This window comes from Pholis gunnellus, assembly GCF_910591455.1.
Source record: "Pholis gunnellus genome assembly, chromosome: 12".
In the NCBI taxonomy this organism is placed as follows: domain Eukaryota; kingdom Metazoa; phylum Chordata; class Actinopteri; order Perciformes; family Pholidae; genus Pholis; species Pholis gunnellus.
In genome coordinates this window covers 8,964,536-9,025,483 of record NC_136539.1, presented here as the reverse complement: position 1 = coordinate 9,025,483, position 60,948 = coordinate 8,964,536, and the positions used below count along the sequence as shown (strand labels likewise).

Sequence of the window (60,948 nt, the reverse complement as noted above, 5' to 3'; positions counted from 1 at the left end):
GTATGGTTCCCCACAAACAGCTGATCCAACAGCGACATCCAGTGTGGAGGCAAGGCACCACAGCTGTGTCATGACACATTGTCATCCACAGAAACACACACAGTACAGCCGGTCATGCATCATTGATTATGCTGCATTGCCACCATGTGACGGAACTTGGCTATTGCAAACAATGGTTGGGTTACTTTACAAAAGAGCGAATTCCATTTGTATTTTTTCACTCGACTGCAATACTTTGGTCTTCCAATAAAGGTTTATGCTTCTTTGTTTATGTACAAAGGTTGATTTGTTGTTTTCTGACACCCACAACTCTACACAGATCAACACATTCTGGCAGGTAATACAGACAGAAGGAGAAGGTATTGCACACAGTTGTGAACCTAAAAAAATGCCCAGGGTGCTGTCAAGGATGCTGATCACATGATAGTGAACTTTTTTTTTTAAGTTGCACAGTCTATGTTGTTGGACACTACTTGATTAACCAAATAATAGAATCATGAAACATGTTATGGATTCTATTATTTATCCAAAACAACTTTATTCTAAATATATTTATTTTTTCTGTCCAGGTTGTGTAGGTTAGTTATCAGTTGATGAATGGTAGCCTACTCTATTAAAATTATTCAACATCTCTTTTCAGAATTAGTGGCCAATCCATAGAATTAACAAGTCTACAATTCTCAAGGAAATCACTTCGACAGAAGAAACGGACCGTGAGGTACTAGGAGAACTCTTAGCTCTAGTGACAGGTAATGGGGCTGCTAAACTTTAGCCTGTTTGAAAGAACATGCATAAAGCCTTTCGTGGCTCCTGCATGGGAGGGTTGAGTTGTGAAGACGTTATCTTACCACACCTGTGCAGCAGGCTCCGCATCTCTGCTCGAGACTAGCAGCTCGAGGTTACATTAGCTGCTCCTAACACAAACACCTGCATCTTCGACTGAACTATCGGGGATCGAGTTGCATTGTGGGTAATATAGGCGCTTAGTTTTGACAACGTAGACGAATGTGTGGAATAAATAAAGAGTGGTTCTGCTGCGTCGAGTTTGATACTTTTTAACTGTTCCTCGTGACTATGACAATGTTATAGGAGCTACGCTGAATTAGACAATCCGGCATAAGGCTAATATCTGTGGGCTGGTACCGAGTGGCTGATTAGCGTGAATGAGGCGCAGGTGTGCTGGCGCGTGACGATCATGTGACCGGGGAATGGTGGAAATTGACTGAGGTTTGAAATAATAAGAGAGCCTAGTAGTCATTCAGGGACAATGGCAGAAAAACGTGCCTCAATTATATGAAATGAACACAGGTGGCAAATGCTTTCACTCTTTCTTTATTACAAGCAGAATGACAATACAGTGCTCTGCCCCCATTTGCTACAGACAGGCTGGCAAAAAGTCAATAACTGAACTTTTAAAGTCTTTATCCAAAACAAAAAGTAAAATTCTCAAAACCTGTTTAGTAATACAAACAGTGCTGTACTGAAAGGTATGATATGAGAGGCGTGCTGCTCAGAGCACAGAAGTCGACATTTCAGACATTTGCCAAGCTCAGGAGTGACAGGATGAGCACCTGCTGTTCTGCTGATGGACTTAGAAAAAGCAGTTTGACATTCTGATCAGCAGTAGAAGGCTGGTGCGATAAACCCATTTGAGATAGAGGCTACAGACAGTCCGTTCCTAGTCAAGTTATTTGGTCACTTTTTTTTTTTTCTCACCCACTACATTCTTAGAAAAATAACTTGTGAGGAAGAGTGAACACTTATAAGCCCCTAGTCGACGGACATTCGACCTTGTTTTAGGGGGGAAACTGATCTGTTGTAGAACAAAGTGCAGTGTGTAGACCTATTTGTAAATCTCTAATGAATCACATAATGTATATGTTGCTCTAATTTTGGTTACAAACTTGAACACACATTCTAACACAGTTAAAATATAGTCTTCTCTCTGGGATACAAAAGTAGCAAAAGAAATATTCAATGGGGACAACACAAAAATGACTGTGGAGGACTCAGATAACAAACTGTGTTTGAAGAATGACTCCAAAGAATTCCCCATTACATTATTAAAGTAAAATAGACCTTGTAGCATTGTTATGGTAGGATTTGTATGTGACATGTAGAATATGTCTGGATACAGTATGGCAACAGCACAGTGAGGTGGGACACTGCATAACAAGCACCAAGGCCCTTCTATTAATCTACTGAGGTCAGGACGTTGAGCCCCCAAGTTCAAACACTTGTGGAGGCTTGTGGGCTTTGAGTGAAAACTGAAAGAGACAAATCCAGACCTCCAACCAAACTGAAAAATCATCTGTGCCCCAGTAAAAAAATACCGAACACCTGTTATTAAATCTATACATGTTGGCAGATGGTGATGTGTATGAAAATAAACTGTATAAACATACAAAAATGCTTCGGATTCTGACATTCAAGACTTCCAGAGTCAGTCACTTGCTGTGCAACAGGACAGATATGCTTTGGACAAAGAGGACTTCGGATGTTAGAAATGCAGAAAAGTGGTTCATCCATAATGTGCTACAATCTTCAGCTGGAGGACATGATGGACAAATCAGTTCAACATTCTATCGATTTGATTGTGACATCGCCGCTTCAAGTCTCCCTCCTACTTACAACAGACTAAAGAACATCTCTTCTCACTACAATATATATCAAAAGTTTTTTGTTTTTAAGTTACATCCATACATCAACAGTGACCGCCATCAATAATTTTTTGAACAATACAGAAGAACTCATAGATAAATGCAACACAGAGAAAAAAAAAAAAAACCCTTATAATGTGACAACATGACATCAGCATTCTTACGTTAACTTTTGCATAACACAGAGCATGGCAGCAAACACACAAGCACAATGCAACAGGGAGGAGTAGCAAGTCATTTAGGACATCCATAAATAAAGACTCAGCGAGTCCGGGGCTGCTGCTGCTGCTGCTGCTGCTGCTGTTACCCCACAGGACCACACTGGGGCAGGAGTGGGTACAGTGTGCTCATTGTTGGGAGAAAGACAAAGATGTCGGGATATGGTTCATGATGAATGATGCCCGGGACCGGGGAGGATATGGAAGAACCGAGAGAGGAGCGGATCGGCATGCTGCAGGGAGATCCGACATGCTACACTGGCAGATACGAAGAAAACAAAAGTCGACACAAACGTGAGGGTAAAAGAAGAGGAATAATTGACACACTGTACCAGACACGTATGCCCTCTGAACCGGTCTACTCACAAGCATGTTTAAACTGACTTAGAAATATAATCCACTAAAAATCAGTATCTATGAATTAAGGCAGGGTGGCTAGTATACTGCACATCCCTCTTCAGATTCCCCCCATTCCCCTCCTGCAGCTGTGTGTGTGTGTGTGTGTAAGGCTTTGTATTACACCTCTTCTACTTTTTTTTATTATTATTGTTGTTGTGTTTTTACACCTTTCTCCTTTGGCTACTAGCCTGCTGCTGTGTGGCTACCTGTAAGGCAAAGGTGTGTCACGTACAAACATACAGTAACAGGCAAATTCATGCATACACTCGCGCACATGCACACGCACGCAATCAAACCTAAAGGGTTGAGCTTGACCGGCCGCAACCTTAGTTGGCCAGACCACGAACTGTACATAAATGTTTTCAACAAACATTAACAAAGAAGCAAACGGGACACGGAAAGTGTGAGGAACAGGCAAGAATGGGAGACTGAAAATGAGGACAAGGAATACAAAAAGGCCTGACTGTTGACGTGTTGAAACAGGACAGTTCCACAGTGCGTGAATCAACGCACCTTCGCCCCTTTTTGTTCTTAGACTTGTTCAAGTAAGAGTTTGGGTTCGGAACTTGGTTGAGACTAAGACAGGGGACGACACTGAATCGAAAAGATGTTACCAAAGTATGAAGATGAGGCGTTTGGGGCTGAAATATCTAAAGGGTTGTTCACTCAGGTGTAGCCCAGAAAATGCACATGGTGAGCTCAGCGTGGAGGTGGATGCGTGTGAACATGTTTGTTTGTATTTCGCTCTAGAAATCCTTGATCCTTGAGATGCCGTCTCTCGGTCGCACATCCAGGCGCCGATGCACTCTTATGTTTTCGGCCCGCGAGATCCACATGCACATAGTTTCGGAGCCCGCGTTTTTGTGTTCACACGGAGGTCTCGGGCCCCGGAGCGTAGTAGGCAAACCCTTCTCCCGAGAGACGGAGCATGTAGGGGCTGAGAGAGCGCACGTCTGCCCCTCCACCTTCCGCCAAGTGGACCAGTAGTTTCTGAGGAAGGGGATCAGACCTGCGGAGCGACAGCGTCTCCGCAGCGCCGAGGTGGAGGTGAGAGGAGTCCGTGCTCGTGCCTTTGTAGGATCGACGAGGGGACAGTGGAGTCAACTCGGCCACGCAAGCCCGCGACAGCTTCTCATCATCCTGCGGAGAGAAGGAAGGACGCATCGTCACAAGGGAAATCCAAACCACAGAAGAGGGAAAGGGAAATGAGAAGAACTGCACCATGCGGATCAAATCACTTGTGAATGAGAAGAGAATGTGAGACGGCTTGATGCATAAGATCGGACAGCAGGGATTCATTCAGAGGGTTTAATAGATTTGTTTTATATATCCAGATGTTTTGTTTTAATGGTAATGTTATAGACGCTTGGATCAAATTTGCTGAACAAACAGTGTGGACATCATTTACTGATCAATGATGAGAAACCCTCTGAACATTCCTAATGTGATTAATAGTGGTGACAGATTAAAAAATGAAGACATAAATTACACTTGCTATTCCACCTTCCAACACCAGATGTCATCAGTATTCCTGATACAAGATGATACTTTTCAGATCCAAGCTGCCTGGGCAACTTGGATTTTTCAGTTTCATCTGTGACATCAAGTTGGATTGGGTAACCTACTGATGACCCTGCCTAATAAAATGACCTAAGTTACCAACTAAACGTGATTCAAATCTGTATGAACGTATAAAACCAGCTCAGTCATCTCAAATTTCACAAACTAAACCTCCTTTGACCCAGAACCTCTAGCTTACATCCATCTGTCTTAAGCTGCAAAAGAGGAGTCGCGACAAGCCTACTACTTGTTGCCCACTTGACAAGTGGCAATGGATGAAATGAAGTAGCCTGGGTCTAACAAAGAGAGGACACAATTCCTAAATTGGCTGCTGCCCTGATCAAGTCAATTCCCATCCCACATGCAGTGAGAAGCACAGCATGCTTTGCAACCAGCACTGCAGAGTTAATTGGAGGTTGTGATTCCTGAAAGTAGGTTTGACGAAAGGAAACGTCTTGTGTAGATGCAGTTATCTAGGCCCAACCCCCCCCCCCTCCCCTCCCCTCCCCTCCCTGAGCCACAGCACAACAACATGCCCCATGCAGTGCAGAGCAGCAGGAAGCATCCCGGCAGCAGCAGCTTCAGGAACCCGACTCCCCACGGTAAACGCCCTTTGTGTGCCGTTACCATGGTGACCCTAGCCCACCTAGGGGGGGGTACTCTTGGGTGTGCTGGGAGAGGTGCTGTGGCTGTGTGACATCATGGAGTCATAGTTCCTAGCAGCTTTCTCTCCACTGTCTCCCTCACAGGTCCTATCAGGGTGGAGCGGGTTCCTCTCATTGCTTCCCCCTCCACCATCTGCAGTGCCAGGAGCCACACAGCCCTCCGGGGGCCCCGCTGTCCTTACCGTCTGTGGATGACGTTAAAGCAAAGTGAGGTGATGAATGAACCCGTTCGGACCGTGCGTCTTGTGTCCAGATATACTCACTGGCCTTGGCTAGCTAGATACCGTTTGTGGTAACTGTGACCACTGCAACTAAACTGAAAAAGGACTCTTTTAGTGCAGTGATTACCCTTTCATGTTCACTCACATCCCCGACCAACTCTGAAAGGGACTTCAGAACAGGCCCCAGTGCACTCTGGGCTAGTCACAGCTGTAAATACCACTGTCCAATCCTGATTTGATCTCCAAGGACACACTTTAGAGGGAAGCTCAAACGGTGTCGTGGATCTTTGGCAATAAGAGGTTGCTAACCGTCTTTCGGGATTTGCACACCATTTCTGTAAATCAACTTCAGGCTATCTGATAGCTAACACGTGATCTGGAATGGTTTAGCGATGACAAATAATTGGGACAGCAAGTAAAGCTTATTTAAAATAAAATAAAAGACACTATAAATCATGGCATGCAATTTAAATATCTTAAACAGTACGTATAAAACAAAACACAAAAGACACACAATATATATATATAATGGGAAGGATGACAGGAAAGTATAATCTTCCAACCAAACACTGTTTCACTATTGTCATCAATAGCGACCTAGTAGTTAGTTTCACATGGAGCGAGGCAGTAAGTGAGACAGTAATAAGTGGTTTACACTGAGACATATACCACCATGCATACAGAGACGAGGGCTTAAAAGAGAGAGTCACCTCCTCTTCCTGCTCCTCTCTCGTCTCTCTGGGCCAATCAGAAACTCATTCTGCTGGAGGACTGAGAAAGCATGAAGATGGTGGACGGCTCCACAGTAAGGCACGGGCGAGTGGACTGCAGTTAACCCCCCGAAAGAGCGAGTGAGTGCAGAGTCACAGGAGCAGTGAGGAGAGCAGGGGGGGGGGGGCGGCAAGAGAGGAGAGGGAAATAATAGGGGGGAGAAAAAAGAAAGGAGGATAAGGCCGGTGAATGAAAGGAAAAGGGAGGATGGTGTGGGTGATGGTGGTCCATCAGATTGCAGTGAGACGGGAGAAAAGAGAAGAAAGAGCACAGCAGGGAGAAATCTGTTAGACCTTTCGTTCATTTTGCCATTCACGGTGAAGCTTGTTTCACGGGAAGGTGAGGCTAAGCCACAGCGAACAAAAAGTCATTCTAAATCACACTGTTGCTCAAAGCTATTAGGGATTCTAATGGCGTTCCTGGATGATTAATTGAGTGGAATAGATTTGCAGCTTACTCATGTGGTTTCTTACAGTCAAAACATTAAGTATCAGCTAGCATAGGAGTGGATTCCACTTACTATATCAGACCATTTCAGTTTATGAACTGAAATGGTCTGCTAAAAAAGGCACAATTTAAAAAATGGGAAAGCATTAATTGGTTAATGATTTTAGCAAAGCAGAAGTCGCTACAGGAAAACAAACACCTAACCTGGGGACAAGAGAATTGAAAGCTCGGTGCCGAGATCGTACCTGTGCACGTTCGGTGGCTGTGGGACACATGGCCCTGCAGAGGACCTTCTTGATGACATCTGGCAGCAAGCTGACCGTTACAAGCAGGATGATGCTGAGCCAGGCCGGACCGCTGGACAACATCTGCATGAACACGTAGTACATCCTCTGGTAGTTCAGGAAGGGCCTACGCAGCAACGGGAGAGACAGAGAAGGGTTTCACAAATCTCCGAAGCTACATAAAAGTTGCAATTGCTAGAAAAAAACCAACATATTTTACCAAATGATGCCTCCCCAGAGAAGAGAGAAAATAACGTAGAAAAGTAGTGACCCCCAGATGACAAAGTGATTGATCCAGGTCCAGTGGTGTGTGTCCAAGGCAAGCTGAAACAAACAGAATACACACATAAAAACACTCAGCCTGTCAATGAAGTCAATGACTTCGCCTTTAGGGTTTACTGTTGTGCAAACTGAGCGGCCAGTGTGTAGTCGATCATATACGTAACATGCTAGTTAACGCGTGCGCCGCGAGCTTGTCCACGCATACGATGGGGCACACATGCAGCGCTAATGAACTCATTTAAATGAGGGGATTATGCGATGCAATAACGTTGGGGTGTCTCTTTTCTTCCCCGTTTCACTTCTGAAGACATGTGCTCACGCACCTTGAGCGTAACGGTGAAGACCAGCACAGTAAAGACGAGAGTCCCGAAGGTCCAGTTCCCAAACATCTGCGAGGGAAGGAGGGGAAGAAGAGGGTTAGCGGCCACATCAATCACACACCCCTATCACCCAGCATCCATGGATTGGTGGACATCCTGTGGTTTCAGGTGATCTGTTTAAATGGGTACTTAGCTTTGGAGCCAATAAACTAAGAACATTTTCCTTTCCCTTCCCTCTTTGCATCCAAATCTTTCTACCTGCTGACATCGTAGAAACGGTTTAAGCAGACATCAGGAGTGACAGATGGAATGAGAGTTGAGAGGGAGGTAATGAAAGAGGGAGGTGGGGTGGAGGGAAATCAAGACGAAGAAAGCCGGGAATTTATGTAATAACCACAGCTGGTTGTTGGTACCAGCGCACCTTCCTTGCAAGAGTACCTCCTTCCATTAACTATTTTCTTCATGGATGCAATAAACAGCAGGAATTTCCATTTTAAACCTGCTTTTCTTTTTGTTCGTTTGTCACCCGTACACAAAGAGTACAGGATGAAAGCAGACCAGCCAACCCCTGGATGCTGGAGCAGTGAAATTAAAAGCTACCCAACCCCAAGAACTGCTACCACAAATACATTGGACGTACGAACACACACAGATGCACAAACACGTTAAACAGAACAACAAACAGATGTTAGATCTTAATCTATAGTGCATACTAGCATTACTCTACTTACTAGCACAACGAAACACAAGGATAATGTAGGGGAGCATCTAAGGTTTCTACTATGTCAGTGGAGTTGTTCAGATCAGGTACTGTGTAGGATTCAGGGCTTTACAGAGATTAGAGGAATAATGGAGCACTGGAAAACTACACATTCAAATGAGAGGGCATGGAGGATGAAGTGAGGAGGGATGAAACTGGATGAAACGGTCAAACTGAAAGCTTAAACGGTACGACAGGAACTAAAAAAGCGTTAAAGACAGAGAGAGCTGACAGGGAGGGAGATAGGCTTACCATCTGTGTGTTGGTGGTCATAAGCTGAGGAAGAAGGAGAAGAAGAAGAAGAAGAAGAAGAAGAAGAAGAAGAGGAAGAAAAAGAGGAAGTGGAGCAAAATAAAGAGAAAGGAAGCAGAGAGAAGGAGGGGGAAGAAAAGAGAAAGGAATCAGGACAAAGGGAAAAATGAATTTCAGGATGTTTCAACTTAAAAAACAGGACCAAAGGCAATTGAAAACAGTTGACATGATACAAATTAACAATACAGAGAAAGATGCTACTGCGTTGTCGATATGAATGGAGGTCCGATGCCGCTGACCTATCGGGGGGCCTGGGACAGAAACCTTACTGTTACAGACCTATAATAACAAAAACATGACCACAAAGTCATCCTGTAACACTTAACTCCTCTTTCATGAGAATCCAATGGAGATGGATGAGTGTTCTTAGAGGGAGCACTAAGTTTGTGTCCATTATTCTCTTTCAATTTCCCTAAAGGACACCCCGAACGCCCCACAAACTGATCTATTTCTACTCGTTTCTCAAAAAAGACCGATCCCACTGCCTCTGTTGACATAGGCTCACCTGGCCATTGCTGGTGAAGGTGGTGTTGTCAAACAGGAAGTAGGCACCAAAGAAGAAGATAACTGCGTCAAACACACCCAGGCACGTCCAATACATGAAGACGGGCCAGCGGAGGAGGGAGTTCTTCGCTATGTCCCTAAGAAAGACGGCAGACAAACGGAACAGCTGAGTAAAAGAAACAGAGATTATATCATAAAAGTGTTTTCATCAGAACTGCGCTGACTTGTACAAGGAGGGGTCCCTCTTGAGCCTGTCAATGGTGACGTGCTGCTCAACCAGGCTGTAGAGGAGGATGGGGAGTGAGGTGAAGCTGATGTTGTACAACGTCAAATAGGCGGTGTCGTACAGAGGCTGCAGAGGGACAAACACAATACAGACCACATCAGACATCTGGAACTGAAGGCTATCTTAAAAGCTACTTCAATTTGTTGTTTTTGGCCACTTGCGGGCAGCAGAACGAGCTGAATATATTGACAAATTAACGTTTTTTGTTAAGTTGTTATAATGAACATGTTGCACATAATTGTCTAATTTCAAATACAGTTATGGCTTTGTCTATTTGACGATTATAAGTCGCTCTGTTCCGGGCAGAATAGCAGGTCCTTCAGCTGCTAGATGTGCTTCTTTGAGACCAGCTAGTTGTTAACTCAGCCATTTTGGTGTTTGGCAGGTTGAAGTGGGTTTATTAGAGCTGGAAACAAGATTGATGACAGTGGAGTTTGTGGGTCATGAAATCAAAACGAAAAAGGGGTGAAAATGCTCAGTAGAGCTGAGGGGAACTGCAGAGTAGAGCGTCTCTGACACAAATGAATGCAGCTCTAAACATAAACTTTCATTTCTACATGAAGCCAGTTCAATTCGTGACACCGTTAGGATATGTAACGGCATTGCACATATTACACTGTGAGTTTGCAGACTGGAGCCCGAACAGTATGATGTACTTACCTGCTGGGAGAAACCACAGAAGAACTGGTACAGGAACTGAGGGAAGATGAAGCATACATTCTGGAGAGATTTAAGAGGAGAAAAAAAAACACACATAGAGAGACTGATCAGCTTGTGACGAGTACACGGAAAAAGATTTGAAGAATCTAAAAATGCCACCATCTACACATTTCTGTTTATGCAGAGATTGTTTGCTATAAGCTCACTGAGTGGGCCGCAAAGAGCTGGCCTGCCAAAAGAAGAAATCCGTTGGCAGGGCGCTGCTTGCTGTGGAAGCCGCCCACACTGATCATCGGAGCCATGAATCCAGGAGAGAATGTTTCACCAGGGATTCATGAATCCGGTAATCTGTCAGAGTAGCTGCAAAATCGGGTTCCTTTTAACTCAGTGTTTCACTGGGAATTACCATAAAGTGATTAGAGCGTGTGAGCCAGTGGCGCGCACAAGGCATTCGTCTCGTACCTTGTAGAAGAAGTACTGAACAAGTTCAGCAATACGGATGTAATAGTAGTGGCCATGAACGAGCAGCATCTTCTTCAGGTGTTTGAACTTCGGGATGGCATAGTCGCTGTTCCTTGCCGCCTGTCGGCCCTCTTTACCCATGATGCCTTCAGGAGAAAAAGGAGATGGGTTACAGGGAATCTGATTAGGAATATAACACAGCCATGCGTGTAACACATGAAGGTGGTTTTCCTAAATATGGAGACTAGAGCCCAACTAATATACTGTTATGTAGGTGAGCCAAAACTGGCTTTTCTTAAATATATTGTGTTGGCAGATAGTCAAATAGAATGTGTGTGCATGTTTTATTAAATGAATTTGTAGGTATATGTGGCCATTTTTAAATGTATTCAATATATTATTTATTTATGTAGTTACCAATTATAGTTATTTATTTCATAATTTATTCAAGTAAGGATTTCTGTTGAAAGGATTTGATAATAAAAGTTCACTGTCAAATGTTAAACGTCCTGTCTCTGTACATATCTGACAAGGATTCCTGCCAAAAATGTTTCTTTACATTATGTGTGTGTGTGTGTGACCCATACATCTTCATCAAATGTGTTTTACTTTAAAAATAAAAGAGTCAATATCAGGAGGCTTTAGAAATCAACCTGGGCTCTAATAGAAGCAGCGTCTTTCATTTATTAACGGACACTTATTACGGCGTTGAAATGTACTCACCAATGCCCACATGTGCTTCCAGGATCATGCTGACATCGTTGGCCCCATCGCCGATGGCGAGGGTTATGGGGTGCTCCTTGGAGGCTTTAATTAGCTTCACAATCTGCAGAAACAGAAGCCCGACGTCAGTGACTACCACCGTTTGTCACCGAGGAACGGGCCCGGACTATATCTGTAAAGTGAAGAGCAGCTCTCTCACCTGTGCTTTCTGCAGTGGTGCCATCCGACAGCAGAGCACGGCGCTGCAGTTGCGACAGATCTCTAAAAAGATCTCTCTGTAGTTGCCGGAACCGGCCACCTCCTGTTTGGGCTTCAGTACTGCAGACAGAGTGGCCCCGTCGATGATCAGACCAAAGTCCAGGCAGTCTACTGACAACCTGGATCAAAATATCACAGACCGATCAACCGGAAAGCTTCGATTTTAGCCAATTGTAGATCAGTCTGCAGTAAATTCACCTTGGACTCTAAACTTGCGATCACTATTTACTGATGTGGTATAGACCAAACGACTAACGGAGAAAACAATCAGCACTGCAGATATACACATGAATGATGTCATACCCAGATATAGAGCGTTGTCTGAGAACAGTCCGGTTTAGTTCGAACAGAATATCGTGCAGACTCTGCTCCTCAGTGCGTTTCTTGGTCAGCTCGAGGATCTGGGTGCTGCGGCGGAACAGCTTGCTGGCGTAGCAGGTAGCCGCCGCCGTCTCCATCTTGTCCCCCGTCAGGACCCAAACTTTCATCCCGGCCTTGTGCAGTGACTCAATGGTGTCCGCAGCTTTCTCCTGGAGCCTGCGCATCAATAAGTCGATAAGGGTCTCAGCCTCCAGTGGGGTAGGCTAAAGCATCCATCAAAACTTCAATCAATCAACTACCAGCTGGTGATAACTTATCAATGCGTGACCAATCCTGTCCCTGCCCTTCACCAGTTTATCTACAAAGGCAGTCAAACTGTCAGGCAGCTGATTGATCAGCTGGGGAAAACTATACTGAGGTCTACCTTGTAAGAGCTTAAACACATCTTGTATTCTAACAGAGCAGAAAATAAAATGGAAAAAAAGGGAAACAAAAGGCACAGCAGCAAAAGTAGTGAGTCACCTATCAGAACTTGGACTTAATCTTTTTTTACCCTCATGAGTCATTACTATACTTTGAAGACGGCTTCATGACTCATTAATCTTCCCCTTTGTCCCCCCGACGCTGCTGCTGCGCTGTTTTTAAATTCTCTCTCTCTCTCTCTCTCTCTCTCTCTCTCTCTCTCTCTCTCTCTCTCTCTCTCTCTCTCTCTCTCTCTCTCTCTCTCTCTCTCTCTCTCTCTCTCTCTCTCTCTCTCTCTCTCTCTCTCTCTCTCTCTCTCGACCAACCTGTCCTCCACTGCCGTCGCTCCCAAAAGCACTAAGTCCCTCTCAATGATGTCATAGGCCTGCGCCAGCCTCTGCTCCCTGTCCTGCAGGGCCAGCTTGGCTTCGTTCAGGTGATGACACGCCTCCTGGTATTCGGACTCTGACAGCTTTCGATAAGCGACGCACAGAGTCCGCAGCCCCTCCTGCATTACAGTGAAGAAGAGAGGGATGGATGGCCATCACATATGGATTTATCAACGCCTGTTAGAATAGATCTATCCCAAAACTTTCCTCACACAATGCACCAAAACTGTACACTTACGACAGCATTCTGTTCCACCCGGGCTTTCACCTGCTCCACCTTCCCAGACACGACACGAGGAAAGATGGATGAGTCTGCCCCCTTGCAAAACAGCAGGCATTCTCCTGAGATGCCACAAAGGCACACACACAAAAAAGAAACTTTCAAACAAACTGAAAGAGGAGTCTGGTGTCCGACCATGGACTTATAAACTGCATGAAGATAGCATTGAGTACATCTTACCTGCGCTTGACTTGACTATGACGCTCATTCGCCTCCTGACGGAGTCAAAGTTCAGCACGTGGAGCAGCTCAAATCTGATGGAGAGACAGACTTTCAATGAAGGGGTTTTTCTTAACTCTGCAACTGAATTAAAATTAGTCCACTCAGCTCTCACTGCACATTGTCTATTTATTTGTTTTACCAGTGGATAAAGGCAATATCAAAGACTCAAAAGCAAAAGAGGTATTCCAGGGTTTGATCAGACTTTCCAAGGGTGGCTGTTTGGCAAATAGTGACTTCAACAGACACCTTCATGATTCATCTGCAGTACAAAAGTAATGTGTAATCTTATACTATAATGTCAAAAGTAGGTAACTTCCTTTGTCACTCTTGCAGTGTCAACACATCCACTCCTAATGTAATGCCCCTCCTTCTCTGTTTCTAGTTCTGAGAATTGTAGATGATCTTTGAACTTTTTTAAATGCAAACTGGAATTCAAATAAAGTGAAACCGAAAATATCGCTCTGAGGTTTGAGAATTAAGTGCACCTTAGGGTAGTCTGGTAGTTTGTGTAAAAGGCCAAAATATTCCCAACAAATGGTGAAAACAGCAAGTGTGAGAGTAGAACCTTTTGCCTTTCCATTCCCTGCAAAGTCTTTACATCTGCTGGATGCACCCCCCCCCCTTCTCCAGCTCCCCTGCTTCCTTAAAATAGCTCACTATTGACAGGCCACTGCAGAGAGTGATGGGTGGAGAGTGAGGGTGGCTACATGAGCACTTCCTACAGATCAAAACATTAGACGCTTTCCACAAAACCACTCTCTAATGGAATCTCGCTGCCTTTCATTCTTCCAGATCAGTTGGAGCATTTTGATCCGATTGAGCAGTTTCTAAAAACAACCCTCTTGTTTTTTTCCCCTCCGTTTAACATGTAACACAACCCGAGAGCCCTTTCTCTCCAGGTAGCTGATGTATGACCACAGCTCCATCCACTCAATTACTCCTACTTCATCTCCTGTGGTGAAACCACAACAGACCTCTAACTAACCAACCTTTCAATCTCGTCGTCTTTGTTGAGGATCTCCATGTAGTTGTCTTTCAGTCTCAGATAGGTGTAACCCAGCCTGGCAACGAGACAGAGACAGAGACAGAGACACAGAGACAGAGACAGAGATATAGAGACAGAGACACAGAGACAGAGACAGAGATATAGAGACAGAGAGACAGAGATATAGAGACAGAGAGACAAAGAGATAGAGACAGAGACAAAGAGACAGAGACATAGAGACAGAGAGACAAAGAGATAGAGACAGAGACAAAGAGACAGAGACATAGAGACACAGAGACAAAGAGCCAGAGACACAGAAACACAGAGACAAAGAGACAGAGACAAAGAGACAGACATATAGACAGAGACAAAGAGACAGAGACACAGAGACAAAGAGACAGAGACAGAAACACAGAGACAAAGAGACAGAGACAAAGAGACAAAGAGACAGAGACATATAGACAGAGACAAAGAGACAAAGAGACAGAGACAAAGAGACAAAGAGACAAAGAGACAGAGACACAGAGACAAAGAGACAGAGACAGAAACACAGAGACAAAGAGACAGAGACAAAGAGACAAAGAGACAGAGACATATAGACAGAGACAAAGAGACAAAGAGACAGAGACAAAGAGACAAAGAGACAAAGAGACAGAGACACAGAGACAAAGAGACAGAGACAGAAACACAGAGACAAAGAGACAGAGACAGAAACACAGAGACAAAGAGACAAAGAGACAAAGAGACAGAGCAACATAGAGAAAGAGACAGAGACAAAGAGACATAGAGACAGAGACAAAGAGACAGAGAGAGAGAGATGATTCATGTAAGTCTGAGTATCAATACAAACTATGCAGCATTACTCACTTGTGCCATTCTGATACATTTAGCGTAACCTACGCACAGCTCACACATACACTTACTACAGTTCAACACATCTGTGAAAGCCATATGTGAGAGAAGCGTGTCTTACGTGTGTCCAAGGCCACGTGCAGACCAGAAATAGCCCCGTGTTAAAAACAACGCAAGGGTCGGTGTTGGTGCGGGCACGTTGCTTCAGGTGAAATGCGATGCAGGAAGTCCAGTTACATACAGAAACAGTTATCGAGTCCTTTATTGTGAAATGGTGGTGTGTTCTTGACTGGCTACATGTAAAGTCTGTCCTCAATCTGATGTTGTTTGTCTCCTTGTCACATTTTGCTAACGTGTGTGTGACACTTTAGAAAGTGATTTACAGCAAAGGATTCCCAGCCAAATATCAAACACTCTTCAAGTTTCATTTATCCTGGTCGGCTTATATTGGGGGACTATGAATATAAATAGCTACAGTTCCCTGACACTGTTCATCTGATGTGAATGCAAACACCCTCAAACTGAAGCTCAAAGTCTAAACTTGTTGTAGTTCACGTCAAATTTGCTAGAGTGCAGAGCCAACACGACAAAACAACGGCACTGCCCGACTACTTATTGCAAATGGCATGTTTTAGTGTGTTTACCTTTTCATTCCCTCCACCAAAGCCACCTCATCCGGTGAGGAGGAGATGTAGAAGGAGGTGGGCTTGCCCTGGTGGATGCCCCTCTTGATGCCATCCACCGTCTCCTCCTCCTTCACCTGCACCGTGTGACACAGGCACAGCGCCCGGAAAAACAGATCCTCGTGTTCCTACAGACACAAACATACATTCATTTTGACAAATGCAACAGTTAAGTTCGTTTCAAAAGTTGCGGAACTTCTTCAGAAGCACACATTTGGTTTCCCAGTTAGTATTAAGAACAGCTTCCAGAAATACAAAGCAATAATGCAGCATATCCGTAAACTCCTTTTTTCCTGCGCTTAACGTCTTGGCAGGGAGTGCTCTTCTCTCTCTCTCTGGTCATCTGTGGTGGCTTCTGCTGCTCGTGCTGACTACACACATTTTTCTTCTATTACATCTAAACTAATTACTGTTGCCACAGCCAGAAAAGCGAGGCTCATCAGTTTTCTGTGTACCAGAGGACCTTTTTTTTTTTCCCCCCCATGTAAGACACAGCAAACACTTAGGGGTTACAAAGACAATGTCAAAGTGTTCATGAACTGAATACGCAGGCTGTATCCCTACTGTGTTCATCAGCAAAACAAACATTTGTTCTCCTGCCTGAAAACGTGACTCGATAGTTAATCCGCGAGCATGGCTCTCTTTCCTTTTCAACTAAAATATGTTAAGAGTTGTCTTTATTCTCGTCTGTATTCTATAGCAGAGTTACAATGAGTCTGTTCAGGCTGGATTTAGAAGCCTGTGCACTTTGTGAAACATACTTACTCTCCTGTATCCTCCAGGTGAGGAGTCGATCATGTCTATACTGGAAGCAGCGCTGAGGATTTGGCCGTTGCAGATGGCGTGCGGGACGTAGACGTTCCCATCGACGCAGCACTCAATAAACTCCATGTTGTTCTCAGTGAGAGTGCCCGTCTTATCAGTAAACACATACTCCACCTGGGAGGGAAGGAGGAGAAAGGGTAGGGTAAGAGCACGTCTGCAAATAGTTTAAATGCAGATACTGTATGCAAATGTCGGTGTGTGTGTGTGTGTGTGCTCGTGTACCTGTCCCAGCTCTTCATTCAGGTCAGAGGTGTTGACCAGAGCTCCCTCCCCCAGCTCTTCGTCGAACATTTCTTCGTCCCAGGTGATGAAATAAGAGCCCAGGAATTTCTGCATCTCCACCGTCACGTACATAGACACTGGGATGATGTAATTAAATAAGACCATGAAGGCCAGGAAGTCTGTGAATGCTCGGATCACCTGAAGGAGGGAGGAAGACAGACAACGGGGTGTGAAGTTTTAGGGAGATGAGATTTTGGGACTGGGTGTCAAGACCGTGTTTTTGAGTTTGAGGTTGGCGAACTGACCACGTGGCGCTGGCGCTCGTTCTCGGTCCTGTGGTTGTACCAGGGCTCGTCTCGGTCTGGAGACCACTGCCAAGCGTATTTCAGAACGGTGTTGATCACCGCTTTACTGATCAGGATGCACAGATACACGACCAGAAAGGCATTCATCGACCTGCAGAGGGTCGGTGTAAAGATCAGGAAGAGGAAACGGGAATCAATCATACTTTAAATCTAGATCACGCAGGTGAAGGAGTGCGGACGTTAATCATACTTTTCTACAGCGGAGCGCTTCTGAGATTTAGACTGGTAATTAAGCGCCATCTTAGTCTCCATACCGGTGTAGATTGCAACAGCTGAGGGGAGAGAAAACACTCATCAAGCCAAGAACCGCACCAGCCTTTCCTTAGCTCAAACATTCAAGCGACATTTAACAGCGAATCTGCATATTACTACCATAAATACGTTGTGTGTTCTTCAGGGTGGCTCCTCTAAGGAGCAAATTCTCAGCCCCAAGTGGTCTGCAAGAATGAAACAGAAGCCATGGCTGTCTTTATTACAGAAACAACATTAAAGACATTTGATTAATTGAGAAAAACAGTTGGTCACGTTAATAAAAGCTACAATAAAATTACACTCACCTAGCCACAGGCTCTTCTTTGTCCCTGTAAATATTGATGCGTCCCACATATCTGCAAAAAGAGTCACAGCAAAGTCAAATCAACAGGGAGGATCTTCGTCAAAGAGGGCTGTGGATGGTAATATGTGTACAAAGATGCATCAGCGAGCGTGTGTCACACTCACTTGTAGAGGTCAGGCTGTGGTTGTTCACATTCAATAGTGGCATGTAGCGAATCCACCTCCTGCTCCGTTCTAAAGGCCATGGTATCTTGTACTGCATAATAGGTCTGAGATAGGGAGGTGGAGGAAGGGGGATGAAGAAGAAGACAACAACAGAGGAAAATGTCACCCGCAGCCACTAATGAGAGCCGGGTTCATTCGACTCCTCGGTCTGGCGTTCAGCTGATTTTCTAAAGGACTGGGCGAGCCAGGGAGGTGAGCTGTTACAGGCCGCTCCACCGGGTCAGCAAGAGGAGGACAGCATGCTGGGGATGGTGAGCACATCAGGGGGTCGCCCCCGGGGCATGTAGGAGGAGAGTGGGTGGAGCACTCCACCATATGCTGTGTGTGAGTGTGGGCGTGTTTGACCCATCTTGTGGGGACATAAATCTAATTACACAGTCACATTGTGGGGACTCGCCTTGCTTTTGGGGACAAAATGCACGTCCCCATAAGTCCCCATAAGGAGTATAAGGTTAGGTTGACGTTAAACCACGGGTTAGGTTGTAGTTATGGTTATGGTAAGTCTACAGGAAATAAATGTGTGCTAATATAATTTCCCCAAAAGTGATGAAAACACAACTGTGTGTGTGTCTTTGTGTGTGTGTGTGTGTGTGCTCAGCCATGTGTTTGGTCGTGTGAGTGACATCGATGAACATCAATGAACAAGTGAAAATGTGAAATGCCGCGCTTACATCATTATGCATTTGTGCGTCTGTGCTCATGTGTTGATTGATAAGCATAGAGATGCAACTAACAGTTATTCTCAGCATTGATTAATCTGCTCTAGATTGATTGATGTCAGAAAAAACTGAAAAAAGCACCACAGTTTGTTAAGTGATGTTTACAAATTGCTTGTTTGGTTTGATTAATAATTTAATACCAAATATATTCAGTCTATTATCACAAACTGTATGACAAAAAGCACCAATTTCTCATATTTGTGAAGCTGAAAGCTTTTGATATCTTTGGAATTTGAAAGGCTTTTAAAATGTTGTTTTTTAAATGATAAAGCTTCCCTGTTTTGGGATCAAAGATGGTTCATTTAAAAGATAAATGAAATCATATCTAATCAAAATCCTGCACTAGTCCTGGCACCTTGTGACTGGACTCCCCGTCCAGGCTGGCAGTGGTGACGTAGCAGGTCCCATCATGGCGGCTGGAGGAGAGCAGGATGAGATCACAGGGGAAAGTCTCATCCTCCCTCACCACGACGATGTCCCCCACCTACGCAATAATAAATGAGAGCTTCACGTAAACACGGATTGTAAAAGACAAACACACAGTGAATCGTCTGCTCATCCTTTACCATTCCTTTTTTTTTTTTTTTTTTCTAAAGGATTGAGAAATTGCATAACGGATTACGCTTGCGGAGCAGCTTAAGCTCTGATAAATCCCATCTCCACGGTGACCATACACATGACACACGCTCTCTGATTTTGCATGATTAATATATTCATCATTATTCCTGCTCCCAATTCACACACTAATCCTCCCTGTTTGATCTATGGTGGTGAGAAACCTTGGTACAGAAAACGCTGGAAGACAAGACAAAGGGAGACAGAACAAGACTTTCTGTTTTCTGACGTAAAATGTCTTTCTGGACCAGTGAAATCCAGCGGAAACTACTGCTGTGGAGACGCAAACTAGAAGACTCTGTAACCTTTAAGGCCGCATTGAAGCCCTACTCTAAGCTGACCCTCAACGCCCCACACGGTCTCTGCATGCTCGACAAGAGCAGCAGACGCAGCAGAAATGAGATGCACCTGCACATAAATTATACCCTCAATGGTGAAACAAGACTGAGATATGTCGTTTCTACAAAAGGGGGTGCTGAGCTAGAAACTCACGTTACGTAGTCTGACACCTCCGTTTTCATTTACGCTGGGATGATGCAAGACAGATATCTGCGGAGTAATATGCCGGCTCGGTGAAACTGGTTCACGTCTTTCTAAAGAAATCTTCACCTCTACATCTGCTACCAGGAATGGGACCACTGAACAACAACAAGACCTGGGATTGGCTCTACCCTAGCGCCCCGCTGCCATTCTTGCTGCTGTACTGTGCCGAGCACTCTGCAATCTGTCCTGAAAAAGTAACAGCGTTGGACTTATTCATCTCCGTGGTGGAATCAGGGTTTCTGCAGTGTTCACCGCATCAAATGTAAGACTCGTAAAGACACTTTTCCCACCACATAGAATGCAATTTAAGATATCTTTCAAACTCATACCCGTCAAAGAATCACAGAAAACTGGTGGGGACAATAGGGCCTACAATTTGTACCCACAACTACAAAACAAGATATGACTAATGAAAGGAAACCTACAGCTAATGTTACCGTCTATAACAGGTGAGACCGTTGTAAATTGAATTGAATACTTTTGAATTGAACCTATATGTGATAAAATCCAAAGTTGTTTAGGACTTCTCGACTTGCAGATACCCTGACAATCATTCATATCGACCAGTAGTGACCTCAAACTATTTCTAACTTCCGGTTGGTTAATATTTGGACTACTGGAAGTTACCTCTGATCTTGTGAGTTTTAGATGAAGCTATAGAGGCTTGAGTGTACACTAGCTTTTGATTGTTTGCCCTGCTGGCATGCGACATTTAGCGCTATCAAATCTTTACACGACGTTTTAGAAGACGGCAACACATTGTCAACAAAACCCATAAAAAGACCGAAACCAATGATGAGCTGACCGCACTAACAAGAATGGTCTGTGAAGCTAAAGCCTGGTACAGGATATCCTTCTGTGCAATAGACCTCCAACACATAAATGAGCCACACAGGGTGGCATGTCTCTTCAGTACAATGAACACAGGCACTATAGTTTATTGTGAGTCATCCCCACATACACTGCTCTGCTGCCGTAAACGCACACAAATAGTCCCCAGCAAGATGCCATTTACTGCTGTTTGAGTAAAGTCTTTTAAAAGCTGCACAACACTGCACACACTGACCTCAATTCTTGTGGTCTTTCTGACTTGATTTTATTGACATTTGTGTGTAGCGTTGTATCGGGTGTCTTGTATGTTCTTTATGGTATATCTTTGTATTATGTATTTTCCTTTTACTGTGTTATTGTCTTGTACTTGTTTGACCTGCCAAGGGACTGCAGATGCAAATTAGCTTAAGCTACAATCTGGTACAGTGCATCGAATGGTGACATTTATGTTTTAACTGTACATGGTCCCTTTTAAATAAATAAATAAATACAAAATAAAAGTTGTTTTAGGAGAAAATGTGTTTGTTTCTTTTAAAAAACACATTTTTAGAGATGTATGTCTTCAGTAGGGATGGTTATGCTTGGGACCGACACAGACAGGGTACAAAGTATTGAGAAGCGCACTGATGCATTGTTGCTTTTCATGGGCTTTGTTGACAATAACGAGAATATATAATAACCTTTGTCCTAGTTGACTTGGCAACACCTGTGTTTACAGGCTCGTGCATATTAATAATTCAGTTCCCAGACTGTGCGAACACATTATGTGAAAAATAAAACAGAAGAAGAGCAACTCGTGCACTGATTTACAGACAAAACATGGTTGGACTGAAGTCATGTTCAAATGTCTGCATTAAATGAAATCCATTGAGCGTGGCTGCTCAACTTGAATTCAACACGGGACAGGCAGTCACCATCAGTAACAATAGAAACTACTTTATAAAAAGGCGATAACATTGCAAATAACATTGAATCCCCAAAAAAAATGACCGGCCACATAAATATCAAGACATTTTCGAGAATGAGACTGAAGTGCAATACCAAAGAGTGTTCTGCTGTTGCATCAGAATGACATAAGAGAACATCACTGGATGATGACAGAAATATCCTAACTCATGAAATACATCAGTCCTGTTCACTTGCCAAGGGACTCTTACTTGGTGCACCGGGGGACACTAGATCTGTCCTTCTACTTCAGTTTCAGGGCAATTAATTGGTGGGAAAGAAAAGAGAGAGACTGAGAGAGGAAGCGAACAAAGTTCGAGAGGAAGAGAAGCGGAGAGACAGTTGTAGAAACAGAGAGCTATGCAGCAGTGTACTGTAGTGTTGCTTTGTGGCCTCAGGTGCTACGCTGCTCTAATGAGGCCATTCTTACCCGTAGCTTGTGACTCTGTGTTCTCACCACCTTCCCCTGCTGCACCACGTCCACCGGACACTCGTTTATAGAGCAGTCAGCCTTGTGTCTGAGCCAGTCCTCATAGCCCTGAGAGAGCAAGAGGGAAGAAGCGAGAGAGAGAGAGAGAGAGAGAGAGAGGGATAGAGAACAAGATCGTAAGGGGGAAAGGAAGAGAAAGCAAATGTGTTTGTTGGGGGGGGGGGGTATAGATTATTGTGCAGAACGAATCGGGGCCAGAGCATAGTATGAGATGGCGGGGGAGAGGTGAAAGTCATACACTGTAATTAATTAGCATTGTGCTCCCTGAGCTTAGTGACCGGTTTACTGGATCGCTAGCCAAAACGTCATGTTTTAGATTTATGGCCCGGCAAAGCTCAGGCTTCCTAAGGCAGAACGGCTCTATCTATCACTGATAGTACCCCCATCCCTCAGTACCGGGACGCGGTAGAGAGGATGCATCTCCCAGGGGCATGGGATCTTCAGTTAGAGTGATTAACAGAGAAGACCATTCATTATCATATTTCTCACATCACCAGACATATTCAATGGCATGTCCTTTCACTGGGAGAGGAATGTGTATATTCAGATAATAGAGCAGCCGATTGGTAGAGAGAGAGTGTGTGTGTGTGTGTGTGTGTGTGTGTGTGTGTGTGTGTGTGTGTGTGTGTGTGTGTGTGTGTGTGTGTGTGTGAGTGTGTATTTGAGGCCGGGGGGGTTGGTGTGTGTGAGCGGGGATCGTTGCTGGCAATATTTCCCTGGAAATGCGTGCATGTGTGTGTGTGTCCTACCTGTTTTATTGCGGTGACAGTGATAACGAAGAAGAGGGGCAGGCCGCTGGTGACTGGGCTCGTGGGGGTGTCGATGATAAGCTGCAAGAGAGAGGAAGAGAGGAGGAGTTTGAAGGGGGGGGGACAACAGAAAGGAGAAGGGAGATTGATGCTGAGTAAGGAAGTGCAGCAGGGAAACGCTTCTGTAATAAGGAATCAAGCACCAATCTGGCACCTTTAAAGTATCCAAGTCATCAAATCATGTTTGATTTCCTCCATCTGCACTATTCTGGGATAGCTTACTTGTGCTTTTTATGAATGTTTCCTTTCCTATTTTTCAGAGACAGTACCTATGCATATGTAGAAAGTAATAAAGTAGGACCCAGAGGAGTACAAACATTGCTGCCATGCCCCGTTTGTCCCATTAAGAGGGTGCAGTATTTCACACGCTACTGATAAAACACACAGCACGCTAAGACCTCAGCTGAGGCGACTGCTGGTAAAGGAGTAGCTGTCTCCTCCTCCACGATGATGAATTTGTCCTTGAATGTTTATTCAACATTTGCTGCAATTTAGTAGCTCAAGGAAAAAGCTGCTTCTCTGTGATTTAGACGGACAGACACTGAGCAGCACAGCACTCACTATTTCAGGATAATATTGTGTAAACAAATTCAAATTATGTTGGTAATCCTCATCCAGGTAACCTCAAGCACAAGTGGATCTTGGATAACTGCATTTATTTTGAAATCAGGGAACAATGAGAGCAGGGTCTGAACTGCAATTAGCACTCATTTGATCGGCCAGTGCACACGATGGCTTAAAGAACCAGCACGAGTTAGTTTAAGCCTAAGAGCACCTGACAATGTAAAAATGTGACCTACAACATCATAACTAATACTTTTCTACTGGTTTCCCCAAGGTTTACGCATTTTAATTCAGAAACTATAAGAAAAGTGATTACTGATGTTTGAAACGTGGCAAGAACCGTTGGATGAACTGCCATGAATTTCTGAACAGACATCGAGTAAAGTAAAGTCAAGCAAACTTTGACAAATTATCTGCGGTGTTGAAATGTTTTCACACCGTTTTCTGGTTCCACAGATCCGATAACAAGCAGGACACTCTGCACCAGCTACATCTGAATAACCCTCATGTTCGCAGATTTGCACCACAAACATTAAAAATCTTCTTCGAAATACTGAAGAAGACATATTTTTGGAAAATGACAAGCAATAATCTACACTATTTAGTTACTATTTAGTTCTATATGATGTGAAGCCATGCACTGTTATTAAAATTAGGCAGGTGTAGGTAATTACTTTTAGAAAACGCTAGTTTTGTTTTAACAAATGACAAATAGAGAGTTGGCAGAGTATTTCCTTGGAGCTTCACGGATGGGTTTTCATGAAAATCTCACCTGGACCAGAAATATGACCAAGAAGTAGAAGTTAGCGATTCTTCTGAACTGCTCAAACAAATTCTTGGGAATGAAGTTCCAGGAGGTATACTGTGGGACAAAGCGACAGCAGAATTACTATCGCGCACATTAAAATAACAGAAAGGGGGAAAACACATTATCGTCCGGTCCCTCCGGCGAGAGAAGTGGTGACGCACGGCGTTTGACGAAGACACGCAAAGTGAAATGTGTCATCCTTAAAAAAAAGAAAAGAAACATGGCCACAAAAGAGATTACATGGTTGTCTAAAGACGAAAACAAATGCACGGGAGGATGATGAACAGTGTCACGGCTCTGACTCAGGGGCTGTGGCTCGCTCACCTTGGAGGAGACGATGCGGTTGTCGGGGTAACGCTGAGGGATGTAGGCCTCAGCCCCCGGAGGAGGTTCTTTATGACCGATGTACACCGTCCGACTGTCCACCCAGATCTCCTCCCCCACACACTGATGCAGAGAGAGAGAGAGAGAGAGAGATATGTAGAGTTATAAATAGCAAAACAGGAGGAGAGAGGAAAACGGGGTTAAATCACACTGTTCAGCCGCGGTAATGTGTTCACTTACAACACATTTACTATTTACTGTCATCATGGAATATTACACTGATCACACTTTGTCAACCGCCCTCGCAAACACCTTACAATCAAATCTCTTTACAACCACGCTTTCACTGAAGGCACAGTCCAAGACAAATGTGTACATATATATATATAGCAAAGAATTCAATTCTTTATATAATGATGCTTCTTTTAAGCAACAAATGACCATGTATCAGGCAAAACTGCTTAAGATTCACTAGTTTAAGCTTCTGAAATAAAAATAATTTGCTGCTTTTCTCTATTTTATATCATTGTAAAATAGGTTTTGGACTGTTGGTCGAACAAAACAAGCACTTTGATGATGTCACAAGGGGAAACTGAGATGGTTATGGATCATTTTCTTTGTGCCGATAAAGAGACTAAATGCAAAAAACATCATCCACAGAAAGTTCAAATGAATTATAGCTGAATTATGAAGGAGTCTGCCTAACTGTCCTGGATTAAACCGTCAAGAAACAGGACGTTACACAAGACTCACAGGCCAGACTGAAGGATGAGTGTATGTGTGTCTGTGGTATCGGCTCTGAGTCACACGCAAGTGTGGTTTTATCATTTATCTCTTCACTTCTTCCTGCAGGACCTCTCTGCCGTCTGCTCCATGCTTCCATTACTCGTCTACACAGAACAGCGCTGTTGGTTTTACTCTTGAGAGACTGACGCTGCGACACGAAATAATGAAAGCACATTGGATCGTGCGTACGCACACCTCCAACTCAGTTCATCTCTCATTCATGTTCCGATCTAAGTAGCTCCCAGGGGGGCTAACGCAGTGCATTCTGGGAGTTGAGCGCAGCACATATTTTTTTGCCAAGGTGTCCTTCGTCACAACACTATTGTAGAAAGAAAAAAAAGGAAAAAGAAACAAAAACTAAAGTCGAGGGACCTCGGCATTCAGCTGTTTGTTTCCATCTGGCTCCCTACACGGCTGCTAGTGCGCTGGCCCGAGCAGGCAGTGTGAGCGTAGCCTTTGGAAAGCAGCCTGCCTGACACAGCTCAAAGCAGAAGTGTTGACCATTAGAGAAAAGTTCTGGAACAAGCACTTCAGTGGAGGCAGTGCTTCACTGCTTAAAATGTCCTCAACATTTTGGCAGAGATGTCACTGTCACTGCCAGTGACAACATCTTTTATTGTTCAGAGTCCACGTGTCTCCTCCGCAACCTTGTAGGTTCAAATCCATAACTTTTTTTAAAAGTTTTAACTGGAATACTGCTATAAACTTACATCATTTAGTCTGGACACAAAATCACATGAGGGATAATTTCCCTTTTCCTGGTGAAATCTGCAATTAACGAATCTGCGTCACAACAGGAAGTCGCGACAGAGTCACAGATCTAAACTCATCCACAGTGATCAACAGGTGCTTGGCAGTGGGATAAAAATAGACGTGGCGCCAACAGTGTCAGCCGACTTGAGGCCCCTCCAAAACATTAGGGGAGAGGGAGGGGGGGGGGGGCACCATGACCCAGAGAGACACAGTGAGATGAAAAGTGAGGTGTAAAAGGAGTTGCAAATTGAAGTGGAGCTATAGCAGCAGGAGCAGGAGGGCCGAGGAGGACCAAAGAATGAACTGACGACAGTCACAGCGAGAAAGGCAATTAGGACGGGAAGAAAATGAGTCAAGAAAAGACTGAGGAACAGGTTGAGAGGTTGGAGGCTTTTTGTTTTTTGTGTGTAGTTTCAATAAAGAAGGCCCATCCATCCATCCATCCATCCATCCATCCATCCATCCATCCATCTGTAACCGCTTATCATTTTCAGGGTCGCGGCGGGGCTGGAGCCGATCCCAGCTGACATTGGGCGAAAAATAAAGAAGGCCCTCATTTATTTCACAAACCGCTTCTGAGCATTTGCAAAAACTGTAATGTGTCTGCTATATATTTCTTTCTTAATTTATTGAATAATAATTTTGTTTGTAAAAGGTAACAACAAAATGGCCATCATAACTTCCTTGAGTCCAAGGTGAAGTCTGTCATCTAACCAACAGTCCCAAACCAAAGCCATTCAATTCAAAATGACAAAACACAACCAAAGCAGCAAATCCTGACGTATGAGAAGCTGAAGCAGATATTTGATGAAGACAAGATAAAACTGTCCTCATCCCGAGGGAAAATGTTGTGGAGCAGTTGCAACACAAAAGTGGGAAAGTGTGCAAATAAACATAATATAAACAATAATGGCGCAGTGATGATCCTTATTAAAATCATGATTATGATACAGCACATCCACTATGCTCCACTTCTACTTCTGTCATAACATTTTCCTCCTAAATCCGCTGACTCGTGCCGTCATATTTCTATCCGCACCCTTTTTGTTCCCTCCATCTCTTGGCAGCGCGTGTCACAGTGTGACGGTGGACGGAGAACGACACAGAGAGATTGCATTGTGGTTTGTAGTTATCCGATCATTAATCCTCGCTGATCCGTATCAACCTCCAGTTCCACTGTTCCCTCTTCACTCTGCTGCTCCATCACACAAAGTGGCCGGCTGGTTGGATGCGGGACATGGAGGCTTTGTCTTTATTAACTACATAAAACCAAGCAGAGAGGCCGGTCTTACATCACCATCAATCCCCAGCGATGACGAGATGGATTTGAACTCCCACCACTGCAACTTCTCCTTTTATGTTTCTGAGTGGTGCACCCTCTTGGGGCGGATATAGCTTTGAACTGTTTAAACTCTGGATTCAACATTAAGAGAACAGAAGTGTGTCTGCCAAGGTGTTGAATAAACGCTGCTTTAAAAAGCCCAGGAAGCCTCTCTAGTTCTGCCTTTTAACAACGGCTTATAGCACTTTACAGGACTATTGATGTGCAAAACCCTGACCCTGGTGGTTCTATGATCCATCCCCATGATGTAGCTTCTTTCTACCGCAGAGGTGTTATACAAAGGTATACACCATTAACTGGCCTGATTAAATGGTCGGGTGTCATCCCTCCTCCACCGTCTGGCTGCAGAGGCACACGGCCTGTTGAGCCGGTATCGCGCATTAAGTCACGGATCAAGTTTCTCTGATTGAGCTCTTCCGTAACGAACTACTCATGCTCACCGGACAGAGGATGTAGAAACATGCAAACCATGATGACACAACACACGCACAAGCAGGACGCGGTAGATTCAACAGTCAATGTTATGGGAAAATTATCAAAAATAACGGGAATTGAGGGCATTGGAAAAATGTGAAGGCATAAAAATAACATCACTACATTAAAATGGGTTACAGCACACAAACTAGTTCCTAAAGTTAGTTAGTAATAAATAATTAAACTTACTAACTCCCAATTGTAACTTGAATGTAGCTAACTGGGCAAGCTCATGTTAGCTCACTGATGTTTAACCCGTTTAGATTAGAAAGTAAAATATATATTATGGTTGAAATATCTGACCTGAGACTTTATACACTGCTGTTTGACGATGTCATAAACTGAAAAGATTTTAAATAATATGTTAGAAAAATAACGCAAATGTGCTTTAAACAGCAAAACATTATGCTAATAACGTCACGCTAAATGACTAGCTAAATAGCATTGGTTAGTTTAGCATAATCGTTTCTTCCCCACTAACTCTAAATAGCCTTGATACTACCAACTCTGAAACATATTTAAACTTAACGTTTCTCATTTACACATTCCTAAAGTCTTTACTAGCTGACACGCTTCTTAAGTTTCATTGGTGCAATTCAATTTAATAAATCAGTAGTATGAATCACTAGCGTTAGCTTAAATACAGTGCTACCAATAGCTGGTGCAGCTGGAGAACTTAAAGTTTTATAGCATTTATTTTGCACTAACGTCACATTCAAATGAGAGAAAGTAGCACAGCTGCCGAGAAAAGCTTTCCTGGGTAAATTTAGGGTACACGAATATCTAATTATTTCAATATTCTCATTAACAGAAGCTGTGAAGTTTGCCGTAGCCTTGTGCAAAGATAAAAGGAGCCGTGAGACCTTGATCAGCTGAAAAGGAAAGAGGTTGCCATTAATCACCATAGCAACACAGTACGCAGCAACAGACAGCACGCTACGTCTGCAGGTTCATAATGCAAAGGACCGCACATTAAGGATATACTGGAGATCAAATGTGTGGGATTTTCTCATTTACTAAAGCCGTGGAATTGGATTTGACCACAAATGTGAAGTATTACTGTTCCAGACAACATACTCAAGATCTTTGTTGTGCTTCTATTTGGTTTAATTAGGACTTCTCTTTGTGTGTGTTTTCTCTGTGGACAACCTTTTTTTTTTGGAACAGAACAGGATGAAAGAGGAAACATCAAAAGCAGCAGTGAGGACAAAACTAATGAAGGAAGTAGAGGGGACGTGGCTATCAGGAGAAGGAAGCGGCATTAGCCATTATAATTATTTATTGCTACACAGACAGAAAACACACATGTACCAGTATTTTGGTTGGAAAATACGATACAAAAATAGTGACCTTCTGCCTGCATAGACTGTCTCAACCGCTGTCAATGATGACGCAAATAACTACATGCCAGCAACAACATCAAGGGATAAATATGAGAAGATTACTATAAAATGACAACATTTGTATTCTGTTGTTGCCCCCGCTCTCCCACTTGACTTGCTGTGATCCAACTGTTACATAAGTCTTTAATCCAGCTGTGCTACTTCTCCTCTCCCCTCCCTCTCGGCTCTCCTTTTCTCCCGCCGCTGTAATCTGAATTCTAAAAAAAGAAACCCTTTTTTTTCTCATTTTGTCTGCCTTTTAACACCGGCACCATACCCACTCTCGAAACTTGCGTCTGATGATGGAAACCTCTGTGTCCAGGGCACGCTGCAGGACACAACATGGTTCTCAGGGGCCGGCACGCCCACGCACGGCTGTTTTTTCTGATGTACACACGGGCCGGCAGGCAAAGCTTTGCTCAAACACAAATCCGGTGTGTTTTTTTTGTCACCTACAGCCTCTGTCTCTCCGCCAGGGCCCCATCTCTGAGGGGGGGGGGCAGCCAGGAATAGACTGCCCCTTAACCGTTTGTAGCAGCTAATGTGGCAAACGGTAATCTAGCAGGCTGTGTTCTGCTCAGGGGACTCAAAGAGCTGTAAAGTTGCTAGAAACCCTCCTAAAGCCCGTCAGCACTCCGGGACTCTGCTGGCACACATCTGATCGGAGGGAGACGTGGCTGGCCTTTCTCTTTTTATCTGCTGAGGTCGCGAGAGGTCTCCGCAAGAATAACAGTCACGTGTTCATAGATAAGATGTAAAGGAGGGTGAGGACAGAGGGGGGGGGGGGGGGGGGGGGCAGGAGAAAGCAGCGGCAGATACGAATCTGAATGTCGTTATCACAAGAGGCTGTTTTGTGAAAGGGAAAAAGGCAAACATTCAAAAAAAGAGGAGAGAACCTATTTAACCCCCTATAAGGTGTCGTGTATCTTTAGTACGACCACCGGCATCCTTCTTATCCAGATCATGACATCATGCAGTCCTCACTCTTCACGCCATCGCTATTATTATTATTACCAGACGACAAAGAGGCACCAAAGAGAAGGGAGTGTAGACAGTAGACAAGTATTACACATGCACTGACCCACTAACACACACACACACACACACACACACACACACTCATTTTATACTGTATGTCTTATTGCACGTATACGCTTAGCCGTTCTTTTATGCCAACAGGGTGAAAAAAGTTAGATAGATTTAGGTTATTACACACTGCAAAACACCATGACACCATATTTTTCTTCACAAAAACTATTTACTGAACTATAGTCTCAATTCCTCCTTGAGCCAGAAAAAAGCAGGCTCATGAGCAGGACAGAATGCACTGCGTTCAGAATACTACATTTCCTCCTCATTATAAAGTCCTGTGCTGAGGAGATCTGAATGACTGCAGATACTAATAAAGGTTTACACTCTCCTCACAGTGACGGCTTATGCACTAACCGTCAAGATGAAGATTCAGGAGCCAGACAAATCATGGAATGATCCCAAATAATGAACACAATTCTTGAACAGAGGGCCTAGCAAAGCACCCTGAACTATGAACAACCATCTCTACAGTACTTTTTAACTTGTCTTGCTTCCTTCCTAATGTATTGCTTGTTCGTATGAATCAATTTTGGATGTTTTTAGTTGCAGTTTTTCAATGTCAAACATCGAATGCCCGTCTCCATCCACACAATGGCCCGCTGGACTGTGTAAACACCACAGACAACAAAGGGAAACAAGTCCAGGACTTTATCATTCTGTCCCCAACAAACTCTAATATGTTGCGTTTTTAAAATGCATGACATCGTTGTCAATAAACCAGACCAAAGACAAGCAAAGACGAGTGGGACGGTGCGACACAACTGAGAAATACTAATTTCCCAGGCACAAAAACACATCAAGGACGGGTCACAAGTCAATAACAGGGAGATGATACGGGAGATATGATGTTGAAAGGACATTCCCAGTGGAGTAAGGTGGACATAATCAAAGTACAGCCTCTCATAGCTGAAGCTTTAGTAATTCAGCTCCTTTTTTTTTGTGGAGAATCTCACAATCGTGAAAGTACGAGAGGCTGGCTGTATTTGTCCGGTGACCTTGATGTGCGTTTACTCCTCTCTCTGTCCAGAGAAAAGGCTCGGCCACCTTGCTCACCACATGATAATCACCTTGCATGATGTAATGTTTGTTCTTCTATGTAGCCTCATTAAGGGAGCAGCTGCTCAGAATATGGCGGGGTTAATAGAGGGTGATACACAAGTAATAGGAGGACCAGATATATATACGTCAACCGGCCCTCCAGTTCTGAATCAATAGCTGCATGATTGAATTAATGATGAATCCCGTGTCTACTTCATAACGTTGCAGAGTGGGGACGCAGAAGGGAAAGGGTGGGAGATGAGGGGCGTGTTCATTGACCCCACCCCCACCCCCCATCCCTCCCACCTCACCTCCGCCTCACCCGTGGATCTGATTTCCCCTGATGGCCCTGCTGGAGCATCCGTCAGGCTCCCTACACACACTGTCACCAAACACACACACATACACACACACACACACACACACACACACACACACACTCACTGGTACAAGCCTGAAGAAAATAATAAGCACACAAAATCACCTGCACACACACACTCATCCTGATAGTTATCTTCACCACACCTGAGCCAGTTTTAAGGTCAGGTGAAAGGGCCGCAGACTGTACAGAGCAGACGTGACGATACTCCAGAGGTCAGATCACCAGACCTGTCAGAGTTGGTTTCAAATAGACGCTTTATTCTCTAAATAAGCCGCCAACCAAACCAGCTGCTTCCTGCCCGGGCTGATAAACCCGCTCTGCTGACGGCACCGGCCTGTTCAGACCAGACCCCGACCCAGTGATGTGGTCACAGCAGCTCACCATCATTTACTTTGCTGTTAAACACCGATTACGAATAACGACTAGGCCTTAAAAGAACTCTTTCTTAAAGTGTTTTCGACTGAGAGTGTTAACTTTAAAGCCTCAACATGTTCAACTCATCACTCTACCAGGCCGGAGGTGAGTCAAATTCAGTACTGCAGAGTCCCCAGCGAGGCCTCTCAGGTCTGCGAGTCCTGATTGGGATTTATTTCCTCTGCAGACCAACTGGAAGCCGTGAGACAGTTGTGCAGCATGCATATTGTACGCTCACTAAAGCAATTTAACTGGGCCCAGCCAGGTTCATTTCTATTCTGCACATTCACCAGCCATCATCACTGCATCTGTAGTTACTGGCACATTCCCCATTCAGCTCCACCAAAAAAAAACAACACACACACACACACACACACACACACACACATTGTAAAGCCCACAGTCAATGGCCTGCCAAAAGCAGCCCGAGTGAAATGTTGATCACTGGAGATGAGCAAAGTGTTCATCATCCTGCGGGTCCACGTTCAGTGCACTGGTGGTGTGCAACTTCATTCCCCACACATACTGTACGGGTAGATGTAACATGCATTGCACAAATCGATGCACTTTGCAGACACAAGAGCTACAGTTGTGACAGTGTAGCGACTAGACGTGGGCCCTTACGTATCTGCTGATGATGTTCCGGAGCAGGGTGAAATCCATCCTTGAGACACCTCCGGGGCCGCGACTTAACTGTGACAGAGACGTTCGGCTCTCCTCGGATCTTCGTGAACGCTACCTACCGTGGATCTTTCCACCAGCAGCCATCGCTCACCACCGCCGCCGCCACCGCCGCCGTGTCTGTGATAGCGAGGAGCAGCGGTCCCTCAGACGGCTGTTCTGATTTTCATGGCATCCCTGAGAAGAGCCATGCAGAGACCGAGCGACTACAACCACCCACACTCACGCCGCTGGCTACATTTCAGGGGGAACTTCACCGCATGCAAACCACCGACGGTCTGGGTCGTCTTCCTGGTTCCTCCTCCTTTGTTAAACTGGGTTTTTTTACGGTCCTTTATGGAGGCTGTCTGTGTGTCCCGCTCTGTGGTACAGCGGTGGCCCGTGATGTAGCGGCAACGCGAAACGTCCACAGCGCTTCACTCCGTCAGATGACTGTGGTGCGCATGCGCACTGTGGTCGTTCACTCACCTCTCCTGGAGTAGCCTACATCTGAATACTGCACTGTAAAAAGTGATGACTTATTTGTACTGCTGCTGGTTTAATTCACCGCATAACAATGCAACATATTTCATATGCTGATTAAAGGTTTTTACAATCTTAATCTGAGAAGTAACTTGCAACTACTTCATAACATTATTTCCCTCTTAAATATAGTGGAGTAGGCCTATGAAGTAGATTCAAATTAAAATACTCAAGTAAGGTACAGGTATATAGCATACTCAAGTACAGTACTTGATGAATGTACTATGTGAGTGTGCTATGATATGTTTTGCAGACCTCACTATTTGACGTAGTTGTTGTATCATAGTTCTCTATAGCATATATGTGTAACAGTATAACCTCTGGGTATATTTAGGAGACATTTGACATGCTCTAAATGCCAGCCACTTGCTTCCACAACATACTGTGCCCGCACACGCACACACTCTCTTCAATGCACACACTGTAAAGTTGAAAACAGCAAAGTCACTGTAATATTGAATTACGATAGTAATAATCCTACAAGACATGCATCTGTGCTCAGCAGTGAGCTTGTAGTAAACTTACTGTGTTGTAAATTAATGTTGGTACCACTTTCCATAACCCTTCAAGCTAATAAATAAGTGCTTTATTAATTGTTAATTATTATGTACTAATGCTTTAGTTATAAGCCATTAATAAGAAGTCATTTTCGTTTTGAAAAAATGTATAATCTAATAATAAATGCTCATGTTACTCTCACTTTCCAATAAACCATCAAGTCTGTTGTTTTAACCCAGATGACTTGTTAACATCATAATACCAACAAACAAACAAAAAATATCATCAATAAACTGACTTAAGATTTAAAAAAAATCAAGCTAAAGACACAAAACAACAGGTCTACAAACAGAAATAATAAGTTAACATAATAAGAAAACACTGAAGTCAGAGCTCACAGTCGATGATATGTATCAGAGCTCATGTTAACTGCAGCTGCCTTGCTATTGTTGGGCTTGTTGTGACACAATGTGACTCTTACAAAGTCTTACTGAACCCAATTGCAAGTATGAGCTTAGAGAAAATCTAAAATAAGCTGCCTCTCCATTTGGGTGGTGTCCTCTGGATGCAGGGCGTGTGACGTCTGCCCCAGACGTTTCATTTGTGGAGTTATGACTTTCAATTAGCGCAGACACTATTAATAATAAATAGGGATCCAGCACTTTTAGCTCTGACCTACTAATGCTTGATGCTGTGTTTACCTCCCTCAAGACCTCGGGGGCACTTAGTGTGTAATGATGGGTCTGCCTCAGTGGACGGATTAAATCACGCTCTTCGTTTATGGGCTGTGACAATTACGTGCATGTTGTGTTTTATGTCACTCTCATGCAGTGGAAGATGGAAAATATCAAAAGGGTACCAGCTGCATGAGGTGGGGCACCAGCACGCATGACATTTCCTAGCATGTCGGGCAGCCTATATGGCACCATGTTTTCTCAATTTTTAGGCCACCTTAGAGGGCACTGCATTGGATTTTCTCCACTGCAAGGGCACCATGGAGGGCACCCCATCATGACTTCTTTACTGGAAGGGCAAACTAGAGAGCACTGCCTAATGTTTTCAAGCCTAGAAGGAGACCCTGAGAGGACACTTCATCATGTTTTCTCAACTTTAAGGGCCCCCCAGAGTCACTTTATTATGTTTTATCTAGTATAGAGGTATCCAAGGGGGCACTTTTGTTCAAACAGGGAAGCACCAAGCATCACTTTTCTCTCCCACTGTTCACCACCGTTGTCATGTTGTGGAGATATGAGTGCCTCCTATTCTCTTTTTACCTATTGGTCACACCTACAGAAAGAGCAATGGTAGGGAAAAGTTGAAGATAGCTCATGCAGTGCCACCACAGCAGATATAAGAATACCACAATGCACTATAATAAGAACACGAGAAAAGCTGACTTTTTGGAATGAAAAAGTAACTTTCTCACCTCACAATGATGAATTCATAGCAATTACTTTTCCATCCTGGAAATTAACCATCGAGTTTGTAACTATTTCTCACGGTCTGAATCTAAACAAAATCAAACAAATCGGATCAGCAAATTATCAGATTTTATTTTGTCCTCCGAGAGCAGCCCTCTTTAATTTCCCCATGAACAGCGCTGAAATTGCTGTTCAGTTTAAAGCATAGGTTGATGTTTCCACTGATGTTGCTTTGATTATCACATAGCTGACTGACTATTACTGTTCCATCTGAGTGGAGGAACTAGGTCATTGTTCGCGCCTTCTGTCTTCTGTGTGGGCGAGGGAGAGCTACATATGGGGCTGTGGGTTACTCTCCTCATGTTGCCATCAGTCCTGCGTGGGAGGAATCTGCCATCTGCATATCTGGGACATACTTTTCACATCAATAAGACATAGTGATGAGCGTTATGGTAGTAATCGAGACATGTCAGATTACTTTACAAATAGAAGTAGGTGCTGACATTCTCTGCAGACACAGGGGCACAAATGAAAAAACTATAATCTGTCATTATGTCAGGTTGAAGTACTTATAGTTGATGCAGTAAAGAGAAAACCTCTACTAATCTGATTAACTGCAAGTTCATTTAAAAGTGAACTATTAACAACGATGGATCCTGCATCATAAACTGATTTTGAGGCTCTTGTAGAGGGACCCTGTATCAAAGGTGAGTTTTAAACCTTCATTATTTTAGTTCATATGGTGGATGTTCTTTTACTCAAACTATATGTGACACTCAGGGAAGCTGAGGCCAGGTCATATTATTCCAACATACGAGTAATGGAGGGATTCTAGGTTGTGGGGCTTCTAATGAGAGCTCCATGTATAGTTTAATTTGTACACTGATTGTACTGAGATCTTGGGTACATATACAATGTACATAGGGCAGCAGGTGGGGGTCAATATTTTACAAAAGGCCCTCTATAGAGTCACATGGTTTATATACGTTAATAATACGATTGCTTGACTAAAACATTGTTTAAAAAATCTGCTTGAATTTGAGTCAATGAAGGTTCAATCAGCCATTGTCTATATGCTGACATGTTGTTTTTTGGCTGAAACCTTAAACTGCTTTCCAGTGATGTTTTTTTCTTCTTCTCAGTGCTGAGAGAAAGTATCATTTTTTTCATGTGTGCTTTAATCATTACAGTTCTTGTTGCAGCGCAAGCAGCTGACTCTGTACTTTTGTCAGCACAAACAGTGGATCCTATTATGCTGTAGATTTGAATTTATTCCTGTATAAGAATAAAGAATATGGGCCATGGGATGAGGTTTGTGAGGATGACTGCAGTTAGTTTGGATAGGCAGATATTACTGCAAGGCATGGGATAAAGATATAGATATTCTTCAAATCCCAAAAGTGATCAAAAGCCTTGAGTATACAGAGTTGACTACAGCAGATTTTAAACTGAGCTTCATCTCCCCAGCTTGTAAACATAATTCATGTATATCAGAAATGTCATATTATCCGTATATAACCAAATCTAAAAGGAGATGTTATTATTAATATTTGTATTATTATTCATCATTATTACTATTATTATTTGGGCTGTAGTGTTTGTCTGGTGTCATTTTAATGTTAAAGATATCTATAAGGACTTAAGACTCAAGTGGATTTCATGAATTTGCATCATGCACTTTATAAGGGAATTGATCAGGGTAATAGTGTATTATTTAGGAAAATTAAGACCTCAGTTGATGGCTGTTCAGAAAAGGAAACTCAAGTATTTGGTGCCATCTAGTGGCTGTTAATCACAAACACATTAGTTGCCTTTTCAAATGCGACATGCATCTGCTCCGTGGCCCTGTTGGTGTAGATTCAGGTAATTTGGCAGCTAATTAAATGCTTTGATTGGTTGTAATTGGAGTACCGTTAAAGCAGGAGTTTACCCCGTATCATGGGGGAACAAATTAACAGAAGGTGACAATTAGGCCTATAGTGTTTTGCATGCTGTTTATTAATTGATGAAGCTTCAACAGATTTGTTGTTGACTGAATGAGTTTTTGAGTGTGATTGCTTGATTGATTTCAGTTGATTGATGAATGAAAGAACGTGCATTTGAGTGAACCAGCTTTACAGGTTCATGTGTGACCTCTCGACTCATGTCAGAGGTTGCTGAATGTTTCGAACACAGTTCGAGAGACTGAGTTTGTGTGAGTAAGCACTGCACACACTGCAGGACGCCGGTCCCTCTCTGAGCAAATATAATAGGTGTGTTTTTGTCTCTGGCGGTGCTGATGTGTGTCACATGCCTTCTCTCTTCATGCCCAGTCCGGGTGCCAAGAGAGGGGCTTAAACCTGCGTCTGGAGATGGGAGCTGTGGAGATCCCAGGGAGCGGATGCTTGGCACCGTGAAATAGGATTTGGGGAGGACCGAAGCAATGAAGCGAGAGGGAGAGGAGCAACTGCCAAGTCCTCTCTACGGATTTGATGCCCCCCTCCTCACCCCTTAAACATATTCAGCTTGTGCACACGCACACACACACACACACACACACACACACACACACACACACACACATACTTGCATATAGGGAGAGAAGGAGAGGGGGATTGTGGATGGAGAGGGAGAGAAAAGCAAAGCAAAGAGGGGAGTATGCTAAGAAGAGCAATGTTTGGAGCAGTAACATATAGTGCAGTCAGAGAGACAGTGACCTGAACATGTGTTCCTCACCGTAATCAACTCATACAACTCACTAATCCTGCCAGGGCTTTCACCAGGTGCCCCGTGCCTGGTTATACTCTGTGCTTATGGTTTCCTGCATGCACGTTGCAGATCATCCTCTATAAATGACAGGCAGAGGTTGAAAAAGAGAGAGAAACAGTAGAAAGGAGGTGGGGGGTAGAGGGGCGGGGCTACTCACATGGCTGTCACAGGGGGTGATTGATTTTCCGCCCCCTGTTATCAAGGCCAACAGCCACCAGGACCCCTAATACCCCCCTGTCTGACACACGCACATACTATCAGCAGCTCAATACCCAGAAAATAGGCCTATCAAGTGTCTTTCTCTCTCTCACGTGGTCAAAACAAATATCTCATCAGCATAGTTGGCTCTGTCTGCACGGAGCAGAGAGAGTAGAAGAAAGGGAAAACATAGTTGGCTCGGTTCGCCTGTAGCTGACGGAGCACAAGAAAGGGAAAACAAAATCAGATACGAACCCGAGCACAGATGAGTGAGCTGAGATGATTCAGAAAAGCAAGATGGATGTATCTAAGTGGATGCCTCTGGGCATTTCTATTTCAGATCACATCTTTCTGTTTATCTCTGTGCTGAATTCTGATCGGAGGAAAAGCATCAAACCCCAAAGTTGATAGCTTCTGAGCTAGACTGCTGTAAATGATGTTCAAAGCGGGGAAATCAGCACATAGAAATGTGGCGACGAAGATTTCAAGGCAAAACAGCACTCTTCCTCACACTTCCTCTCTCTGCCTGCCTTTACCTCTCTTTCCTTTTCTTGCCTCTTGTTCCATGCCCTCTCCAACCCCCTCTTAAATGATTTCTTCTCTTTTTTTTTTCAATTTTCCACAAAGGACATGTGCAATTTTGCCATTACTCATATTATTGCTGGTGGCTGCAAACCGAGTCTTGGCTCCATTCCTCAGGGGTAATTGGAAACTGCAGGTGTGAGAGGGCACATTAGCATACACAAGCCTTGCACAGCATACTGCTTCAGCCCTAATGGCGGCAAGAAAAATATATCTATCACGCTAATGCCGAAGAGATGGATGTGTACTGTAGTTACACCGCTGAGAACAGTCCTAAAAATGTGAAACCCTGTGGTGTTAGTGAGTTTGTGCACTCTTTTCCAACTGTCTCTGTATGTTTGTAAGGTGTCCCTGAGACACATAAGAGGGGGAGCGAGACAAAATGACGCTGGGCATGTGGTACCATCTGTTACTATAAAGAAAATGGATGTGTGGATCATATGCCATAAGTGGACTTTGTTTTGCTCAGGCCAGTTCTGATCCTTCTTCAATTCTGTTTCCATGCCAAAATAAATGAGTCGTGCTGGTTGAGTTGAGCAGATGTCACATTCTGACACGTTTCATTGCACACTTATCTACTCAGTGCTCTGCCCTTTACAGCACATTGGGCCACTGTGATAAAAGTTCATCTGTGATAAAGTGTTGATTCAATCAACAGCTGCACGATTCAGAGGATTCATGTGAATGATATCCACCAGTGAAACAACATCAACCTCAAGTTGCAGGTCTCGTGCTAGTGTAATGGAATATGCCAACAATCTTATCTTCAGCATATGTTTCACATTATTAAGGGGAGACGGAAGAAGACACTGCCCACGACGTTAAATGGGATGTTGATTATATGTTTTCTTATAGTTTTTTGCATTTCTATATCAGAATTCATGATAAAATCATTATTTAGTTGCAAACATTCATCACAATGTTGTCATTGTTTTTACATTCTCTGTGAAAATAAAAGCAGAGATCAGTGAATTATTTAAGTATGACACTCTTCAGTTATCCAAGCCCTTCAGTTCAACAACACAAATGAATAAAGCAAATTCAGTTACTGACTTTACATACAATAGGTCCGATGCAATCATCAATTATTTTCACTTTCAAATTATTAATATTTAAATAAACGATAACCCATTAAAAAAGTGTGTAGGATTTAGGGGGATTAATTGGCAGTAATGGAACGTAATATTCATATATTTTTAATTTTTTTATCAGTATATAATCCCCTGAAATTATATCTAAATCTAAAAATCGTGACATACAGTATGTGATATGTATCTTTCTTTTTATTTTACTTTCTTATTTTCTATTTCAGCCAAGAGTTGAGACAGTCTCCAAATAAAAAATTCCATGAAAATCCAATCATAATGGTTCTAATTGATTATTGAATGGCAGAGCTGGTGCATACGCACAGTAAGGCATGTGTGTGTGTAAGTGTGAGTGTGAACCTTACTTATTTGTGAACACTGTAGAACATATGTACTGTGTGTGTTTGCCATGTGTAATGCCACCTGAACCAAAGAAATGGGGGCAGCATTTCACCTCTACTATTGGGTTCATACAATCTGAAATTACAGTCGTCAGTTGTAAAATAACTACATGCTAACAACAGGGCAGAATATGCAATATTCAACCAAACTACTGTAGCTCATGTTCATGTTTAGGTTAACTATCTGTGTGTTTGTGTTACTGTTTGGTCCATGTAACTATTCAGAACAAACAGTTCTGGACAATCCCTGCCCACTGGAGAGCTCCTACCAGAACTACATACCTTCAAGGGCTTTTCTTCTGTTAGCATTCGCACCTCCAATAGGAATGCTGAGGTGACGTAAACCGGAGAGCGCCTCTAGCACACATCTCAATCTGGTAGATTGGCAAGCGGCGAGCGAGTTCACTGCATTCGCTTCGAGCTCTGTTAGCCTCTTTTAGTAATATAAGATTCAATTATCACAATGATACAAACACAAGCAAAATAGTTGTCGCAAAAGTACTTCTGTGATTTCAGTTCCAAACGGCTTCGTCAGCCAAGTGGGTGTGCTTTGTGCTATCGTGTTAGCTGTTATGCTACTGGGTTAGCCGTTGTGCTACAGGGTTAGCTCGCTGAGCAGCAACTCCCTCTCGTTTTGTGGCTCACTGGATGTGTGCTCATGAACGAGTTAACTTCTTGGTTCACTATCGGTCCATTTGTCTGTATTTTCTTCAATTTGTTGGTGTTTTATGATTTTCTTTACACGGCTAACACGTTTTTAAAACTTGAGTTTGCCGGTGCTCATGTGTTCGACCAATCACTATACATTTATGTCACTCATTTAGCTGTTTATAGGAGCTAAAAAGTCCTTCAAAACAGTATTCTAAGTTCTTGGAATGTGGACATTAAAAAGGAGGTTCTTAGAAGGTTTTAGAACTATGAATAAGTTCCTCTGGTCTGAAAACACCTTTTGCTAGTTTGTTTATTGGACTGAATCCAAAGTGTGAGAAAAGAGTAAACGACCCACGCCTTCATCTCGTTTTCCCCGCGGTCAGGAGACCACCCTGCCGAAAGGAGAGCTGAGGTTTACACTGGTTGAATTCGAGCTAACTGCTACCTGAAGTTATGTGTACTAGAGCTGTCGAGGGCTCTACTCCCGGTGCATCAACCTCCCAGCGGCGGGCGTGACGAGGTGAGGGTGCAAGTCGTTTTTTATCATTTCTACCACTTTGGATTTAATCCAATAAACAAAACACGCACGCAAATCAAAACACACACAGACCATGGATGTATGGGCCATTTTTACAGCAGCCATTTTGACGTGCCATAGCAGGGTAAACAGGTGTAATTGATGAAATTGTTTGGCCCCATTCTATTCAGCATGCACAATACCAGAGCACTGGCCCACCTAAATGGAACAGGGTCAAAATGTATGTTATTAATCACACCTGTGTTTACCTTGCAATGACATAACAATATGACTGCTGTGAAAAGAGCGTATTATTGACAAGTACTCAGTGCAGCTCCACTTATGGCTCTCTGGACTGAGGGCGGACTGGACGCTACAGAGGACCCTCGAGGTACAAGTGGTGTTACAAGACATGAGGGCCGGGGCTAGCTGGTTAGCATGCTCATTTCAATAGATATCTCTGCAACAGAACACATAGACGTCTTTCACATAACGTCACAACACTGTAACCTCTTCACATATTTTGGATGTAGAACAATAATTCTGTCCATATCTTACACATTGCATCCTTAATTGGCTTCACTATATATAGTGAAGCCAATTAAGGATGCAATGTGTAAGATATGGACAGAATTATTCCCCATTCAATAAAGGCGGCATCAAGGCGGGACTCTTGCGCCGTTATTTCTATTATATGTTAGTTTGTTTCTCTTTCTGTGTGTGTTTTGTTAAATAACGTATAGCAATCTATTCAGCCTATAAGAGGAATTTATCTTGAGTATCAAGCCACCATCACAATAGTTTCACCTTTGTGTGGGTGAAAGGAATAAAAGAACAGCAGGAATATCACATTTTCTAGTAATCACATGTATATCTGGATATAAAGAGTGCCACCGGAGCTCACTTTGCCACCAAAAAAAAATTAAAAGCAGGGCAACCAATTTCTTTTAAGGAGGTGAAATAATGACCCATTTGGACCCCCCATAGTGTGTATGTATAGGGTGTGCACCCCTCCAACTTGCTAACCATAGTCTTGTGTTATTACCATATCCACACACACACACGCAGGCACGCACGCACACACACACACACACACACACACACACACACACACACACACACACACACACACACACAGACTTGCAGGGTTTTTCTTTGTCCTGTCTGTAGTCTGCAGTTTTTCTTGTCTACAGAACAGTGCTGAAAAAGCTTGTTAAACAGTGACATCCATTGACTCCCAGACCCCCCGCTGAGCACATCTCACTGCAGTTAGGGGCTTCATGGGAGCGAACCAGCCATCACTCCACTTCTTCAGAAAAGCTGTAGTCACCTCACAGAGCATGCATGTGCACTGATAAATAAACACAGGGCAGAGAGCAACACATGTCATTAATAGAACAAGAGAAGAGCAGGAGAAAAGTGAGAATATATATATATACAGTATATATATACACATTAAAACAAGAATCGAGTTAGATTAAACATGGCATTATTGGTATTCAATGCCCAGTGAGAAAGAAATGGCTCTGCTGTGTATAATTGCATACTTAATGGTACACCACTGCTAACTACCATGCTGTCCTCTTGACAGTATATGAATACATTGCTGTTGATGCTGCTGGAAATATAGAAACTGTAATCTGCTTGAATTTAAATGAATTTTATAAAACTTATTTGGTTGTCTAAAAAAAAGAAAAGCTACCTGTCCTTGACTCCAGCGGTTCTTCTTTCTCCACGTGCAATGCAAAGTATGTATTTTTAGATTATGTATATTTATACATATGTGTATGATGGGATTTCAGAATAGAATGGGTTTCATACTTTAGTTGCTTCTGGATTTGATCCGACTGACCTGAACTTCTGACCTCTGGGTTTCATGAATGACAAAAAGAAAAAAGTAATAATTCAAAAGAAATTACTGCAACTTAATAAAACAGCTGGCCCCGTCTTACCGCTGCTGCTGTTTTCTGATAATATTGAAGAACATTTTTACGTCTTTATCCAGATCACAGTATTAAAACTAAACTCCCACTCACTGTTGAGTAATATAAGAAGGCTAAAACAGTAAAGTGATTGTATTTCAAAAGTTATTACATGAGATATCTATTATTGTATAATATTGCATAATATAGGAGATGCTCTTATATTGTTTCAGCTACAACAAATAGTCTGTCAAATGTATTCAGCCAACAGGAATAGTTACTTAATTTTCCCATGTTGGGGGAAGTTGTTAAGAGCACTCAAAAAAAGAAGAAAGAGATGTTATTTGATTTCACTTTAAATCACTTTCAAATAATGGCAAAGACTCTTCAAAAAATGATCTTTAAAAATGCTGCTAATAAATCCCAGTGATGCCAGTTGATTGCATCAATTAGGCTCATGGTGTTACAGGCTTACAGCGTCTATAAAAACTTCATTTATGTAGCACCTTTAAAAAAGAGTTTATAAAGCGCTTTGACAGACAAAAGCAAGATACAAGGCAATATAACAACAGACAGCCAAACAGTGAGAACAAACTAAATCCAGACGAAACATTTTAAATTTAATCACAGATGTGTCAGATGGAACAACACACATCAACACCCAAAGCGCTCAACATTATGTAGTTTGTAGATGAATGTCTTATTTAAATTGTCTCCAATTTGTTTGTCTCCAACTGAATTCTTTTTTTTTTTTTACAGGTGTCTAGTCCAAGTGAACTTGAAGCTTAATTGTATCACTTTTTCTTCTTTTACCTGTGAGAATAGATGGACATTACCAAAGTCTGCAACAGTATCTCTGACACGTTTTCTACACCTTACCGCTAATACAGCAGATGTTGTCGTTGGAGATGAGAGGCAGCAGGCAAGTGTCTGTTTCAGAACTGGGCTGTGCTCTGGCCAAAGTTTGGAGGAGGTGTTTCTCATTGATGTACGAGACAAAATATTATAAAAGTACTGGCGAGGTGCTGCCTTATGTCCGCAGGTATTGGCAGCTATAGAGTTAAATGGTGGTACATAACAAAGTAGTGTCAGAGTTTGTGTATTATTGTATTTGTTTTCTTTAAAAATGTGCAAAGATGGGTCTGTGTGTGTGTGTGTGTGTGTGTGTGTGTGTGTGTGTGTGTGTGTGCGTGCGTGTGTGTTTGCATGCACATGTATTTGTGTGCGTGTTGTTTTCCCTGCAGGAGGTCAGAACACTACGGTGCTGACTGACTGTGAAGGATTATTATGGGATTAGGGGTGTCTCGGTTACCACGGTGAGATGATAATCACAGTGGCTGTCCTCTGATCTCTACAGGGATAGCAGCGTCAATCAAACTGGAGACACTTAGAGATGAGAGGGAACACTGCTGGGAGCGTGAACACGTGTGTGATGTTGTTAGGCGTTACATGTTGTGCCCATGTGTTGATATTTTGTGTGAAACAGCTGTCAGGTAGAGGGGGGGGGGGGTTCATCTCGCCAGCAGATGAGTGAATTTATGTTTTATGGAAATAAAATATGGCCCTCACCTCCCTCCCTCCGTGCCTCCAGATGGTCCCTGTGGAGAGAGGGTGATTATCTGGCCCATCTGAGCCAGGGAACCTGAGAGTGTTGATGTTGGGTGGGCAGTGCGGTGCCACGCCAAGCCTCCTGTCCCCAGGAGCCTGAATACGATCCCCTTTACCTGCCCCCTGTCTCTGGTCCTCCCCCTCCCTCTTCCACCCCTCCACCGGCTAGACTTACAGCGACTCCCCTCTCCTCCTCCCCCCCCCTGTCTCCACCCTGGGATAGACTTTCTTCCACCTGACAAGGCTTGGCCTGGATTACTGGAATACCTGGACAGGTAAGTCTACTGAGGAAGGTGTCAAGTGCGTGCATGCGTTTGTGTCAGGCAGAGAAGGAGAGAGGGAACGAAAGAGTTAGTGATGCTTAGCAACCTATCAGGAGCAAAACAGAAACATGGTTGCTGGGAACTTGGCAGGGCACTCTGTTCCAAAGTCCTCTTTAGTAATCCCATGAATAAATAACCAGGGGTCGCCAGCTCTGTTAATAAAGTCTTCCTCGTTTTGATTTTCAATCTACTCTCCCTCCTTTCTCTCCCCTTCTCACTCCATCTTTCTCGTCCGATGGCTAATTAGGCCAGGTCTTCGGTTTCCCTGTCATGTGTGTGATATGAGTTTATCAGAGCGGTCTGTCTGGCTGCAGGGGTCAGAGAACAGTGTTGTTGGACCAGCATGCAGCCTGAGCCCCGGGACAAACTCACCAATAAGAGAGAAGCAAACCAGCGAACGCATCAGCACTAGAAAAAAGATCCAATAGTTTTGTTTTCAAGCTCAGAAACGCTACAGAAAGACTCAGCAGAAGACAAGAATTCATTTCAGTAAACAAGTACCGATAGGCCTACTATTTCATTCAAAACTAGCTTAAGGTCATCTCATGCAGTGCTTGATGTGACACGAAATAAAAACACAAATTGATCTGCAGAGCACTTTTTGTGTTTGAGGACTTTTTGTGTTTGAGGACTTGTCTTAAATTGAAGGGGGCTCCCTGTGTTCACTGTATTTTATCCCTGAAAGGATTTAAAAAGAAATAATATATTCATTGTTTCATTCTGAAGCACTTTGTAGTACAATTTGGCATTTCCGGTTGGTCAAAAAACTGAGGATAAGATGACGGCCTTATCATTAATTAAACTTCACTTTCTTTCTATTGTTATTTGTAGGTTTTATTCTACAATCCAAAGGGATTCAGATGGATAGATACTTGATTTGGCCTTTCTGAAGGAATTCAAAATACATGTCTTCTCAACTGTCTTCTTTCCTTCTTGGAGCATATAAAAAAAAAATTATTTAAATATTTAGCTTGGTCTCTTGCTTCGAGTTGAATATCTTTTTTAATATAATGTAAATACTCAAGTAGTTAATAGCTTGAGATCGATAATTATCATCATTAGGTGGAGCTGATATCATTATAACCATTGATATATACAAACTATATCTGTAAACTATATCTGTATTGTATTGTAATGTTGCTGTTGATCCAATATATGTTGACATCATATATTATAGACTGTGATGTTTTTCAAAAATCTGGCATTTTACATGAAATAATAGGCTTCTTTTGAAAAATTCAGTTATTCTATTCTATATATTATACTTAATTCCCACTCGACTTCATAAAGTCTGTCTTCGTGGGAGCTCTTCCAAAGTCTATTATTCATTGAACTCATAATTTAATAAAACCCAAATTACTTATTCAATATGTTATATTTGTGACGAAACAGGTAATTGTTTCTGTCCAGCAACGAATATCTTTCCCCTGCAACAGATTTGAGCTCCATCGGGGAAAAAAAGGATTTCTTTCATCTGAGGCACAATTAAAAAAAATGTTTCTCCGAGTGGAATCAATGTAGCAGTATTACTGCCTTACAACTCCAATTTGAATTGTATTTTCTTGTGAAGCATTCCCTACGATATTATCATTTGTCCTTAAAGGTTGGTTCAAATCCTTCTAATTTAAAATTACCACCAGTGGTGTTGGATTTCGGATTCATTTGAAATCTTGGTTTTTACTTTCTATAATTTGCACCGCTGCAGCACATCACTAGGATGCACTGCAGTGCATTCAAGAGAGGGCAGTGTAACCACACATGCGGGGTGTGCTTGAGGCTTTCCTCTATTTCAGTATCTATCTCTCACATATACAATGTTCCTATTTCTATACACCACATGTAGGCTACATCTACGTTTGTTCCACTCTTCATCATTGCAAATCGGACCTTTCTGGCAGCAACTTATTATTTTAGTTTTCAACTGACATTTGTCAAGGCAAAATGGGAAGTGAGGAAAAATAAAACGTTATAAGTGCGACTAATATAATTTCAACAGACACTTCTACAGTCAAGAGTGAAAACCCCAGTGGCCAAGCTGTGAGGAAAAAGCTGCGCCTGGTAATTGCTGCAACACCCACTGACCTCTGTGCAACGTGCGTCAGCATACCCAACGACTACATGTAAGAAAATTGCTTCAGGGTCGGTGTATTATTGTTTCAGTGATCGCAGGGAGGTTGCTTTTCCTGGCCCTGGGTGGCATCATTAACACAGTCTGGAGTAACGCGTTTGAATCAGATGGCATTGTCACAGGTGTAACTACTGCTGTTCATGCATGTGATTAATGTCCCCTTTTTTGATTAATTTCCTACGTTGGCTGTGAAGCCCTCGCATTTGTGATTAATGAACCTGCAGCCTCATGTAATTTAATGGTGGCTTGGTACATATTTTGTGTGTGTGTGTGTGTGTGTATGAGTGTTCTCTCTATGGCTGGTGCCAGCGTATAGCATCCTTCAAATCCCAGTTCAGTCAATGGTCACAGCCAAAGTTCAGGCGAGAGGAAATCACGCACAACACTTGGACTCTCCATGTCTTAAAAGCAGAGTCTGTCTCACTGTGAAGTCACGATAGGGGCGATAAATTAGGCTTTCCTGCTGTAGTTAATCTTGGAGACAAAGACACAGAAACTGGCACAGCCCTTGTATGTGAAGTTAGTTGCAGGCTGATACATAAATCCACATACACTGACGCAGCTCCGGTCCCATGGGTCTAAGCTTCTATCTCTGCCTGAGGGCTGGGAAGGGTGTGACCAAGATGCTGCAAAACCACAGCCTCACACTCTTCCCCTGTCACAAAAGTGAAGGGCGAGGAAATGCGTACACAGCTTGGTTATACTCACTCACTGTTGACCTTTCTCTCTTCTCTCCCTCTCGGGCCTCTTCCCTCTACACCCCACCTTCCCCATCTCCCCGGCGGTGACAGAGTCGGAGGACACAGCGGTCTGTAATTAGCTGGTTGACCCCGGGGTTGGGTTGTGTGACCCCGGCAGCCGCGAAGCGCACATCCAGCCTGATCAGATGAGTAGTTCTGAGGGATCAGTGGTTGAAAGACAGCCGCCTCCTCGCCTGAGCCAACCCAGTCACATTAGCCAGCGCGGCCGAGACGGGCACAGTTACAGGAGCCCAGCTGCCGAGCCCAAACAGAGTCACAAACACCTGTCTGGGTAGAGTACAGACATACAGACACATGCTTTTCAACATCCGCGGACACCGATGTGTGCTGCACAACACGCTACCTGCCACCACTCAAGGAAAGGAGTAGGAGGGGGAGGGGGTGCTGGGGGGGGGGTGCTGAGGTGTAACCTGACCCAGGCAGGGGAAGGAGAGGGGAGCAAGGGGATGGGAGGGGAGGGAGGGGCAGTGCTGGCCCTTGGTCAAGTGCCTTGTATTCCACAAACAGGCCGCATCCAGTTACACTCTACCTGAGACGCCGAGCCTGAGGAGAGGATTCAAAGAAAAGCATGTGGACCTCCCTCCCTTTGGTGCACCTTCTTTGGCTAATGGAGATTTCACTCTTCGAAAATGCATTCTGATTTCTTCCCTGAGCATGTATCCAGGGATTTAGTGAAAGTCAAGACATGCTCCTTTCTTCTCAGTCAGTTTATAAGTAATTGTGTGGAGTTGTTGTTTTTTTTTTCTTTGCAGCTGCAGAAGTATTAAAAGCATTGCCCTCGCAGAGGTACCTCCGAGCAGGTTGATAATTGGTAAATGTGGCTCAGCTGTGTTTGCTGTCTCTGCTGCTCACTACACTAATTAAAAGCAGCGCGACGGGAGAAAGGGAGAGAGTGTCATCAAGGACACGCTGGGAGACGTTCACCTGAGAAGGCACAGTCACCGATGCTCCGGGCAACATCAGCATGACCCGAACGCCGGCGCCGTTTGAAGTTTGTGACAGAGAGAAAGAGAGACAAAAGTGTCTGGATCTGAAACTACCGCCCTTGGGGTAAATAAAGAGATAGGGGGAAATAGAGAGGGCCGGGGAGAGAAAGAGAGCACATGAAAAGAGCGTGAGGAGATGGAGACATGCAGAGAGACGAGGTTAAGAAACATTTTTTCTAGATTCAGAGGAAAAGGCGGAGAGAGGAGAAAGCGAAAGGGGGAATCTCTTAAAAGTTAAGGCCTCCTCTTTAGGATACTTATTGTTTAGTCTCACTTTCCGTTGCTCGGCCCTCATTCATTTCTACCTCTTTACCTCTCTCAAGTCATCATGTTTACACAAGCTGTTACTGCAATTTCCCTGTTGTCAAAGCCCTCTGCTGTTTTTCCTTTTTCTTTCCCCTCTTCCTTTGTCTTTTTCCTGCTGGTTGGAAATCTGCAAGGCTTGCTCATCGGCGCCAGCCTCTGTTAATCCCCTCCCAAAGCACCTTAGCAACGCTAGGAATTTAGAGATGCTAAAAAAAAAACCACACGACGACAACGACAACAACTGTTCTTAACACTGGGCTCATATTGGCAAGAGTGGCCACATCTTGAGATGTGCGTGTGTTTTCCATAAGTAGTTCAGAACAGTCTGGAAGGGTGTGATAACCAAGGATCTCTCAAGAGTGTGTGTGCCGTGTGTGTGCGTCTGAATGTGTGTGTGTGTGTGTGTGCGCACAGAGTGGGAGTGTATGTTTATGCGATATAGTTCCTATAACACCAGCAACCTGGTAATCACTGCATGTAGTCACCTGAGATGCTCATTATCTAGTCCCTGTACACATTCTGGCTGTGCCTGTTCACCGAGTCTTTACCTCAGCCTACACACACACGCACGCACACACACACACACACACACACACACACACACACACACACACACACACACACACACACACACACTGCTGGACTCTTCTCTGACCAGTGTTCGTCTTTGTGCGGTTGGTTGCACACACCTGAACGAGTCAACATGCGCTAGACCGAGAGGCTGAGTGGGTGTGCAAAATATAAATGATCACAGAAAGTGGAGAAACGACTTGTGTTATTACGGGCCTAACTTTGATGTAAGCCAAATGCCTTGATGGAAAAAAGAAAAAAGAAAATCAATAAAGCAAGGTTACAACGCTCACAGCAATTATGCCGTTAGTTATTTTTCATTTGTTGGCTTTTGCGGTTTTCACACAACACATACACCCCCCCCCACCTCTCTCTTTCTCTCTATTTAAAATCAATTACTAAGGGGCGATGGTAAATTAATTGAGGGCGCATTTAAGCCTTGAAATTAACACATAGTTTAAATGTTAAACATTTTCCATAACTTCTCACTTTGAAGTATTAATTTACCTCCTAAATTGAATGTGGAAAAAAAAAAGACAAGAAGCACAATATTTATTCTTAGGCAGAAATAAGATGCAAGATTTTATTTAATATGTAATCCCTTTTTTTTCAGCTAAAGCTAACACAACAGTAAAACAGACTGTACAATGAAAGTGTATAGTAAAAGATGTGTCTCACAAGAGGACAGTTAATCCGTGAAGAAAACTGTACAAATAGTGGTTTCTTTGTTTGAAAATGTAAAATAGAAATATTCATGACATGTCACTTCATGCACTGGAAAGATGTTAATTGACACCTAAGATGATATGTGAATAATAAATGTTTACTTTCTTTCTGCTTCTTTTGATAAAAGAGGTTTGAATTAAAATGAAAACGACCTGTTTCACACTGTTTCCACACTGACTGAGGCTTCTCTCTACTGATGCTCTGGTCCCCTATAGTGCCAGATCAGTGCACATTTCTTATTGGGCTGGTCACACGGCACATTAAATACACTGAAGGCTGTAGAAATATTCATTACAGGCATTTTGACGGATTTTACAAATCTGAAAATGCAGCGGGTTCTTGGAAAACATGCCAACTGAGGGACTAAGAGTATTAAGACAGTGAAGCTGGCTCCAGTAAAAGGGAATGGAAAACGAGAGCTGTTTATTGTTTTTGCTGAGATGGGGGAAATATAGGGCTGGGGTTGTTTTTTTAATTTTTTACTGTCGATTTTTATGGCCGACCTTTAAGTAAGCCACATAAGATAAAAAGATCAAATAAAATCTCCACATACTCCGAAAACACTGTACTTAGATACAAAACATTGGTCAATAGGAGAAAAGGGTTGTGTAATTAAGGGGTTTAGAGGAGGTAGCATCACACGGGAAAGAGTGAATGGAGGACATTTGGGGCTCTGACTGTCGCTGACATTTTCCTAAAGGTCTTTTTTCGCCCACAGCACCTACGTTCTAGTGCTCGTCATAATGATGGCCTGCCAGCAGAGGAGACGAGGTGCTATCTGTTAATCACAGGCCCCTCAGTGATCCATGTCCACTGGTGATAGCCATGATGGACAGTTTGCTGGAAGAGAGAGACAGACAGAGAAAGAGGGAGATGGACAAAGAGAGGATATTGATTTGTAGGGATATCAAATGTCAAAAGTCAATAAATAAAGACACAGCAGAACACAGCAAACAGCACCCCGTAGTTTCATATGTAGGGTTTGTGCTACAACAAATACATATTGTGCACATATTGTGTGTCTGTTTCTATCCATTGATAGAAAGAGACACACAAGTACATGGTTCTTTTAACTGAATGCTTAACAGCCAGCAGGTTATCAATTAAATTACAAATTATTCAAATGTATCCCGCACCTTAAACAGTCTGATAGCTGACAACAATCTAATGGCTCCGGAAACAAATTGAGTAGGGTTATAATCATTAAAAACTATTTATCCGTTCCTCTTGGACATATTGCTGTGACATACACATCTTTCACTTGTTCCAATCTGACCTATCTAAACGACCCGGTTTGTTGATCACTTGACCCCGCAGAGTTCAAAGGTCGGCCGGTTCAAACAGCTATCAGCGCGCAGCAGGCACCATAAAACCGCTGTTTCTTATTTGAACCATTTGACCCCACATTAACCTCATTCTCTCCTGCCCTGAGAATTATCACCTGCCACAGAGGAGCAGAAATCCTTTACAGCATCTGGTGGGTACGCATGTGTGCGGGCCAGCGATAGAGAAGCACTGCAGGTGTGCTGTACACCACACTCTATTGAGCGAATTGTTGAGTTAGCGGGAGCCAGTGAGCGCAAGAGCCTGTCAGTCAAACGGGGAGCTATTTGTAATGTGTTCAAGACTAAGAGTCCACAGCCGTACTTCAGCACAGCGACGCTTTGAGGGAAATGCTAAAGTCAGCAGGCTAACAAGCTCACAATGTTCACATATGGTAGAGATGGGATGGATTCCCCGTGTTAAAGTCTTGCAAGTGTTCACGTCATCAAGACAGTTGTAAGATTACAGAGTTTGTCGGTTAAAAATACTTGATAATACAACCACCATGATTATTAAATGTGGACTTCATTACATTGAACAAACAGGCTTTGGCTGATGAGAGGCATCCATGTTTTTTTGATTTTCAGGCACTTCAGGCACATTTTTAAGCGACAAGTCAGATATGTTAGAGGATTCACAGTCGTAATTACAATTCTAATGTTGAAGTGAAACTAATGACATGATTTACAAGTCATAAATACATCAACCCCCTGATATGACGTGATTGCATGTTATATGTTGTACAGGTATGATGTTTACTAGGGTCACCATCTTAGTTTAGCGCATTTGTAAGCTAACATTTGCTAATTAGCTCCAAACACAAAGTACAGCTAAGTTAAGTTTGGCAAATATTTACTCAAATTTTGACCTGATGATGCATATTGCCAAAGTGATAACACTTCATTGTGAGGGGAACATGAATTGTGAAACAATTTTCATAGTTATCCATCCATTTGTTGACACGTTTCACTAGAAAACACAAATGTGAACGTCGTGGTGGCGCAAGAGGAAAAGGAAGGAAGTCAGGAAAAGTCCCTTAGATACATCATCTGAGAACCATGAATGCCATTCACAAAATGTTGTGTAGATCATTGGTCTCCCTACTCCCAACCTTCCAGCCCTCATTGACACTGCCATCACACGCAAAGCACTGAGCATATAGCACGTGACACCAGCCACCCCGAACTCATGCTTCACTCTACTCCAATCCGGCCGCAGATATCTCTGATCGGCAAGAAAGCATGCTACAGTAAGAGCTTCGTCCCCTCTGTCATCAACAAACAATAGACAATAGTCTCATATTCCTGTGACTGTATTGTGTTCCTTGTGGCGATGTTTTTTGTGGTTGATGTTCATTAATTGTTCATTAATGGTGTATACACGCTGTGGAAACTGGCAATAGAGTAAAAGCCACGGGATCTGCGAAGGATTAATCGTTTGGGGACCATGAATTCAATCGAGATATTTTACTATGGACCAAGGTGAAGAGACAGAGAGACTGAAGTAGAGCATTTCACCTGCTGGAAAGAGTCTGTTCAAGTGGGAGAGATGGAAGAACAAGAAAGAAAGTAGTACTAGTCTGCAGGAGGCGCCATGACTTTCAAACTATTCTTCCTCACCTCTTACGAAACACCCCAAGTACCGGCTAAGTGTTTCCGTGTTTCCGGCATTGAAGTGTGTGTTATACATTTGGTTCTGTCTGAGAAATGGATATTATCAATGCTCTCGCTGGTCGAAAATAAAATTCTGATGACTCAATTCTGACACTATTGTGTACATTAAGTGAGGAACATGAAGCCACTTCACTTCATTAACATTTGATTTATAATTCCGACTTTTACTCCTGAGCACCTGGAATAGTTTGACCCGCGCTGTCAAGGAAACTATGTGAAACTCGTTCAAACTCTTTTCGGAGGCACTTAAAGACTGAAAGAGAAAAAAATAAATATTGGGCCAAAGAGCCTTCCTTCAAGTGCAAAAACAGGATTGTAGCGGATACTTAAAACTTATCGTGTGACCCTTCGTTGTTGTTCTGATTGCCACGGATGATCGGGACACTGTCAACCACAGGTTGTCTGACCTGAAAAGGGCACACGGAGACCCTGAGAAAATGGAGTTTAACTTTAAAAGATCCATGCTCCTGCAATTCTTCTTTTGAATTTAGAGACAATTTCAAGTATTTGAAGGGATAGTTAAAGTCCCATGTGTTCATACGAGAGACCTGTTTGTTCATGTGCCTTTTACTGTATATCTATGCGATCCCATCGGGGTAGTCTACATGAGAGTGTGAGAGTTTCCTCTCCGACACGTCTCTGCGTGTGACTAGCGTGCCTCATTCTCATGCAATTCATTGCATCTTATTTATGATCCTCTGGTGGGGAATGAGAGGTACGCGCGCTGTAGAGGCACTGATTACTCGTCCTTGGGTTCTTGCCTGATTGTCTGGCTGCTAGTGCTTCTTGCCCTGTTGGACGTATTTCTTCAGCGACGTATACCTGCATACTGAGATCTCAGCAATTACTTTGGCGAGTACAAAGTTAATACTGTAGAACTGATGGCCAGAGCCACAAAAGTAAAAAAGCCAAGTTTGTATGAAACGCCAGTTTTCCGAGCTGGGTAAAGTGGAATATAAATTGAGGGGTATGGTGAACAATTAAACACATTGTCGCTGCGCTACTTGGCCGGCGGTGGAGGCGGTCACAGAGTCGAATGGTTTGTAAAAAGGAAAGCCGTAATGACTGGACTACACGTTCACACGCTGGACGCCGACACTGTTGCGCTACAAGTCACGCTGGCGTGAGTATGTCCGCAACTTGTTGCAAATCTGTTCTGTGGCCCGGTTCTTTGCAATGGCAACGGTACACATAACAACGGCCGCTGCACTGACCATCCCAAGATTGTGTCTCTGCAGACACTGTTAACTGCTTAGCACTTCTTAAACTTGGCCCATCAGAGGCTTACAATCCTCTTGTCGGTCAACACAATCATTTGCCCAACATGCCACCTGAACCAGTTGTTAATCTGTTTTTAATCTGGATAAACGTCTTTCTAATCGGTGGATGAGCCAGAAATAGTAGCAGTCACCACAACATAGTGTTAATCGCATCTGTGTATGATTCATATATTTGTCACATGTCAAGCTAACCGTTATGACAAATAATTGTTTTAGGTTAAAGGATCGAAGTATCAACATACAGCAACATTTTAATCAACATTTAAAGTGGAAGTAGGCAACTTTCTAACACTAGCCAATGCTGTGCTTACTAATATAATATAGTAACTTTCACCACTGCTCATTTAAGAATGGCCACCGCAAGAAAATGTGTTCTTCGCAAACATCCACGATCCATTGTCCATTTGATAATACAAACAAAGAACACTGCGCTAGCTAGTTGAATGGTTGTCTACTTCCACTTTAAACAGGTCCGCGCTATTTCACAATAAAGATCACACCCTCTTAAAGTCTCCGGAGTTAAAGTTATTTGAATCATATGATTCATGAAACAGCAATGCTGGTGTTTATAGTGACATTTCTTACCGAATTTATAAAAATCGCCATTTCATGGCTCAAAACCAGGCAGCGACCTTCGGTTCTGAAAAATCAAGCCAATGCAGAGGTGCCTTAAACTTGCATTGTCTCTACTGTCCATTAGGGGGCGACTCCTCTGGTTGCAAAAATAAATCCGATTCTATAGAAGTCTATGAGAAAATGACTACTTCTCACTTAATTTGTTACCTCAGTAAACATTGTGAACATGAGTTTATGGTCTCAATCGCTAGTTTCAAGTCTTCTTCAATACAGCATGATGCTCATTTAAAAAAATCATGCTCCCTTTTAGAGGGACATAAAGCTAGAATGCTACCGCTACCAGAGCCGTATACGACGTCTCTACGTCACCTCTCCGCAGTGAAAATATAGTCACTTCCATTCACTGGTTGCAAAAAGTCAAGATGGCGACGGCCATAATCCAAGAAGACAACAGCCAAAACGCCAAACTCAAAGCTTCAAAACGACAGTCCACAAACCAATGGGTGACGTCACAACAACTACATCCACTTCTTGCATACAGTCTATGCTCAAAGCGCCATCTAACTCAAGCAGCTCAGACTGGGGTGGAAGGACCGCGGGGTGTAATTTGTCTCTTTTGTGGCATCACATGTCAAATTTAAATGTAGTTTAAGCAAGACTGTCAGTAAAATCTGTATTGATCTGTAATAACTCTTTCAGTTAGATGAGAAATCTCACTCTTCCTACCAGTAAGTGATAAAACATAGCTACCGTCCATCTCTTCGGTTATAAACCTGTTTATATGGTTGTATGCTGGATGTCCCCAACCCACACTTCAAAACTCATTCTGGCGCTGTTACGTGTAACACAACAGAGTCACTGTAGTGTATGTGCGTGTAGCCATGCTAGCTGTCCCTTTTACACGGACGTTGATTCGGCTCTGTGACTTCCTTCGCCGGCTTAATGGCAGAACAACTCTGTGCCCCCGTTCTGTGTTTGTACCTTTTACATTAGTTGAGGCAGAATCACTGCACAGGTTGTGTGAAAGGGGCTTTAGTCTGTCTGCTGTCCGGTGCTGGACAGGTAGTGAACGAGATGCGGGTTTATCGGAACTTGTTTGCTTAAAACAACTTCCTGCTGTGGCTGGAAATTAAGTTGAGGACTTTGCTGGCATGAAAACCAAAATAATGAGTTCAAACAAGTAAAAAGGCCCGTTAGAGGGAAGCCTCAGAGTTCGGTGAGAACTTTCGGAGGGTTTGTCACCACGAGTGACCTGGAATCACACTTAATCTGATCCACCTCTTGGTACAAATACGTCGATTAGACACACACACACACATATATATTCAGTATACAGAACACATTGTATTTCATCTGTTTGCAGATAAAAAGTTCTTTATTTTGTATTTAATGAAGAGTAATTAAGGCATGAAACTTTTCCTACAAGAGTTTCACGGTCCTCTTAACAAAGCCCCTTTATGTGAGACTAAATTTATATCAGCTGAGCTTCAACTTATTTCACTATACAAGGCTGCTAATTTTCAGATACATGTACAGTCGCCTACATGCTGGGTTTTTGAGATCATAATACTTTATATAGAATAAATGTCTTCAAATCAAAACATATATTAAAAAGACATTTAGTAAGCTATATTTCACCTGATTAAATACCTTGCAGAAACTTTGGACCATAAACCATAATAAAGTTGACAGAAACTATAACGGAGCACGAAAATGAATTAGTAAAATGAGAATTTCTGTTTTTAAATACAGATATACAGTATATGGCTATAAGTCAAATTGTCCATGGGTGTGCTGGGGGACTCATGACCTCAGTCAAATCCTGGCTTTAGCCCTGATTGAGAGTCTCCTCGTCCTTTCATTCGGTGATGGACAGTGAGGCCACTCAGTATGCTGCACCCCAACCCCCCAAACTTCCATCTTCTTCCAAACGTATTCTTTCCTTTCTCCTCGTTCCTCCAAAAAACTCCCCGGTTCCTGCGGAGCGGCTGGTTGTGTGTGCCCCCCCCCCCCCCCCCAGCACTGTCCCGTTTTTTTTATCACTTCTCTGACGGGTTACCCCGGTCCCCCTCGCACCTGCGCCGCTCCCAGGTCCCTACAGGAATGCGCTGGGGCTTGTAATCGCCTTTGTGGGGGCCATTGAGTTGTACGGCTGACTGAAACTTCCCAACCTCACAGCGCGCTGGCCGCTGAATGGGGCTCAGCGTGGGGCGGCTCTCCAAACCACGGCCGCTGCCAAATTCCTACAGTGGCGCTCCACAATCACTCCCACACAGGCCCCGATACAGGCTACCGCCAGGCAGAAGGGACGGGGAGGGGCGGTGGGCCGGGACGTGGTGGTGGTGGTGTGTGTGTGTGTGTGTGTGTGTGTGTGTGTGTGTGTGTGTGTGTGTGTGTGTGTGTGTGTGTGTGTATTGGGCATGAGATGGTAAAGTCTACATTTAACTCCATACAAAACGGTCACTTTTTGCTTCACATCGCAAATCTGGATGGGCATGCAAACATTTCTTGTTTTTTTTGTCACTTTTCGATTAGTCGATAAAGGGGAAACAGTGATTTAGGGCAACAATACACCAAATATCTTTCTTTTTCTTTCATTTTGATATCTCACCTCTTGTCAAAAAGTCCCAGAGCAGATGTTATTCCAACAACGGAGAAATCTGAAAAATACAAAACAAAAAATAGAAAATAAAAAAGGCGTTTGAATGCTTGACAAAGTTTGAAAATAAAGCAATTTCTCATAACTTTCAGGACATTTGTGCCGCGTTTCGGTGCATTAGGTCCGTGTGCCGGCATATAGCGCAGTAGCTGTGGGTAGATAGAGCAGCACTGCAGGATTAAGAGGCAGCAAGATTGTTAAACATGTCAACGTGTAATTGCACGATAAGGCCCTTCCGAGGAATTCATTGGCCCAGTTGCTTTCTCTATTCCACGCTAATCTCGCCCGGCACATTCGCTCTGTGCAATCTGTCTCCATAATCTTCTGTGACAGAGCGGGCGACGAGAGCAGCCTGTTTGGTAATTTTTTTTAGGAAAAGGAGGGAGGGGGGAGACGTGGAGAAAATATGCAGAGGCGTGATAAAGTGACGCTAATTATCCCCATTTAGGACAGGGAGTGCAAGGGATCGGGGCTTTACGAGCAACCGAGTGTGCGCTGGTGCTGATGGCCTCCTAGCACGGAATATATCGGTGGCTACAAGATAAGAGCATCGCGCGGTGGAGAGATTTATTGGCCGGTCAGCTAAACACACGCGCACATGCACATGCACGTGAACACAGGCACACGTGCGCGCGCACACACACACACACACACACACACACACACACACACACACACACACACACACACACACACACCGCGCTGCCTCGGAGCCTTTATGCGTTGCACCCTACACTTACCCCTCTTCCACCTCAAGGTGTAATTTATTCGGGTTAAATTTGCCAGAACGCTCCTCTTTTAGCCAGGCGATGCGCCGTGACGTGCTCCGCCTCTCCGTGCTTTCAGTGCTAATCCGCATCTCTTCACATCAACAGATAAAATAGAAACAGATGCAAAACGCACAAGGAGGCCGTTCAATGCCATACGGCGCGCGCTACAGTGCGGAGAGATGTCTCCATAGATGCGAATTTTTGTTGGGGGGGGAAACAAATTTCCAGACATTGTTCCTCTGATTTCTTTCAACAGATTAATGCTCAGCCAAACGTTACACGCTTTACTATGAGGCCTAACAGGTTTAATTGACATACCATGCAAGTCTTCATCAGTGTGAAATAGGCCCTTTAACTATGTATTTGAGATTAATTGATTTTAAAATGCCTAAGTAGGCATCATTTTTCCTCATTTGCATGTGTATGGCTATTAGCCTGTATCTACATATGCGACCTACAGGCAATAAAGAAAAGATATATACATGTCAAACCCAGCTGCGGTCTGTCAAAAAGTGACGTCATTTTTCAGACCAATTTTTCATCATTTAAAAAAGATTAAATATCTGAATGACATATCTGTTCTCTCAAACATGTCTGATCCGCAATGAAGGTGCTTTTGTACAAAGGTGACAAAAAGTCCTCTCAAATAAAACATCTACAACTTTGAAATTCTGATGAGTCATCAGTAACCCCATTGTCACGAGCGTGGCTGGCCAGTGGGAAGTTTAAGTCCAGTCTGTGCAACATTTAGGCCGTGTTGTTTTTTGTTGTTGTCGTGCACGTCGTTAGATGTACGCATGTTGAGGATGCACGCATTCAATCTGGAATTATTTCATGCTCTGCTTTGTGCTGTGAGTGCAACCGAGTTTAATACAGGGACTATAAGATATTTTTCTTCCTGTACAATGACAGACGGTTAATTCCCTGCAAGTCTCTTGTAGTTTCATAAAACATGAATCTATTGTTTAAATCCCTGTGTGTGCCTCGTGTAGGTTTCCCGGTTCCCTATACTTTCCTGCCTCTCAGCTAAACTAAAAGATGATGGGACTATGCAATGAGGATAAAACCGTGGGTAAAATAACAGTTATTAAATGTGTCATTTGGAGCACTGCTCCATTGCAAGATTTAGATAGTCCTATTTTATGTTGGTCTGTTGTATTGTTGATCACCATAAAGCTATATATAAATAAGCTATATCATATTTCACTTGGGATATTTTTTTCCCTCAGAAAATTTAATTCCAAAAGAGAGATAAAGAGGATGATTAAAAAACCCGTAATTTCTTTGTTGAAATAAACACAATCCTTGCATCACTATAGTATTTATTATTTATTACTGTTATTTGCTTTTTCTGCCCGAGTCGTATTATTTAAGTAAAGTGTTCAAAACAGAAGCAGTGGAATTAAAAACTAAAAATATATGAACCTATTTGAATCATTTTTTGTATTATATTCAGATTTCTTTTTAAAGGCCTAAGACAAACTCATACTTAAAAAGTCAATCTCAAAGCAAGTGAGTTATATGGCCTTTTGATTTGTTGTTCG

General features: G+C 43.2%; 1 protein-coding gene across 2 annotated transcripts; it reads right to left on the bottom strand.

The window, feature by feature from the left end:
- Positions 1 to 1,390: 1,390 nt before the first annotated feature.
- LOC306704440 (phospholipid-transporting ATPase IH-like) lies at positions 1,391 to 33,490 on the bottom strand. 2 transcript variants are annotated; one of them, XM_079170793.1, is made up of 30 exons: positions 33,114 to 33,490; positions 24,827 to 24,949; positions 24,467 to 24,556; positions 23,071 to 23,151; positions 22,262 to 22,369; positions 19,253 to 19,381; positions 18,119 to 18,222; positions 17,956 to 18,006; positions 17,771 to 17,835; positions 17,589 to 17,670; positions 17,339 to 17,489; positions 17,034 to 17,231; positions 16,752 to 16,925; positions 15,948 to 16,114; positions 14,456 to 14,527; positions 13,425 to 13,498; positions 13,203 to 13,306; positions 12,902 to 13,083; positions 12,096 to 12,329; positions 11,734 to 11,911; positions 11,535 to 11,637; positions 10,812 to 10,957; positions 10,350 to 10,409; positions 9,628 to 9,755; positions 9,405 to 9,540; positions 8,840 to 8,863; positions 7,831 to 7,896; positions 7,446 to 7,549; positions 7,187 to 7,352; positions 1,391 to 4,417 (listed from the first exon to the last, which is right to left on the bottom strand). In XM_079170793.1, the coding sequence occupies exons 1-30, from the start codon at positions 33,150 to 33,152 to the stop codon at positions 4,145 to 4,147; spliced, it is 3,612 nt and encodes a 1,203-aa protein (XP_079026919.1). In that variant the 5' UTR covers positions 33,153 to 33,490; the 3' UTR covers positions 1,391 to 4,144. The 2 variants fall into 2 exon arrangements, with proteins under 2 accessions (XP_079026919.1, XP_079026920.1); XM_079170794.1 differs by lacking the exon at positions 1,391 to 4,417 and adding an exon at positions 6,448 to 6,548.
- Positions 33,491 to 60,948: the final 27,458 nt, after the last annotated feature.

Bases quoted from the DNA above. Each gene is read 5' to 3' on its own strand.
- LOC306704440 (XM_079170793.1), bottom strand. From the start codon at position 33,152: ATGGATTTCACCCTGCTCCGGAACATCATCAGCAGATAC. The intron at 16,926-17,033 runs GTACACGAGCAC...CTTCCCTCCCAG, and splicing joins TGAATGAAGAGCTGGGACAG to GTGGAGTATGTGTTTACTGA. The intron at 13,084-13,202 runs GTAAGTGTACAG...ACTGTAATGCAG, and splicing joins GGGTGGAACAGAATGCTGTC to GAGGGGCTGCGGACTCTGTG.